Source organism: Oncorhynchus masou, chromosome 29, assembly GCF_036934945.1.
Source record: "Oncorhynchus masou masou isolate Uvic2021 chromosome 29, UVic_Omas_1.1, whole genome shotgun sequence".
Taxonomy (NCBI): Eukaryota; Metazoa; Chordata; class Actinopteri; order Salmoniformes; family Salmonidae; genus Oncorhynchus; species Oncorhynchus masou.
Genome location: NC_088240.1, coordinates 7,721,020 through 7,793,108, shown reverse-complemented (window position 1 = coordinate 7,793,108; position 72,089 = coordinate 7,721,020). Strand labels below are relative to the sequence as shown.

The following is a 72,089-nucleotide window of genomic DNA, read 5'->3' as shown; positions in this document are numbered from 1 at the left end:
CTCTATAATTACTTTATAATGACCTATATATCTTCTTTTATCAGTGATAATCTACTTTCCAGGTCCTCATTTCTTTGTCGTTCCATAGTTTTGATGAGACTTTCCTATTTGTTTTTTTTGCCCATTCATGATCCCCAGAGTTCAGGAAGACTGACCGCAGCCTGCTGGTGAGTCCAGAGGGGTCGTCCCGAGTGCCGTTTGACCCCCAGCAGAAGCCCCTGTTTGGGGTCCTGAAGTCCCCAGAGGCCTCTCTTACCAAAAGCACTAAGAAGACCAAGAGCACCCTGAAAACCACCCCCAAACGCCCCACCGCGGCTGACTTCTTCTAGTCTTTCTGTGAGGAGACTGGTGAGACAGATGACCGTCCCATCCCCACTGTTTGTCTGCCAGGAATATATAATTATAAACTGAATATCCACAGATTCCCCCGTTGGGAAGAGAGTGATCTTGATATACAAATGTTTTTTTTTTTTTTTGTCATTTCCAATTTTCCCGTGTTTTGCTGTTCTGTGGGTGAGCAAGTGTTCAAATAAAGACTCACTTCCTCATTTTAGTGAACCTGTCGAACTGTGGGTGTTTCTTCTTCAGCCAGTCTTTTCGTTTTGAGCCAGACTGCATTTTTTTGTGTTAAAACAGCACTACGTTCTTGCTTTGCTGAAGAATATAGGATTCGGTTGTTGGCGTGGGGGATCACATTTATTATATTTCAGAAGGAAAGACATTGAGTCATACATATCCCAATCAACATTTGTATTGTATTTCTTTTCTTTTTTTCCCAAGGGAAGGGTTTAGAAACAAATTTAAACACGCACACACTTCATCAGCACAGTCATACACATTTACATTTACATTTAAGTCATTTAGCAGACGCTCTTATTCTACATTTTGTTGGTACCGCATAATTTTTTAAATTTTACCTTTATTTAACCTGGCAAGTCAGACGGCCTGGGAACAGTGGGTTAACTGCCTGTTCAAGGGCAGAACGGCAGATTAGTACCTTGTCAGCTCGGGGGTTTGAACTCACAACCTTCCGGTTATTAGTCCAACGCTTTAACCACTAGGCTACCCTGCCGCCCCTAAGGACAAAGTGAAACATGTTTGAAATGATTTATTAATGTATTCACACCCTTTTGCTATTAAACTCCACATTGAGCTTGGGTACATCCGAATTCCTTTGCTCATCCTTGGGAAAATCCACTACAACTTCATTGGGGTTAACCTGTGGCCAGTTCAGTTGTTTGGAAATGATTTAGAAAGAAACACCGGTCTATGTAAGGTTCCACCGTTGACACTGCCTATCAGAGAGATGCAGAATAATCTAGAAGACGTTAAACATGGCGTTCCTTGATGGGGCAGGAACGAGATGTATGTTAAGTACACTATCATCATTAGGAGACGTGGCGTTGAAAAATCGAAGTTTACATACACTTAGCCAAATATATTTAAACTCAGTTTTTCATTTAACAATTCCTGATTTTGGTAGAGATCAACACATTTTAATGTAGATAGGACTGATAGGTTTATATAGTGGGGTAGAGGTAATGGTATGTAGGACTAGATAGGTTTATATAGTGGTGGGGGTAGAGTTAATGGTAGATAGGACTAATAGGTTTATATAGTGGTGGAGGTAGAGGTAATGGTAGATATGACTAGATAGGTTTATATAGTGGTGGAGGTATAGGTAATGGTAGATATGACTAGATAGGTTTATATAGTGGTGGGGGTAGAGTTAATGGTAGATAGGACTAGATAGGTTTATATAGTGGTGGGGGTAGAGGTAATGGTAGATAGGACTAGATAGGTTTATATAGTGGTGGGGGTAGAGGTAATGGTAGATAGGACTAGATAGGTTTATATAGTGGTGGGGGTAGAGGTAATGGTAGATAGGACTAGATAGGTTTATATAGTGGTGGAGGTAGAGTTAATGGTAGATAGGACTAGATAGGTTTATATAGTGGTGGAGGTAGAGGTAATGGTAGATAGGTTTATATAGTGGTGGGGGTAGAGTTAATGGTAGATAGGACTATATAGGTTTATGTAGAATTAATGGTAGGATATTTGTTGATTTATTTCCCTTTTTTTCCAAGCGAAGTATGAGGGATTTATACTCCAGTCTAGTAGGTGCAACATTTATTGTATGCTAACCACCGTTAAACCTCATCGGAGAAGAAGTGCATTTCAGAGCAGAAACTGTACCATCAAGTCCAAGGAACTGTCTAGGTACCCATGAACCTGCCAGAAGAAAACAGTCTCTACAGTACTTCACCAATCTGGGCCCGGTTTCTTCGATAGCGATGGAATTTAGGTTTTAACGATGCATCTTTCCTACAACGGGCAGATGATGTAACAAACGTTTCCCCAGCATCGTTGAGGTCCTTTGCGATACTGATAGGATTGAAAGGGAACGCTGCTCTCAGATCAGCTTTATCCATTCAGGTAATGGTAGGTAAAACTTTCAAATTATTCCATTATTATTGGAAGGTAAAGGTTAAAGCATCTAAGGACTACATCGCTGTTCTACAGTGGTGAGGAGCAAAGGTTAGATTACCAGTGTTTTATAGTGCAACGGTAACAATGGTTTTGGGAAATAGCTTGGAGATTAAACAATACTCCTTAGATAGGTTCTAACAATGTAATTTAGCCCTGGGCTTTATGGGAAAGTAGAGCCAATGGAAGAATAGGACTAGAAAAAGGTTTATTTTGGTAGAAGTAAAGACTAGAGACTAGATAGGTCTTAGGAGTAGTGGTGGAGGTCTTTGGCCTGAATGCAAAGTAGATATGCCTGAGATATGTCTGGAGAGTTAATGGTAGATAGGACTTTAACACCATTTATGAAGCATTAATGGTAGGATCATTTTTGGGGATGCTTTTCAGCAGAAGTATGGTCGGATTTATACTCCAGTCTAGTAGGTGCAACATTTATTGTATGCTAACCACCGTTAAACCTCATCGGAGAAGAAGTGCATTGCAGAGCAGAAACTGTACCATCAAGTCCAAGGAACTGTCCGTAGGTCTCCCGAGAACCTACCGACCCACCCTGCTGCTGAAAGCATCCCCAAAGCATGATGCTGCCACCACCATGCTTCATGGTAGGGATGGTGTTAAACATGATGAGCTAAGCCTGGTTTTCTCCAGACATATCTCAGGCATATCTCTTTGCATTCAGGCCAAAGAGTTCAATTAATTAATTAATTTATGTCTGTCTGTCTGTCTGTCTGTCTGTCTGTCTGTCTGTCTGTCTGTCTGTCTGTCTGTCTGTCTGTCTTTCTTTCTTTCTTTCTTTCTTTCTTTCTTTCTTTCTTTCTTTCTAACAGTCCCCTCAGGTTTTCAAAGCTTCAGTGAATACCCATGTAGGTCAGGTTCGTTTTGCAGTGTTGTAGGCACACACACATTATCACATCTCTCTCTGCCAGAAAATATTCTCACTGCAAAGATAGTAGGTGACTGGCAAAATAAAGGAAAACGACATACAGTCATAATAAGACACACACACACACACACACACACACACACACACACACAGTCTCGAGAACATCATGTACATTTTTATGAAAGCCAATGCCTTATTCTTTGAGTTTCTTCAAGCTATATTATCTCTCTCCGTCTCTCGCTTTCTGTCTCTCTCTGTCTGAGTGTGTCAGTCCGTCTCTCTCTCTCTCTCGCTTTCCGTCTCTCTCTCACTTTTTCTCTCTCTCTCTCTCTCTCGCTTTCCGTCTCTCTCTCACTTTTCTCTCTCTCTCTCTCTCTCTCGCTTTCCGTCTCTCTCTCACTTTTTTCTCTCTCTCTCTCTCTCTCTCTCTCTCTCTCTCTCTCTCTCTCTCTCTCTCTCTCTCTCATATTCCCAATACTTGGCGTTATTGCTTTCAGTAGTCTAGACGCTGCAGTATTTCAGTCGCCAACAGCAGAGGCAAAGATGCTTGCCCACTTTGAGGATAAGTCACTAGTCCCATCAGTTAAATTTGTGCAGGCACACTACGCTCAGCCAAGGAGGATGTGACTTATTTCTCGCATTGAGTTTATCCACCTTGACATTTGTAGATGCTTTATCCATCCACTGTTTTCCTGTTCTGAAAAGATGACAGAAAACAGAAGTTTGCTATATGTTCTCCCTCACTTCAAAGAAATGTGGGATCCACCTGCGGTTGTGCAGGGTTTCTTATCGGATGAGTACAAGGTGTGTGATGAAAATGAATAACTGAGGTAAGTTATTTTAGATATATTTTAACAGTTCACAGTTCTATATGTCTTGTTGTCTTGTGTTGCTATTTATTTATACATTTTAGGTTATGTAGACGAGACATCGCAGATTGACAATATTGGCAGTTATTGTTTTCAACCTGGACTCAGAGGGAGACATAACATAGTAAATGTAAATCTGTATCCCTTCATTTAGTGTGAGATGTTACATTTCGTATGGTATGTATTCATTTGTGGCTGCCCATCATCCATTTCATATGATATGTTACGAATTGTAATTGGTACAATATGTAATATGTTATGAAATCCAAATGTAATGTGGCTAACATTAGCTAGGTGGCAAATGATAATGTTAGATAAGTGGCTAACTATATCTAGGCTAGTGGTTAGGGTTAGTGGTTAGGGGTAAGGTTAGGGGTTAAGGTTAGGGTTAAGGTTAGAGTCAGGAGTTAGGTTAAAGGGTTGTAGACTAGAGGAAGGGTTAGCTAACATGCTAAGTATTTGCGAAGTAGCTAAATAGTATCTCCTTCCTTTTTATTTTTTCAAATTAAAGTAGTAGTTTTTTCTTAAATTAGCCATCTTAAATAGTTCCTCACCCTGAAAGTAGTCTATTGGCCATGCTCACATGCCTCCATGACTTCCATTGATTGTTAGATTGTGGTGGCTAAAGTTAGCTGAAGTTTGTATTGGCTCTAAAGCTGCACCATGTGGGGCTCCTGAGTGGCTCAGCGGTCTAAGGCACTGCATTGCAGTGCTCAAGGCTTCACTATGCGGCGCACAATTGGCCCAGCATCGTCCAGGTTAGGGGATTTGGCCAGCTAGGATGGCCTTGTCCCATCGCCCTCTAGTGACTCCTGTGGTGGGCCAGGGCGCATGCACGCCTGAGACGGTTGCCAGTTGTACGGTGTTTCCTCCGATACATTGGTACGACTGGCTTCCGGGTTAAGCGAGCAGTGTGTCAAGAAACAATGCGGCTTGGCAGGGTCATGTTTTGGAGGAAACATGGCTCTCGACCTTGGCCTCTCCAGAGTCCGTACAGGAGTTGCAGCGATGGGACAAGACTTTAACTACCAATTGGACACCACAAAATTGGGGAGAAAAAGGCTAAACAATATATGAAAAATAGGTGCACTATGCAAAAAATCGCTCCGCCATTTCCAGGTTGGTAAAATTAGAATAGTTTGCCTGATTTCGGTTTATGTGACTAGATAAGCAAACGTAGTGTAGAGAATCATTGTACCTGTGTCTAAACTGCTGTGACATATCTTTTCCATAACGAAAAATATTATATTTTCAACTGATTGACGCTAGCATATGTAACAGTTTAACTTTAGTCCGTCCCCTTGCCCCTACCCGGGCTCGAACCAGGGACCCTGTGCACACACAGACAACTGACACTCACGAAGCATCATTACCCATCGCTCCACAAAAGCCACAGCACTTGCAGAGCAAGGGGAACAACTACTTCAGGTCTCAGAGCGAGTGACGTCACCGGTTGAAACGCTATTAGCGCGCACCACCGCTAACTAGCTAGCCATTTCACATCGGTTACACATACAAAACCGAAAGTAAAAGACGCAAAAATGAAACTTCACAACGGAAAGCATTTCTATGTGAATTTTGTCGGGTCACCCACAAAGTTACATATTGCACCTTTAAAGAAAACGGAACCATGGATTACAGTTTCTCCTGGCCCATAAACTACATTCAGGGTAAGGAACCATCTAACATCAATGTCATGTCTTGTTATGTCTGTTCCTGTCCTTTCTCTTCACTCTCTCTCTGCTGGTCTTTTTAGGTTACCTTCTCTGTCTCTCATTCCTCAGCTGTTCTACATCTGCCCTAACTAGCTCTTTCACTCTTCCCCACCTGTTCTCTCTTCCCCTCTGATTAGGTCTCTATTTCTTTTCTCTGTTCCTGCTACTTTCAGTGTCTGATTCGTGTTTGTGTTTTTTGATGCCAGAAGCAAGCTGTCGTCTCGTTTGCTTCCACCTTGTCCTGTCCTGTCGGAGTCTGCCTGGCAGGAGCATCCTGCACTATACTAACGTCTTTTTGTTCCGCTGACAACGTTGGAAGAGGATTTATGCCATTCCTGTATTTTCATTAAAGAACTCTGTTTTCTGTTAAAACCGCTTTTGGGTCTTCACTCAAGTTCATAACAGAAGAATCAGACCAAGAATGGACCCAGCGGCTCCGGACCCTTTTCACTCCGCCGTCGAGATCCAGGGAGCGATGCTAGGCAGACACGAGGAGGAATTGTCTGCTGCTCAACATGCCGTTGAGACCCTGGCCGTCCAAGTCTCCGACCTCACAAGACAGGTTCACCAACTCCACCTCGATCCACCGCCCACTTCCAGGGTTTCCGAGTCTCCGGAGCCCAGGATCAACAACCCGCCGTGTTACTCTGGGGAGCCCACTGAGTGCCGCTCATTCCTCACTCAGTGTGATGTGGTGTTCTCTCTCCAGCCCAACACTTACTCCAGGAGCGCAGCCCGCCGCTACGTCATTTCTCTCCTTACCGGACGGGCGCGTGAGTGGGGCACGGCAGTCTGGGAGGCGAGGGCTGAGTGTATTAACCAGTATCAGGACTTTAAGGAGGAGATGATACGGGTTTTTGACCGTTCTGTTTTTGGCGAGGAGGCTTCCAGGGCCCTGTCTTCCCTATGTCAGGGGAATAGATCCATAACGGATTATTCTATTGAGTTTCGCACTCTCGCTGCCTCTAGTGACTGGAACGAGCCGGCTTTGCTCGCTCGTTTTCTGGAGGGTCTCCACGTCGAGGTTAAGGATGAGATCCTCTCCCGGGAGGTTCCTTCCAGTCTGGACTCCTTAATAGCTCTCGCTATTCGCATAGAGCGACGGTTTGATCTTCGTCGCCGAGCTCGTGGAAAGGAGCTCACGTTCTCCGTTGCTCCCCTCTCCACATCACTGCCACCTGCCGCATCACTGCCACCCTCCTCCGCCGGCTCGGATGCTGAGCCTATGCAGCTGGGGGTATTCGCATCTCGGCCATGGAGAGGGAACGGAGAATCACTGTCGCCTCTGTCTCTACTGCGGCTCCGCTGGTCATTTTGTCACCTCATGTCCAGTAAAAGCCAGAGCTCATCAGTAAGAGGAGGGCTACTGGTGAGCGCAACTACTCAGGCCTCTCCTTCTGGATCACGCACTACCTTTCCGGTCCATCTCCGCTGGCCCGGTTCATCTGCTTCATGCAGTGCCTTGATAGACTCTGGGGCGGAGGGCTGTTTTATGGACGAGACCTGGGCTCGGGAACATGACATTCCTCTCAGACAGTTAGGGGAGCCCAGGGCCTTGTTCGCTTTAGATGGTAGTTCTCTCCCCAAGATTCAGCGTGAGACGCTGCCTTTAACCCTCACTGTCTCTGGTAATCATAGCGAAACCATTTCTTTTTTAATTTTTCGTTCACCTTTTACACCTGTTGTTTTGGGTCATCCCTGGCTAGTGCGCCATAACCCTTCTATTAATTGGTCTAGTAATACTATCCTATCCTGGAATGTTTCTTGTCATGTAACCTGTTTAATGTCTGCTATCCCTCCTGTTTCCTCTGTCTCTTCTTCACAGGAGGAGCCTGGCGATTTGACAGGGGTGCCGGAGGAGTATCACGATCTGCGCACGGTGTTCAGTCGTTCCAAGGCCACTTCTCCCTCCACACCGGTCGTATGACTGTAGTATTGATCTCCTTCCGGGAACTACTCCCCCCCGGGGTAGATTATACTCTCTGTCGGCTCCCGAACGTAAGGCTCTCGAGGATTATTTGTCGGTTTCGCCGACGCCGGTACCATAGTCTCCTCCTCCTCCCCCGCCGGAGCGGGGTTTTTTTTGTTCAGAAGAAGGACGGGTCCCTGCGCCCATGCGTGGATTATCGAGGGCTGAATGACATAAGTTAAGAATCGTTATCCGCTTCCTCTTATGTCTTCAGCCTTCGAGATCCTGCAGGGAGCCAGGTTTTTCACCAAATTGGACCTTCGTAACGCCTACCATCTCGTGCGCATCAGGGAGGGGACGAGTGGAAGACGGCGTTTAACACCCGTTAGGGCACTTTGAATACCGGGTTCTTCCTTTCGGCCTCGTTAACGCTCCAGCTGTCTTTCAGGCACTAGTTAACGACGCCCTGAGAGACATGCTGAACATTTTTGTTTTCGTTTACATGGACGATATCCTGATTTTTTCACCGTCTCTCTCGATTCATGTTCAGCACGTGCGACGCGTCCTCCAGCGCCTTTTGGAGAACTGTCTTTATGTGAAGGCTGAGAAGTGCACTTTTCATGCCGCCTCTGTCCCTTTCTCGGTTCCGTTATTTCCGCTGAGGGCATTAAGATGGATCCCGCTAAGGTCCAGGCTGTCATTGATTGGCCCGTTCCTAAGTCACGCGTTGAGCTGCAGCGCTTTCTGGGCTTCGCTAATTTCTACCGTCGTTTCATCCGTAATTTTGGTCAGGTGGCAGCTCCTCTCACAGCCCTTACTTCTGTTAAGACGTGCTTTAAGTGGTCCGTTTCCGCCCAGGGAGCTTTTGATCTTCTTAAGAATCGTTTTACATCCGCACCTATTCTTGTTACACCTGACATCTCTAGACAGTTTGTTGTTGAGGTTGACGCGTCAGAGGTGGGCGTGGGAGCCATTCTTTCTCAGCGCTCTCTCTCTGACGGCAAGGTCCATCCTTGCGCGTTTTTCTCTCATCGCTTATCGCCGTCAGAACGTAACTATGATGTTGGTAATCGCGAACTGCTCGCCATCCGCTTAGCCCTAGGCGAATGGCGACAGTGGTTGGAGGGGGCGACCGTTCCTTTTGTCGTTTGGACTGACCATAGGAACCTTGAGTACATCCGTTCAGCCAAACGACTTAATGCGCGTCAGGCTCGTTGGGCTCTGTTTTTCGCTCGTTTCGAATTTGTTATTTCTTATCGTCCGGGCTCAAAAACACCAAACCTGATGCTTTATCTCGTCTCTTCAGTTCTTCTGAGGTCTCCACCGACCCCGATGGGATTCTCCCTGAGGGGCGTGTTGTCGGGTTGACTGTCTGGGGAATTGAGAGGCAGGTAAAGCAAGCACTCGTCACACTCCGTCGCCGCGAGCTTGTCCTAGGAACCTTCTGTTCGTTCCCGTTCCTTCTCGTCCGGCCGTTCTTCAGTGGGCCCACTCTGCCAAGTTAGCCGGCCACCCCGGCGTTCGGGGTACGCGCTTCCATTCGCCAGCGTTTCTGGTGGCCCACTCGGGAACGTGACGCGCGTCGATTTGTCGCCGCTTGTTCGGTCTGCGCGCAGACTAAATCTGGGAACTCTCCTCCTGCCGGCCGTCTCAGACCGCTTCCCATTCCCTCTCGACCGTGGTCTCACATCGCTTTAGATTTTATCACCGGACTGCCTTCATCAGCGGGGAAGACAGTTATTCTTACGGTTGTCGATAGATTCTCTAAGGCGGCTCATTTCATTCCTCTCGATAAGCTCCCTTCTGCTAAGGAGACGGCTCAGATCATTATCGAGAATGTTTTCCGAATTCATGGCCTTCCGTCTGACGTCGTTTCCGACAGAGGCCCGCAGTTCACGTCTCAATTTTGGAGGGAGTTTTGCCGTTTGATTGGGGCTTCCGTCAGTCTCTCGTCCGGCTTTCATCCCCAGTCTAACGGTCAAGCCGAACGGGCCAATCAGACTGTTGGTCGCATTTTACGCAGTCTTTCTTTTCGTAACCCTGCGTCTTGGTCAGAACAGCTCCCCTGGGCAGAGTACGCCCACAACTCGCTTCCTCGTCTGCTACCGGTCTATCCCCTTTTCAGTGTAGCCTCGGGTACCAGCCTCCGCTGTTCTCATCTCAGCTCGCCGAGTCCTGCGTCCCCTCCGCTCAGGCTTTTGTCCAGCGTTTGCGAGCGCACCTGGAAGGGGGTCAGGTCGGCACTTTGCCGTAATAGGGCGCAGACTGTGAGGGCCGCTAATAAGCGTAGGACCAAGAGTCCTAGATATTGTTGCGGTCAGAGAGTATGGCTCTCCACTCAGAACCTTCCCTTAGGACAGCTTCTCGCAAGTTGGCCCCGCGGTTCATTGGTCCGTTCCGTATTTCCCAGGTCATTAATCCTGTCGCAGTGCGACTTCTTCTCCGCGCTATCTTCGTCGCGTTCACCCGGTCTTCCATGTCTCCTGTGTTAAGCCCGTTCTTCGCGCCCCCGCTCGTCCCTCCCCCCCCATCCTTGTCGAGGGCGCACCCATCTACAGGGTTCGTAAGATTTTGGACATGCGCCCTCGGGGCCGTGGTCATCAGTACCTAGTGGATTGGGAGGGGTACGGTCCTGAGGAGAGGAGTTGGGTTCCCTCTCGGGACGTGCTGGACCGTTCGCTGATCGATGATTTCCTCCGTTGCCGCCAGGTTTCTCTCGAGTGCGCCAGGAGGCGCTCGGTGAGTGGGGGGGGGTACTGTCATGTCTTGTTATGTCTGTTCCTGTCCTTTCTCTTCACTCTCTCTCTCTGCTGGTCTTTTAGGTTACCTTCTCTGTCTCTCATTCCTCAGCTGTTCTACATCTGCCCTAACTAGCTCTTTCACTCTTCCCCACCTGTTCTCTCTTCCCCTCTGATTAGGTCTCTATTTCTTTCTCTGTTCCTGCTACTTTCAGTGTCTGATTCGTGTTTGTGTTTTTTGATGCCAGAAGCAAGCTGTCGTCTCGTTTGCTTCCACCTTGTCCTGTCCTGTCGGAGTCTGCCTGGCAGGAGCATCCTGCACTATACTAACGTCTTTTGTTCCGCTGACAACGTTGGAAGAGGATTTATGCCATTCCTGTATTTTCATTAAAGAACTCTGTTTTCTGTTAAAACCGCTTTTGGGTCTTCACTCAAGTTCATAACAATCAAGTTGTAAAATAGTGAACTACTCCTTTAAATAACCTTCTGTCTTATGTAACCATGCCAAACGTAACATATCATACTAATTTGCGTGTCCTGGATTTACATTTACTATGTTACGTCTAGTGTATGAGACCAGGCTGTTGTTTTTTGCTTGTATGTTATAGTCATTTCCATCACAGAGACTTAGCTATATCCTCCATCTTTATCTATTATTAAGGTTCTTCATGCAACTACTGAATTGTATCATTAAATCTGCTACACAGGATTTCCTTTAGGAAGATGCCCACAGAACGTTTATGTGTGTCCATTGGAACGTTGCTGTTTGCCTTTTTGTCTTTCTCCGCTGTTCGAGGTAAGAGATGAAACGCCGCGATGGTCGCTGATAAAGAGTTAAATGGGTGGCTGTTTAAACCAACGGACTCTCTCTAAATCTCTCAGGGGCCGGTTAGTGGATAACTGACTGCTGTATCCATACTGCATATTGAATGTTGAAGAAGTATACCATTGTTTTTTTGTTATTCGCAGCTGCTATGCCTCAGGGCACTGTACATCAATTCAAATCAAAATGTATTGATCACATACAACATATTTAGCAGATGTTATCGCGAGTGTAGTGAAATGCTTTTGTTCCTAGCTCCAAAAGTGCAGGAGTATCTAACAATTCACAACAATACACACACATCTCAAAGTAGAAGAATGGATTTAAGAAATGTATAAATATGAGGAACGAGCAATGTTGGAGTGGCGTTGACTATAATATAGTAGAATACAGTATATGTATATGAAATATGTGACTGTAACTGATTGAACTATCTGGAGAGAAAATACCGAAACCACTCTCAGGGATTTCAATTACTAGCCTATGTTATTATTCAGGATTTTTTTTTAAAATCAAATGAACCTATTTGGTCTAGTCTATTACAAATGAACCTATTTGGTCTAGTCTATTACAAATGAACCTATTTGGTCTAGTCTATTACAAATGAACCTATTTGGTCTAGTCTATTACAAATGAACCTATTTGGTCTAGTCTATTACAAATGAACCTATTTGGTCTAGTCTATTACAAATGAACCTATTTGGTCTAGTCTATTACAAATGAACCTATTTGGTCTAGTCTATTACAAATGAACCTATTTGGTCTAGTCTATTACAAATGAACCTATTTGGTCTAGTCTATTACAAATGAACCTATTTGGTCTAGTCTATTACAAATGAACCTATTTGGTCTAGTCTATTACAAATGAACCTATTTGGTCTAGTCTATTACAAATGAACCTATTTGGTCTAGTCTATTACAAAGCTGAGGAGGTGTTGTGGCGCCACTTTAAAATCCAATCAGTCTACCTTTTTGTCCTAAAATACCATGACAGCGTTGGTGAGGGGAAAAGTGTTCATAAAAGTGAGCCCGTTGACCCGTGTCACAGTGTGTGACAGAGTGTGTGTGTGTCAAATTGTTTGAGAGACCGAGGGTGAGAGAGAGAGAGAGAGAGTGTGTGTATGTGTGTGTGAGTATGTGTGTGTGTGCAGAGAGAGAGCAAAAATAAAACTGAAAAAATGGTGTTCAGGAGCAGAACAGATAGGGATCTAGGAGAGAGTCAGAGCTGACATGGTAGGGATCCAGGAGAGAGTCAGAGCAGAACAGATAGGGATCTAGGAGAGAGTCAGAGCAGAACAGATAGGGATCTAGGAGAGAGTCAGGAGCAGAACAGATAGGGATCTAGGAGAGAGTCAGGAGCAGACCTGGTAGCGATCTAGGAGAGTGTCAGAGCAGACCTGGTAGGGATCTAGGAGAGAGTCAGAGCAGACCTGGTAGGCATCTAGGAGAGAGTCAGAGCAGAACAGACCTGTTGGGGATCTAGGAGAGAGTCAGAGCAGACCTGGTAGGCATCTAGGAGAGAGTCAGAGCAGAACAGACCTGTTAGGGATCTAGGAGAGAGTCAGAGCAGACCTGGTAGGGATCTAGGAGAGAGTCAGAGCAGACCTGGTAGGGATCTAGGAGAGAGTCAGAGCAGACCTGGTAGGGATCTAGGAGAGAGTCAGAGCAGAACAGACCTGTTAGGGATCTAGGAGAGAGTCAGAGCAGAACAGACCTGTTAGGGATCTAGGAGAGAGTCAGGAGCAGAACAGATAGGGATCTAGGAGAGAGTCAGAGCAGACCTGGTAGGCATCTAGGAGAGAGTCAGAGCAGAACAGACCTGTTAGGGATCTAGGAGAGAGTCAGGAGCAGAACAGACCTGGTAGGCATCTAGGAGAGAGTCAGGAGCAGAACAGATAGGGATCTAGGAGAGAGTCAGGAGCAGAACAGATAGGGATCTAGGAGAGAGTCAGGAGCAGAACAGATAGGGATCTCGGACAGTGGGAGAATGTAGAGAGTCAGGAGCAGAACAGATAGGGATCTCGGACAGTGGGAGAATGTAGAGAGTCAGGAGCAGAACAGATAGGGATCTCGGACAGTGGGAGAATGTAGAGAGTCAGGAGCAGAACAGATAGGGATCTCGGACAGTGGGAGAATGTAGAGAGTCAGGAGCAGAACAGATAGGGATCTAGGAGAGAGTCAGAGCAGAACAGACCTGTTAGGGATCTAGGAGAGAGTCAGAGCAGAACAGACCTGTTAGGGATCTAGGAGAGAGTCAGAGCAGAACAGACCTGTTAGGGATCTAGGAGAGAGTCAGAGCAGAACAGATAGGGATCTCGGACAGTGGGAGAATGTAGAGAGTCAGGAGCAGAACAGATTTCAGAATACACAGAACACTTGTGTCCTTCATGTATCTTATTGTTTATTGATCGACTTCAGATGAACTGTGTTCCATCATCCATTCTGTCTCTTTCAAGGATCTGTATTCTGTATTTTATTTTTGCAGGCAGCCCTCTCTCCCCCTGGCATTGAACCAAACATGGCAGAGTTACTTTATGTTCCCAAGAGACCCCATGATCGCCTGGTCCCCCTCAGATTGTAATACAGGGATACCCACTGGGCTCTCAGCTACAGACTCTATTCAGCAGGAAAATAAGGAAACATGAAAGAGTAATAAAAATAGAGATATAGAAAAGACTGATCCTGGAGGAGGAGAGACAGAGGAACAGGAACAAAGAGACCACAGAAAGAGCGAGAAAAGAAGCTCAGATTTTTTTAATCCGTTGAGTCTCATTGGTGCAAAATGTGTCCCTCTATGACCATCTAATACTTTTATCCAGAAACACTGGCTGCTACTTAAAGAGTTAAAAGGTGAATGGATAATTGAGGTTGAAACATCTCTCAGACTTAATGCCACAAGTCTAACGTTACAATCATTGTACAGTATAGACATCACCCAAAACATGTCTTCATGTCTAGTAGGCGACACCATGTAGTTGATGTATGATGATGAATGTAAATGTTTAGAATTGGCTCATTATAGCACGTTACATCACGTTACATCACGTTACATCACGTTACACACGGGTAATCCTGACTGCTTTTACGTGACGACTTCAGTTTGTGTGTCTGCGTTTCCTGTTTACTTTGATGTCTTAAAGATACAGTTGGGTGAGCGAAGTCAGTGCTGAGAATAATTATGTTGTGATGGTAATAACATTCCTTCTGTGTGGCATCAGGGTCTATTGGAATCCTGAGGCAATTACCGGTCTCAATACCAGTCTCCTTTACCAGTCTCCTTTACCAGTCTCCTTTACCAGTCTCCTTCACCAGTCTCCTTCACCAGTCTCCTTCACCAGTCTCCTTCACCAGTCTCAATACCAGTCTCCTTTACCAGTCTCCTTCACCAGTCTCCTTTACCAGTCTCCTTCACCAGCCTCCTTTACCAGTCTCAATTACCAGTCTCCTTCACCAGTCTCCTTCACCAGTCTCCTTTACCAGCCTCCTTTACCAGTCTCCTTCACCAGGCTCAATTACCAGCCTCCTTTACCAGGCTCAATTACCAGCCTCCTTTACCAGCCTCCTTTACCAGTCTCCTTCACCAGACTCAATTACCAGACTCCTTTACCAGTCTCCTTCACCAGTCTCCTTCACCAGTCTCCTTCACCAGTCTCCTTTACCAGTCTCAATTACCAGTCTCAATTACCAGCCTACTTTACCAGCCTCCTGTACCAGCCTCCTGTACCAGCCTCCTGTACCAGCCTCCTTTACCAGCCTCCTTTACCAGCCTCCTTTACCAGGCTCAATTACCAGCCTCCTTTACCAGGCTCAATTACCATCCTCCATTACCAGGCTCAATTATCAGGCTCAATTACCAGTCTCCTTTACCAGGCTCAATTACCAGTCTCAATTACCAGCCTCCATTACCAGCCTCAATTATCAGGCTCAATTACCAGTCTCCTTTACCAGGCTCAATTACCAGCCTCCTTCACCAGGCTCAATTACCAGCCTCATTTACCAGCCTCCTTTACCATCCTCAATTACCAGCCTCCTTTACCAGTCTCCTTCACCAGTCTCCTTTACCAGTCTCCTTTACCAGTCTCCTTTACCAGTCTCCTTCACCAGTCTCCTTCACCAGTCTCCTTTACCAGTCTCCTTTACCAGCCTCCTTTACCAGCCTCCTTTACCAGCCTCAATTACCAGCCTCCTTTACCAGTCTCCTTCACCAGTCTCCTTTACCAGTCTCCTTTACCAGCCTCAATTACCAGTCTCCTTTACCAGCCTCAATTACCAGCCTCCTTTACCAGCCTACTTTACCAGCCTCCTTTACCAGGCTCAATTACCAGTCTCCTTTACCAGTCTCCTTCACCAGTCTCCTTTACCAGTCTCCTTTACCAGCCTCAATTACCAGTCTCCTTTACCAGCCTCAATTACCAGCCTCCTTTACCAGCCTCCTTTACCATTCTCCTTTACCAGCCTCCTTTACCAGCCTCAATTACCAGTCTCCTTTACCAGCCTCAATTACCAGCCTACTTTACCAGTCTCCTTCACCAGCCTCAATTACCAGCCTCCTTTACCAGCCTCCTTTACCATTCTCCTTTACCAGCCTCCTTTACCAGGCTCAATTACCAGTCTCCTTCACCAGCCTCCTCCTACCAGGTCTATAGTCTCACACACATAGTTAGTAAGTAATGTCCATTTTGTACAGCCAGGTCCAGTCCGTAGTGTGCACTTACGTGCCTCCTTATATTGAACGACAGTGGACTCCAAACATAGCACGGATGTGTCATTATTTAAAGAGTCACCCAGCTGAGTGCTATTATCAGAAACACCAGAGGCGTCCAGACAGGGCAATGGGAGCATAATGTGATTGGGAAGTTTCAGCCTGGCCTTGAAGCTCCTCCTGTGATGATTGTAGGGCTGTCAGAGGGTCTGTCAGAGGGGCTCTCTTACCTCTCTAGGATCAGCAAGTGATCGAATCACACACTTCCTCAGTCAGCACATTACACTGGACATTTTTAGTGCTTTGGTTTGAACTCAGCAAACTATATACTTTGGGATTGTTGACAACATTTACTGAGATTTTGGCAGTTTTCGCAGCAGTTCATGAGAAGTTGTCTTTAACATTTCAAGAAAGATCCACTGGTTAGATGACCGTTATGTCATCCATTTCGTAATTAATAATTCGATCTGCCCTCAGGACAGAGTTCGCTTTCGTTGTCGACAACATCTCTATCACTGTCACATTTCTCTCTGCCTGAAAATAACTATTCTCACTGCGTTGATAGTACATTCATGATCTATATGAATTGGATGATATCTGCTCTGTACTGCACAACAATCTGTGTCCTCACATATTATGAGGGGGCACAGATGTTTCTCTGTCATTGGCACTGGCACACTACCATCTGTGCCATTTGTGGCTTGATTGACAGGCCAAAGACAATGCAGAGAAGACCCCTATATCTTCTGCTTCGTAGGAGAGAGAGAACTGTCTCCCGCAGAAAGCCATCACGTCTATTCAATACCAATCCAATGCTGCAATCAGAGAAGTCAGTGGTTCCCGATCTTTTTCGGTTTCTATACCAACAACTGAATTTTGCTCTTCCCGGAGTATCCCTGAAGTACCCCCTCATGTGCACTTTTCCAAGTACCCCCTATGGATAGACCAGGTACCCTCTGTGGACAGGTCCTATTACCCCTGGTTGGGAACCACTGCTCTACTCCACCCCAGCACAACAGGGGACAGCACTGTAGCCTTTACATTCAATTGGGTGACAATTAGTGTTGTTACTGTCATTGTAATGGAGACGAAGTGAGTTCTGGAGCACCTCGACACTGTAGACTGGGGAACACATGCTCCATGTTCACCTGGCTGCAACAGGGAATTCCCACTGTCTCAGTGTTACCAGCTAGCAGGCAGCAATGGATAATGGAAACGATCAGCCAGCCAAGTTTATTTATTTATTTTATTTTATTTCACCTTTATTTAACCAGGTAAGCCAGTTGAGAACAAGTTGTCATTTACAACTGCGACCTGGCCAAGATAAAGCCAAGCAGTGCGACAAAAAACAACAACGCAGAGTTGCACATGGGATAAACAAAAGTACAGTCAATAGCAAGAGAAAAATCTATATACATTGTGTGCATATGAAGTAAGGCGGTAAGGAAATAAATAGGCCAATAGTAGCGAAGTAATTACAGTTTAGCAAATTAACATTGGAGTGATAGATGTACAGATGATGATGTGCAAGTAGAAATACCGGTGTGCAAAAGATGAGAAAAATTGATATAAATACAATATGGGGATGAGGTAGGTAGTTGGATGGGCTATTTACAGATGGGCTATGTACAGCTGTAGCGATCGGTAAGCTGCTTAGAAGCTGATGCTTAAAGTTAGTGAGGGAGACATTCATTGGCAGCAGACATTCCAGTCATTGGCAGCAGAGAACTGGAAGGAGAGGCGGCAAAAAGAGGTGTTGGGGGTTTTGGGTGTTGGGAGCTTTGGGTATGATCAGTGAGATATACCTGCTGGAGTGAGTGCTATGGGTGGGTGTTGTTATGGTGACCAGTGAGCTGAGATAAGGCGGGGCTTTACCTAGCAAAGACTTATAGATGACCTGGAGCCAGTGGGTCTGGCGATGAATATGTAGCGAGGGCCAGCCAACGAGAGCATACAGGTCGCAGTGGTGGATGGTATATGGGGCTTTGGTGACAAAATGGATGACACTGTGATAGACTGCATCCTGTTTGCTGAGTAGAGTGTTGGAGGCTATTTTGTAAATGACATCGCCGAAGTCGAGTATCGGTATGATGGTCAGTTTTACGAGGGTGTGTTTGGCAATGTGAGCGAAGGAGGCTTTGTTGCAAAGTAGGAAGCCGATTATAGATTTAATTTTGGATTGGAGATGCTTGATATGAGTCTGGAAGGAGAGTTTACAGTCTAGACAGACAACGAGGTATTTGTAGTTGTCCACATATTCTAAGTCAAAACCGTCCAGAGTAGTGATGCTGGTCGGGCGGGCAGGTGCGGGCAGCAATTGGTAGAAGAGCATGCATTTAGTTTTACTAGCGTTTAAGAGCAGTTGGAGGACACGGAAGGAGTGTTGTATGGCATTGAAGCTCGTTTGGAGGTTTGTTAACACAGTGTCCAAAGAAGGGCCAGATGTATACAGAATGGTGTTGTCTGCGTAGAGGTGGATCAAGAAATCACCAGCAGCAAGAGCGACATCGTTGATATATACAGAGAAAAGTCTGCATGTGAATTGAACCCTGTGGCACCCCCATAGAGACTGGCAGAGGTTCGGACAACAAGCCATGCAAACTCTATCTGAGAGGTGGTGAACCAGGCGAGGCAATCATTTGAGAAACCAAGGCTGTTGAGTCTGCCGATAAGATTACGGCGATTGACAGAGTCGAAAGCCTTGGCCAGGTCGATGAAGACGGCTGCACAGTAATGTCTTTTATCGATGGCAGTTATGATATCGTTTAGGACCATGAGTGTGGCTGAGGTTCCCCATGACCTGCTCGGAAACTGGATTGCACAGCGGAGAAGGAAGAGTGGGATTCGAAATGGTCAGTAATCTATTTGTTAACTTTGCTTTCGAAGACTTTGGAAAGGAAGGGCAGGATGGATATAGGTTTATAACAGTTTGGGTCTAGAATTTCACCCCCTCTGAAGAGGGGGATGACATCGGCAGCTTTCCAATCTTTAGGAATCTTGGACAATACGAAAGAGAGATTGAACAGACTAGTAATAGGGGTTGCAACAATGGCGGCGGATCATTTTAGAAAGAGAGGGTCCAGATTGTCTAGCCCAGCTGATTTGTACTGGTCCAGGTTGAAGGAGAAGCTGGGGAGGCTTGGGCAAGTAGCTGCGGGGGGTGCGGAGCTGCTGGCCGGGGTTGGGGTAGCCAGGAGGAAAGCATGGCCAGCCGAAGAGAAATGCTTATTGAAATTCTCGATTATCATGGATTTATCGGTGGTAACATTGTAGCCTCAGTGCAGTGGGCAGCTGGGAGGAGGTGCTCTTCTTCTCTTTTTTTGTTTTTGAATTTTTACTCCTTTTTCTCCCCAATTTCGTGGTATTCAATTGTTTTTTGTAGCTGCTATCTTGTCTCATCACTACAACTCCCGTACGCGCTCGGGAGAGACGGAGGTAGAAAGTCATGAGTCCTCCGATACACAACCCAACCAAGCCACACTGCTTCTTAACACAGCGCGCATCCAACCCGGAAGTCAGCCGCACCAATGTGTCGGAGGAAACACCGTGCACCTGGCAAATTTCTGTTTGAAAAGCTAGCCTTTGCTTTCCTAACTGACGGTGTGTATTGGTTCCCGATTTCCTTGAAAAGTTGCATATCGCGGGGACTGTTCAATGCTAGTGCAGTACGCCACAGGATGCTATCCCTATACTATCCCTATATAGTGCACTAATTCTGATCAGATCCCTATATAGTGCACTAATTCTGATCAGATCCCTATATAGTGCACTAATTCTGATCAGATCCCTATATAGTGCACTAATTCTGATCAGATCCCTATATAGTGCACTAATTCTGATCAGAGCCCTATTTAGTGCACTAATTCTGATCAGAGCCCTATATAGTGCACTAATTCTAATCAGATCCCTATATAGTGCACTAATTCTGATCAGAGCCCTATTTAGTGCACTAATTCTAATCAGATCCCTATTTAGTGCACTAATTCTGATCAGAGCCCTATATAGTGCACTAATTCTGATCAGAGCCCTATTTAGTGCACTAATTCTGATCAGATCCCTATATAGTGCACTAATTCTGATCAGAGCCCTATTTAGTGCACTAATTCTGATCAGAGCCCTATTTAGTGCACTAATTCTGATCAGATCCCTATATAGTGCACTAATTCTGATCAGAGCCCTATTTAGTGCACTAATTCTGATCAGAGCCCTATGGGGTCTGAACAAGATTAAGTCAGTTACATCACAAATAAAACAGTACATCATACATCACATTATTACACTACTCTACCACTATATATCTACAATACAATACATTCTTACACCACTACTCCACCACTATATATCTACAATACATTATTACACCACTACTCTACCACTATATATCTACAATACAATACATTATTACACCACTACTCCACCACTATATATCTACAATACAATACATTATTACACCACTACTCTACCACTATATATCTACAATACAATACATTATTACATCACTACTCTACCACTATATATCTACAATACATTATTACACCACTACTCCACCACTATATATCTACAATACAATACATTATTACACCACTACTCCACCACTATATATCTACAATACAATACATTATTACACCACTACTCTACCACTATATATCTACAATACAATACATTATTACACTACTCTACCACTATATATCTACAATACATCACATTATTACACTAATCTACCACTATATATCTACAATACAATACATTATTACACCACTACTCTACCACTATATATCTACAATACAATACATTATTACACTACTCTGCCACTATATATCTACAATACATCACATTATTACACTACTCTACCACTATATATCTACAATACAATACATTATTACACCACTACTCTACCACTATATATCTACAATACAATACATTATTACACCACTACTCTACCACGATATATCTACAATACATTATTACATCATTACTCTACCACTATATATCTACAATACAATACATTATCACATCATTACTCTACCACTATATTTCTATAATACAACACATTATTACACCACTACATATCTACAATACATTATTACACCATTACTCTACCACTATATATCTACAATACATCACATTATTACACCACTATATATCTACAATACAACACATTATTACACCACTAATCTACCACTATATATCTACAATACAATACATTATTACACCACTACTCTACTACTATATATCTACAATACAATACATTATTACACCACTACTCTACCACTATATATCTACAATACAACACATTATTTCACCACTACTCTACCACTATATATCTACAATACAATACATTATTACACCACTACTCTACCACTATATATCTACAATACAATACATTATTACACCACTATATATCTACAATACAACCCATTATTACACCACTACTCTACCACTATATACAGTATCTACAATACAACACATTATTACACCACTACTCTACCACTATATATCTACAATACAATACATTATTACACCACTACTCTACCACTATATATCTACAATACAACACATCATTACACCACTACTCTACCACTATATATCTACAACACATTATTACACCACTATATATCTACAATACAACACATTATTACATCACTATATATCTACAATACAATACATTATTACACCACTACTCTAACACTATATATCTACAATACAATATATTATTACACCACTACATATCTACAATACAATACATTATTACACCACTATATATCTACAATACAACACATTATTACACCACTATATATCTACAATACAATACATTATTACACCACTATATATCTACAATACAATATATTATTACACCACTATATATCTACAATACAATATATTATTACACCACTACTCTACCACTATATATCTACAATACAACACATTATTACACCATTACTCTACCACTATATATCTACAATACAACACATTATTACACCACTATATATCTACAATACAATATATTATTACACCACTACATATCTACAATACAATACATTATTACACCACTATATATCTACAATACAATATATTATTACACCACTACATATCTACAAGACAACACGTTATTATGTGTGGAATAGATTCGGAATAGATAATAGATAATTATATAGAATACATAATATATATAATATAGCAATAGAATAGTATTTTCAGACAGATTAAAGGATAATGCTTCCATCCAAAGCTTCATTGAAAACCATTTATTTTTATTTTTACAGCAGACAGTTGGAGCTGTTACAAGACACTTAATGATCAATGCCTTTTTGACCCCATTCCTCATTATCTTCTCAACCGAAATGGAAACGCTGCTAGCTTTATTTTTCATTTTTTAACATCGTTTCTGTCTATAATCCACCCCAGAACATCAAAAGCCTCATTTCTTCTCTTCTTCCCTTCCTTTTCCCCTTCCTCCCTTCTTCACAGACAGCATGCAATACAGCATGGTGTGGCAATAGAGCACAGTGTGGCGATACACCACGGTGTGGTGATACAGCACGGTGTGGCAATACAGCACGGTGTGGCAATACAGCACGGTGTGGCAATAGAGCACAGTGTGGCGATACACCACGGTGTGGTGATACAGCACGGTGTGGCAATACAGCACAGTGTGGCGATACACCACGGTGTGGTGATACAGCACGGTGTGGCAATAGAGCACAGTGTGGCGATACACCACGGTGTGGTGATACAGCACGGTGTGGCAATACAGCACGGTGTGGCAATACAGCACGGTGTGGCGATACAGCACGGTGTGGCGATACAGCACGGTGTGGCAATAGAGCACAGTGTGGCGATACACCACGGTGTGGCGATACAGCACGGTGTGGCAATAGAGCACGGTGTGGCAATAGAGCACGGTGTGGTGATACACCACGGTGTGGCGATACAGCACGGTGTGGCAATACAGCACAGTGTGTCGATACACCACGGTGTGGTGATACAGCACGGTGTGGCGATACAGCACGGTGTGGCGATACACCACGGTGTGGCGATACACCACGGTGTGGCGATACACCACGGTGTGGCGATACAGCACGGTGTGGCGATACAGCACGGTGTGGCAATACAGCACGGTGTGGCAATAGAGCACGGTGTGGCGATACACCACGGTGTGTCGATACAGCACGGTGTGTCGATACAGCACGGTGTGGCGATACAGCATGGTGTGGCGATACAGCACGGTGTGGCGATACAGCACAGTGTGGCAATACAGCACGGTGTGGCAATAGAGCACGGTGTGGCGATAGAGCACGGTGTGGCGAAAGAGCACGGTGTGGCGATACAGCACGGTGTGGCGATACAGCACGGTGTGGCGATACATTAGCAGTATGTCATTAGCAGTCATTTCTTCTATTCCACAGTCTCAGCTTTTAATAACCCAGCTGCAAAACAACACTAGCATTTTAGCTAATTTGCTACGTTGCAGCTACTCACTCCTTTTTTTTAGCAACTTTGCTATGTTAGCTAACCATTCCCCTAATCCTAACCTTAACCCTTTAACCTAACTCCTAACCTTAACCCCTGACCTTAATGCCTTTAACTTAAATCCTAACCGTAACCTTAACCCCTGACCTTAATGCCTTTAACCTAAATCCTAACCGTAACCTTAACCCCCGACCTTAACCCTTTAACCTAACTCCTAACCTTAACCCCTGACCTTAATGCCTTTAACCTAAATCCTAACTGTAACCTTAACCCCTGACCTTAATGCCTTTAACCTAAATCCTAACCGTAACCTTAACCCCTGACCTTAACCCTTTAACCTAACTCCTAACCTTAACCCCTGACCTTAATGCCTTTAACCTAAATCCTAATCGTAACTTTAACCCCTAAACTTAACCCTATCCCCTAGCTTAGATAACGTTAGCCAGACATTTCTGTTTTAGGTTTGATAGGCTTACAATACAATTGAATTTAGCCAACCATTGTTACTCTGGTCTGAGTGGGTGCGATGTGTACAGTGCATATGAATGTTTGCAGGGCTCACGAGGTAGAAGTTCTGTTGTTGTGTGTAATGGGAGCGCGCGCTTCAGTGCGCATACAAATTGGCTACGTTTCCTGTGCTCCACGCTTTGGAGTCAGAACGTTGAATAAGAGAAAAAGGATTGTTCCATGTATGCACGGTGTTGAAATTTCATGAATATTCATTAAGTCTGATTTAAGAGGAATCTACTGTACCAATGTAACAATGGGTGTGGAAATGGCTTTTTACAATATAGAACCAGTTTATTGGTTGTAATTGCCAATATGGTAATTATATGGTACTGGTAGCCAATTGCTATTATAATACGGGCTCACTTATTTGAGCTCCCATTAGACAGGTTCCGTTTGGTTTCTCAAGGGGAGGCTGTATACAGTCTTGCCCTCTACCTGTGTCCGTTCAGATAGGACAGGTCAGATAGGACAGGTCAGATAAGACAGGTAAAGCCTGAAACAGAGGCTATTTCCAGTGGGATACTGCCCGTGTATATTTGGTAAATCTACTAGTATAATATGGCTCTTTCACCGTTGCATCCCCAAGTCCAGTAAATAAATGTACCCTCTGAGCACATCAACCTGCCTTGTCTTCTGTTGATGTCGTGGCCTTAGCACTGCTACCAAGGGCCATATTTTATAGTCACATAGGCTAATCAAAATGTGTTGTAGACAAAATAATGAAAATGGCTGTGTTGGAAGCCTCAATAAACAAAAAAAAGGAATAGTGGTTGAACAAGTGCTTGCATGTATATATTTTTTTATATTTTTTTTACTTGACTTGAGATTTAACTTGAAAAATTGTGACTCGACTCGACTTGCTGTTAGAATGCACAACTTGGATTTGACTCGAGTCTTGACCCGCTCTACTTGGGACTCGAACTTGAGACTCAGGACCTTGTGACTTGAGACTTGCTTTGTGACTCAGGACCTTGAGACTTGCTTGTGACTCGGGACATTGAGACTTGTTTTGTGACTCAGGACCTTGAGACTTGCTTGTGACTCGGGACATTGAGACTTGCTTGTGACTCGGGACATTGAGACTTGCTTGTGACTCGGGACATTGAGACTTGCTTGTGACTCAGGGCATTGAGATTTGCTTTTTGTCTCAGGACCTTGGGACTTGCTTGTGACTCGGGACATTGAGGCTTGTTTTGTGACTCAGGACCTTGAGACTTGCTTGTGACTCGGGACATTGAGACTTGCTTTGTGACTCAGGACATTGAGACTTGTTTTGTGACTCAGGACATTGAGACTTGCTTTGTGACTCAAATAATAGTGACTTGGACCCACCTCTGTTCATTATAGGTGCCGACAGTCATCACTGAGTTGGTGCATGAGGAACCCATGAGAGATTCAGTCATAGTTTCACACTGTTTTCAAAGGCTTGTCCAGTGGCAACCTGTGAAGCTCTGGTGAACTCCATGCCCAAGAGGGTTAAGGCAGTGCTGGAAAATGATGGTGGTCACACAAAATATTGACACTTTGGGCCCAATTTGGACATTTTCACTTCGGGGTGTACTCACTTTTGTTGCCAGCGGTTTAGACATTAATGGCTGTGTTGAGTTATTTTGAGGGGACAGCAAATTTACACTGTTATACAAGCTGTACACTCACTACTTCACATTGTAGCAAAGTGTCATTTCTTCAGTGTTGTCACATGAAAAGATATACTCAAATATTTACAAAAATGTGAGGGGTGTACTCCCTTTTGTGATATACTGTATGAGATTTCTTGGATACTCGCGAGAAACAACAAGTCCTTCACAGATGCAGAGATTGTAAAATAATGTTTTTATGGCCAAAATATTATATGCTAATTTCACATACAAGGAAGCTATTTTAAAGCCAATTAAGGGACCGCAACTCTCAGACTCGACCATAACAAGACGCATAGAAGACATCGGCGAGGACATCATTAGCAACTGATTCCTGACATATCCGTGGTGCCGTGTTTTAGTATTGCGCTTGACGAAAGCACTGATGTAAGTGACATTGCCCAGTTATGTGTTTGGGTCCGCTTCCTTGAAAACGAGTCGTGCAGAAAGGAACTTTTATGTTTACTTCCTGTTCAGGGACAAACACGAGGAGAATATATTATGAGAACCCTGGTTACATTTTTTGCTGATAATAATATTGACTGGTCAAATCTGGAATCTGTGTGCACTGACGGCAACCCCAAACATACGAGGGAAGGAGAAAGGACTCATAGGTGGCAGGTAGCCTAGTGGTTAGAGCATTGGACTAATAACCGGAAAGGTTGCAAGATCGAATCCCTGAGCTGACAAGGTAAAAATCTGTTGTTCTGCCCCTGAACAAGGTAGTTAACTCACTGTTCCCAGGCTGTCATTGAAAATAAGAATTTGTTCTTAACTGACTTGCCTAGTTAAATAAATAAAACAATTAAATAGGCCTGATGAGAGAGGACACTCCTGAATTTGTTATGTTTCATTGTGTCATTCATCAGGAAGCACTTGTGGCTGATCTCAAAGCCGTTGACTTACAGAACGTGATGCAGCAAGTCCTGCATGTGGTGAACATTATTATTGCGAGGGCACTGAATCACAGACAATTCTGCGAGTTGTTGGAGGAATACCAGACAGAATACGACGGCTTGATATTTTTCAATGAGGCGAGATGTTTGTCTCGTGGCTTTGAGTTTTGGAAAACGTTCTCTCTCTCCTCCCTCAAATCCGTGAACTGGTTGCGAGCCAGCGGAGAGAGGAGCCAGAACTGGAAGATCCACAGTGGATATTAAAGCTGGCTGTTTAACTGACATCTCCTGCCACCTAAACATAGTGAATCTCCGGCTCCATGGGAAAGATTCAACTCTGGGCAAAATGCTGCGTGTGGTCACAGCATTTCAAAAATAAAAACACCACCCTGTTCATACCTGACAGAGAGTTTGTTCATTTCACAAAACTCGGCGCAGTCCCCACATCCAACCGAGACATACTGCAACATTTTTAGCTATGATGCATTTGTGCTTATGAAGCTGTGTTGACTCTTAGACAGTAAACATACAAAGGAACACGACATGCTTCTATTCTAGTTCCAGTACACTTATTCCAGCCTACAAGACACAACCTGGCACCAACTACAGCCTTGTTGATTGGAGGGGGGGGGGGGGGGGCAGTACAGTTGGTGTTTTTGCCCAGAGAAAACATCACTGACCTCCAGCCCTCTTGTTCTTCCAGGTCACACCACCAGCCGACCGAGTATGACCCCAGCGGAGGGCAGCGGGGCTGGGGTCAACGTGGGGGGTCTGAAGTCTGTCCTGGAGGACACCGTGTCCCCAGCCTTCGGCGCCACCATCATCATCATCATCACTGTCATTGTGTCCGGGAGCGCCTACCTCTGTTTCCTCAAGTACGTCTGTGCAGGCTGTTGCAAACCCACACAGGTGGCCCCAGTCACACACCTGGACCCAAACAAAACTGAAGAGCAGGTGTAGCGGAGTTTGTGTGAGAGTGTGTGTGTGCATGCACGGGAAACAGCTGTCTCTGTGTGTGTGTGTATGTGTGTGCGTACATCATAAACAGACCTTCATTCAAAACAGCTTTTTCCCAGCTTATTAACACTTGATGGATTCCTGTTGTTAATCTCTCGTGTTTAATTACTGTGAACCAGAGTGACTCATTGAAGAGCTGTGTGTTTAACTACCAGCTGTGGGGTGGGCCAACCACGAACACTTCCCATGGAAGGGACTCGCAGAGAGATGGAGGGATGGATGGAATATTAAATGAAAGGCTGCAGCACTCTAACACACAGTGGGAAATTAAGCTGCTCAACTAAGCCTGACATTGATTGGGTAAACGGTGTGTGTGTGTGTGTGTGTGTGTGTGTGTGTGTGTGTGTGTGTGTGTGTGTGTGTGTGTGTGTGTGTGTGTGTGTGTGTGTGTATGCATGTGTTTTTTTTATTTGTGAAGGGGAGACCTGCCACTTGCTGTCGTGAAGAAGTGAGAACACACACCTCTCTGGATTCAGACCCTCTTTCTATTTCTCCTCCATTTTCCCTCTTCTCATTTTTCCTCCAGAAGGGTGAGCGGAGTGATTGCCGGGGTCTCATGTTTAAAAACATCCTCTCCCCCTCCTCATCTCCTTCTCCTCCTCTCCTCCTCTTCATCTCCTTCTCCTCCTCTCCTCCTCCTCCTCATCTCCTTCTCCTCCTCTCCTCCTCTTCATCTCCTTCTCCTCCTCTCCTCCTCCTCCTCATCTCCTTCTCCTCCTCTCCTCCTCTTCATCTCCTTCTCCTCCTCTCCTCCTCCTCCTCATCTCCTTCTCCTCCTCTCCTTCTCCTCCTCTCCTCATCTCCTTCTCCTCCTCTACCCCATCCTCCTCCTCCTCTACCCCCTCCTCCTCCTCATCTCCTTCTCCTCCTCTCCTTCTCCTCCTCTCCTTCTCCTCCTCTCCTCCTCCTCCTCATCTCCTTCTCCTCCTCTCCTTCTCCTCCTCTCCTCATCTCCTTCTCCTCCTCCTCTTTTCCTCCTTGTCATCCTCTTCCCCTACTCCTCTTCTCCTCCTCCTCCTCTACCCCCATCCTCCTCCTCCTCTACCCCCTCCTCCTCTTCTCCTTCTCCTTCTCCTCCTCTACCCCCCATCCTCCTCCTCCTCCTCCTCCTGTTCCCCTCCTCTCTGCCTCCCAGCCTAGAGTGCCTCTTATAAGAGTTCAGTGATACTAAATAACATCTTCTCTGAGGTACAGAGGATGTTCGAAGAAGCCCTGGTTTATTTACCATTGCGGCCAACAATACACATTTTCAATAATGCATATGGTATCAGAGCTTCATGAAGAGCAATGAATGGTACTCCCTTCTATTTCCTCCCAAACACATAAAATATACTTTGTATAAAACAAATTATTCTTAATTACAGAGGTGTTTTCATCTCTCTATAGTGTTGTGTATAAATTGAACTGTTGTATGGTTTGTTGTATTATTTCACAATGCCTGATATCCTAAATGTGTTTTCATCGTAGCGTAGCACCCCGTATCATCGGCATATTCAACCGTGTTTAAGAAATATATTACCTTCAACGGTGTTATCTTGTGATAAAGCCATCAATGTTTTGTGATTATTGGTGTTGTAAAACTGTTAGCTTACCGGGTTAGCAATTAGCATGTTTGACATTTCAGTGGAAATACTATCAATCAAATTTCAATCAAATGTATTTATAAAGCCCTTTTTACATCAGCCGATGTCATAGGAAGAAACCTAGAGAGGAACCAGGCTCTGAGTGGTGGCCAGTCCTCTTCTGGCTGTGCCAGTTGGAGATTATAACAGAACATGTTATACATGTTAACAAGAAATTCAAACGTTCATAAATGACCAGCAGGGTCAGATAATAATAATCACAGTGGTTGTAGAGGGTGTAACAGGTCAGCACCTCAGGAGTACATTTTTCATAGCCGATCATCCAGAGTTGGAGACAGCAGGTGCGGTTGAGAGAGTCCAAAACAGCAGGTCAGGGACAGGTAGCACGTCCGGTGAACAGGTCAGGGTTCCATAGCTGCAGGAAGAACAGTAGAAACTGGAGCAGCAGCATGACCTAGTGGACTGGGGACAGCAAGGAGCCATCAGGCCAGATAGTCCTGAGGCATGGTCCTAGGGCTCAGGTCCTCCGAGAGAGAGAGAGAGAGATTAGAGAGAGCACACTTAAATTCACACAGGACACCTGATATGACATGAGAAGTACTCCAGATATAACAGACTGACCCTAGTCCTCCGACACATAAACTACTGCAGCATAAATACTGGAGGCTGAGACGGGAGGGATCGGGAGACACTGTGGCACCATCTGACGATACCCCTGGACAGGGCCAATCAGGCAGGATATAACGCTACCCACTTTGCCAAAGCACAGCCCCCACACCACTAGACGGATATCTACTACTATCAGCTTTGTGGTTTAGCAACAAAAAAAACATGTCCCGTATTATCGGCATATGGTTCCCAGTTATTGATTACTATTTTTGGTTGTTGATTATGTTAAAAAAAAGAGACTGCAACCTCGTATCCGAAACTGTTTGCTAGATAGTTGACTGACGGTAGTTGGATAGCGTTGACTGTGAATGTACATTGCCTTTAAATTTCAATCACGTTGGAATGCTGAACTTCCACCACACAGATGGAATAGAACCTTTATTGAGCTGTGTTTACACAAGCAGTCCAATTAAGATTTTTTCAAAATAATTTCTTTTAATTTTTTTTTTGGGACCAATCAGATCAGCTTTTTTTTTTGCCAGTAACTGTGCAAAAGATCAGAATTGGGAATTTTCTGCATAGCAACCATCTCTAAGTGTAGTATATAAGTATATAGTATATAATCGTCCCATCAGACACTCAATGTCCTCTGACATTTCAATGTGTTGCACACTATAACTATACCTTGTCCAATTCACATTGATTTTGCCATCAAGGCTACAGAGACCAGAGGCAAAGACACTATACAGAACATCAGAGATCAGAGCAAGCTTTCATCTACTTCAGTGGGCAAAATAGTTTCCTTTACAGAGCAGGCTTCTCTCTTCTATAATTATTCTGTTTCATCTGACTACTTAATGCAGTTCATTCAGTGAACTATTATGCCATTTCGTTATTGACTCAGACAAAAGTGAATCATTGAAAAAAGTGTGTGTGTGTGTGTGTGTGTGTGTGTGCGCACACCTCGGAGCCTGTTATTGCTTCAAACTCTGACTGCTGGGTATCAACTTTCAGGATAAGACCAGTATAAACCACCCAGTTAAGACCAGTATAAACCACCCAGTTAAGACCAGTATAAACCACCCAGTATAAACGACCCAGTTAAGACCAGTATAAACAACCCAGTTAAGACCAGTATAAACCACCCAGTATAAACCACCCAGTTAAGACCAGTATAAACCACCCAGTTAAGACCAGTATAAACCACCCAGTATAAACGACCCAGTTAAGACCAGTATAAACCACCCAGTTAAGGCCAGTATAAACAACCCAGTTAAGACCAGTATAAACAACCCAGTTAAGACCAGTATAAAACAGTATAAACCACCCATTATAAAACCCAGTTAAGACCAGTATAAACAACCCAGTTAAGACCAGTATAAACAACCCAGTTAAGACCAGTATAAACAACCCAGTTAAGACCAGTATAAACCACCCAGTTAAGACCAGTATAAACCACCCAGTTAAGACCAGTATAAACCACCCAGTATAAACGACCCAGTTAAGACCAGTATAAACAACCCAGTTAAGACCAGTATAAACCACCCAGTTAAGACCAGTATAAACAACCCAGTTAAGACCAGTATAAACCACCCAGTTAAGACCAGTATAAACCACCCAGTTAAGACCAGTATAAACCACCCAGTTAAGACCAGTATAAACCACCCAGTTAAGACCAGTATAAACAACCCAGTTAAGACCATTATAAATGACCCAGTTAAGACCAGTATAAACAACCCAGTTAAGACCATTATAAATGACCCAGTTAAGACCATTATAAATGACCCAGTTAAGACCATTATAAACGACCCAGTTAAGACCAGTATAAACAACCCAGTTAAGACCAGTATAAACGACCCAGTTAAGACCAGTATAAACGACCCAGTTAAGACCATTATAAACGACCCAGTTAAGACCAGTATAAATGACCCAGTTAAGACCATTATAAACGACCCAGTTAAGACCAGTATAAATGACCCAGTTAAGACCAGTATAAATGACCCAGTTAAGACCATTATAAACGACCCAGTTAAGACCAGTATAAATGACCCAGTTAAGACCATTATAAACGACCCAGTTAAGACCAGTATAAACAACCCAGTTAAGACCAGTATAAACAACCCAGTTAAGACCAGTATAAACCACCCAGTTAAGACCAGTATAAACCACCCAGTTAAGACCAGTATAAACAACCCAGTTAAGACCAGTATAAACAACCCAGTTAAGACCAGTATAAACAACCCAGTTAAGACCAGTATAAACCACCCAGTTAAGACCAGTATAAACCACCCAGTTAAGACCAGTATAAACAACCCAGTTAAGACCAGTATAAACAACCCAGTTAAGACCAGTATAAACAACCCAGTTAAGACCAGTATAAACAACCCAGTTAAGACCAGTATAAACGACCCAGTTAAGACCAGTATAAACGACCCAGTTAAGACCAGTATAAACGACCCAGTTAAGACCCGTATAAACGACCCAGTATTAATGACCCAGTTAAGACCGGTATAAAACGACCCAGTATAAATGACCCAGTTAAGACCAGTATAAACGACCCAGTTAAGACCAGTATAAACGACCCAGTTAAGACCAGTATAAACGACCCAGTTAAGACCCGTATAAACGACCCAGTATAAATGACCCAGTTAAGACCGGTATAAACGACCCATTTGGAATCTGCTGAAGAAAGCAGTAGTCAGTACACGCCATTCTTTTTAAAAGGTCTTGTTTACCACACAGCACCTCCAGAAAGTATTCACACCCCTTGACTTTTTCCACATTCGTTGTGTCACAGCGTGAATTTAAAACAGATTAAATGTATATTTTTAGTAACTGGCCTACATACATACAGCTCATGATGTCAAAGTGTAATTATGTTTTTTATAAAAATATTTACATATGTATTAAAAATGAAGAAGCTGAAATGTCTTCAGTCAATTAGTATTCTACTCCTTTGTTATGGCAAGTCTAAATAAGTCCAGGAGTAAAGGTTTGTTTGACAAGTCACGTAATAACACTATAGTGTTTAACAGGAGTTTCTTTTTAATGACTGCCTCATCTTTGTACCCCACACATACAATTATCTGTAATGTATCTCAGTTGAGCAGTAACTTTTCAAAAGCAGACACAACCACAAAGAAGGTCACCTACTGTTAGATGGAAGAAGAAAAGAAGAAGCAGACATTGAATATCCCGTTGAGCTTGGTGAAGTTATTAATGGTGTATCAATACATCCAGTCACTACAAAGATACTGACAAGATAAAGACGTCCTTTGGTAGGAAACCGCTCAGGGATTTTCACCAGGAGGCCTATGGTGACTTCAAAACAGTTACAGAGTTTAATGGCTATGATAGGAGAAAACGGAGAATGAGTCAACCACATTGTAGTTGCTCCACAATACTTACATAAATTACAGTGTGAAAAGGAATACATATACTTACTCAAATGAGATATTTCTGCATTTCATTTTTAATAAATTTGCAAACTTTTCTAGAAGAGTAGCATACAGACATGGAACACAGGAACAGAAACAATTACACCTGGGGAGCCAAGGGGCCAAGGGGAGGGACAGTTATAGGGAAGGTAATCAGGAATATACAGGTGAGTCTGGTGAGGCGTGGTGCGCGTAACGATGGTGACAGGTGTGCTGTAAAACATGAAACATGAGTAGCATACAGACATGGAACACAAAACAGAGTCAATAAAGTATTTGGAAAGAGCCAAAGAGAGTGACAGTTATAGGAAAGATAATCAGGAATGTACAGGTGAGTCTGAAGAGGCGTTGTGCGCGTAACGATGGTGACAGGTGTGCGTAACAATGGTGACAGGTGTGCGTTAAAGTAAGCAGACTGGCGACCTCGAGCGCCGGAAAGGGAATATATGTGACATTCAGTGAGCACAGCCTTGCTATTGAGAAAGGCCGCCGTAGACAGACCTGGCTCTCATGAGAAGACAGGCTATGTGCTCACTGCCCACAAAATGAGGTGGAAACTGAGCTGCACTTCCTAACCTCCTGCCCAATGTATGACCACATTAGAGACACATTGTTCCCTCAGATTACACAGATCCACAAAGAATTCGAAAACAAATCCAATTTTGATCAACTCCCATATCTACTGGGTGAAATGCCACAGCGTGAAATCACAGCAGCAAGATTGGCGACCTGCTGCCACAAGAAAAGGGCAACCAGTGAATAACAAACACCATTGTAAATACAACCTATATTTATGTTTATTTATTTTCTCGTTCGTACTTTAACTATTTGCACATCATTACAACACTGTATATAGACATAATATGACATTTGTCTTCATTATTTTGGAACTTTTGTGAGTGTAATGTTTACTGTTAATTTGTTATTGTTTATTTCACTTTTGTTTATTATCTATTTCACTTGCTTTGGCAATGTAAACATATGTTTCCTGTGCCAATAAAGCCCTTAAATTGAAATTGAGAGAGAGTGGTCTTGGAGCAGAGGGAATGATGAAAAGAGAGTATGACAGAGAAAGGTTGAGGAAGAGAGTAGAGAAGAGAAGAGAAGGAGCGGGGAGAGAGAGGAGAGGAGAGGGGGAGGGGGAAGAGAGAGGAGAGGAGAGGAGGGAGGGGGAAGAGAGAGGAGAGGAGAGAAGGAGGGGGGAGAGAGAGGAGAGGAGGGAGGGGGAAGAGAGAGGAGAGGAGAGAAGGAGGGGGGAGAGAGAGGAGAGGAGAGAAGGAGGGGGGAGAGAGAGGAGAGGAGGGAGGGGGAAGAGAAAGGAGAGACGAGAAGGAGAGCGAGGGTGAAGAGAGAGGAGAGGCGAGAAGGAGAGCGAGGGTGAAGAGAGAGGAGAGGCGAGAAGGAGGGGGGAGAGAGAGGAGAGGCGAGAAGGAGAGCGAGGGTGAAGAGAGAGGAGAGGCGAGAAGCAGAGGTAGGGGGAGAGAGAGGAGAGGCGAGAAGGAGAGGGGGGAGAGAGAGGAGAGGAGAGAAGGAGAGGGAGGGGGAAGAGAGAGGAGAGGCGAGAAGGAGAGGGGGGAGAGAGGAGAGGGAGGGGGAAGAGAGAGGAGAGGCGACAAGGAGAGGGAGGGGGAAGAGAGGAGAGGTGAGAAGGAGAGGGAGGGGGAAGAGAGAGGAGAGGGGAGAAGGAGAGGGAGGGGGAAGAGAGAGGAGAGGAGAGAAGGAGAGGGAGGGGGAAGAGAGAGGAGAGGTGAGAAGGAGGGGGAGAGAGGAGAGACGAGAAGGAGAGGGAGGGTGAAGAGAGAGGAGAGGCGAGAAGGAGAGGGGGGAGAGAGGAGAGACGAGAAGGAGAGGGAGGGTGAAGAGAGAGGAGAGGCGAGAAGGAGAGGGAGGGGAAAGAGAGAGGAGAGGAGAGAAGGAGAGCGAGGGTGAAGAGAGAGGAGAGGCGAGAAGGAGAGCGAGGGTGAAGAGAGAGGAGAGGCGAGAAGGAGGGGGGAGAGAGAGGAGAGACGAGAAGGAGAGCGAGGGTGAAGAGAGAGGAGAGGCGAGAAGGAGAGGGAGGGGAAAGAGAGAGGAGAGGAGAGAAGGAGAGCGAGGGTGAAGAGAGAGGAGAGGCGAGAAGGAGAGCGAGGGTGAAGAGAGAGGAGAGGCGAGAAGGAGGGGGAGAGAGAGGAGAGACGAGAAGGAGAGCGAGGGTGAAGAGAGAGGAGAGGCGAGAAGGAGAGGAAAGAGAAAGAGTTTTATGGGAGCACTAAAAGATGGAACGATGCAGAGACGTGCTTGTTGCCCTAACAGGATCGTTATCGCACAGCTTCTTCTTCTGAGACAATATCCCCCAGAGGTACCAGGACTCACCTGTCTGATCCAGCGGGTATTGGCAGGATCTGAAGTGTGTGTGTGTGTGTTTGTGTGTCCATGTGACACGCAGGGTGATTGTATTGGTACAGTTTAGATGAGATGGATTCATTCCCTTATTGTCAGTGCTTATGACTGTTTACGGGTAGGACCGACAGGGCATATTTGCAGTCTGTTTGTCTTTGTGCACGTTTCGTTCCTGCCCAATCTCTTCACATTTCCAGACCTGCAGCAGGAGAAGAGATTATCAAAGGAGTGGAGGGGTTAAATATCTCCTCTGTCTGATCTACTTAGACAGCATCCAGGATAACATGAGAACACACAAACATACTGTACACACATGCTCGCTCGCTCTCACGCACACACACACACACTCACATTTCCCTTCTTCATATCCCTCCTCATGTAAATACATACACTTTGCTACATCTCCACCCATACTCAACCCCACCTTCTTGCACGTCTGCTCCCCTCTCAACCCCACCTTCCTGCACGTCTGCTCCCCTCTCAACCTCTCAACTCCACCTTCCTGCACATCTGCTCCCCTCTCAACCTCACCTTCCTGCACATCTGCTCCCCTCTCAACCTCTCAACCCCACCTTCCTGCACATCTGCTCCCCTCTCAAGCACTCAACCCCACCTTCCTGCACATCTGCTCCCCTCTCAACCTCTCAACCCCACCTTCTTGCATGTCTGCTCCCCTCTCAACCCCACCTTTCTGCACATCTGCTCCCCTCTCAACCTCTCAACCCCCACCTTCCTGCACATCTGCTCCCCTCTCAACCCCCACCTTCCTGCACGTCTGCTCCCCTCTCAACCCCCACCTTCCTGCACATCTGCTCCCATCTCAACCTCTCAACCTCCATCTGCAAGACCCCAGCTTGAGATATACCTCTTCACCTCTCCTTCATCAGATTGATTTAGCACCTAGCGATTAGAGCGTTGGGCCAATAATCAAAAAAGGTTGCTGGTTCGAATCCTAAAACCAATGAAACGTCTGCTGATGCATCCATGAGCAAGGCACTTAACGCTTATTGCTCCAGGATCGCTGTGACCCTGTGACCCCTGAATCTCCGAGGGTGTCTCAGGTTGGGATATGCAATAAACATATTTCCAATTCACATGTGTATTAATACACACTTGGACATGTGTGAAATAGGCCAACATAAGCAGCCACCAAATTATTATTGAATTGGTTAAATTGAGAATTCACATTCTGACATAAACTCAGCAAAAAAAGAAACTCACTGTCAACTGCGTGTATTTTCAGCGAAGTTAATAATCTCTTTAGGCTAGGGGGCAGTATTTTGATGTTTGGATGAAAAACGTTCCCAAAATAAACTGCCTATTTCTCAGGCCCAGAAGCTAGAATATGCATATAATTGGCAGATTAAGATAGAAAACACTCTAAAGTTTCCAAAACTGTCAAAATATTGTCTGTGAGTATCACAGAACTGATATAGCAGGCGAAAACCTGAGGAGAGCCTGGAGCGAGACCCTTTCTCCTGTTCTCTATCCGGCCATCTCTCTAACATCATCCGCCAGACCAACACTCTCTCCTGTTCTCTATCCAGCCATCTCTCCTACATCATCCGCCAGACCAACACTCTCTCCTGTTCTCTATCCAGCCTTCTCTCCAACATCATCCGCCAGACCAACACTCTCTCCTGTTCTCTATCCAGCCTTCTCTCCAACATCATCCGCCAGACCAACACTCTCTCCTGTTCTCTATCCAGCCATCTCTCCAACATCATCCGCCAGACCAACACTCTCTCCTGTTCTCTATCCAGCCATCTCTCCAACATCATCCGCCAGACCAACACTCAATTCAATTCAATTCAATTCAAGGGGCTTTATTGGCATGGGAAACATGTGTTAACATTGCCAAAGCAAGTAAGGTAAACAATAAAAATTAACAGTAGACATCACACATACAGAAGTTTCAAAACAATAAAGACATTGAAAATGTCATATTATATATATATATACAGTGTTTTTACAAGGTACGAATTTGAAAGGACACAAGATAAAATAAATAAGCATAGATATGGGTTGTATTTACAATGGTGCTTGTTCCTCACTGGTTGCCCTTTTCTCGTGGCAACAGGTCACAAATCTTGCTGCTCTGATGGCACACTGTGGAATTTCACCCAGTAGATATGGGAGTTTTTCAAAATTGGATTTGTTTTCGAATTCTTTGTGGATCTGTGTAATCTGAGGGAAATATGTCTCTCTAATATGGTCATACATTGGGCAGGAGGTTAGGAAGTGCAGCTCAGTTTCCACCTCATTTTGTGGGCAGTGAGCACATAGCCTGTCTTCTCTTGAGAGCCATGTCTGCCTACGGCGGCCTTTCTCAATAGCAAGGCTATGCTCGCTGAGTCTGTACATAGTCAAAGCTTTCCTTAATTTTGGGTCAGTCACAGTGGTCAGGTATTCTGCCGCTGTGTACTCTCTGTGTAGGGCCAAATAGCATTCTAGTTTGCTCTGTTTTTTTGTTAATTCTTTCCAATGTGTCAAGTAATTATCTTTTTGTTTTCTCATGATTTGGTTGGGTCTAATTGTGCTGCTGTCATGGGGCTCTGTAGGGTGTGTTTGTGTTTGTGAACAGAGCCCCAGGACCAGCTTGCTTAGGGGACTCTTCTCCAGGTTCATCTCTCTGTAGGTGATGGCTTTGTTGTGGAAGGTTTGGGAATCGCTTCCTTTTAGGTGGTTATAGAATTTAACAGCTCTTTTCTGGATTTTGATAATTAGTGGGTATCGGCCTAATTCTGCTCTGCATCGACTATTTGGTGTTCTACGTTGTACACGGAGGATATTTTTGCAGAATTCTGCGTGCAGAGTCTCAATTTGGTGTTTGTCCCATTTTGTAAAGTCTTGGTTGGTGAGCGGACCCCAGACCTCACAACCATAAAGGGCAATGGGCTCTATGACTGATTCAAGAATTTTTAGCCAAATCCTAATTGGTATGTTGAAATTTATGTTCCTTTTGATGGCATAGAATGCCCTTCTTGCCTTGTCTCTCAGATCGTTCACAGCTTTGTGGAAGTTACCTGTGGCGCTGATGTTTAGGCCAAGGTATGTATAGTTTTTTGTGTGCTCTAGGGCAACAGTGTCTAGATGGAATTTGTATTTGTGGTCCTGGTGACTGGACCTTTTTTGGAACACCATTATTTTGGTCTTACTGAGATTTACTGTCACTCTCTCCTGTTCTCTATCCAGCCATCTCTCCAACATCATCCGCCAGACCAACACTCTCTCCTGTTCTCTATCCAGCCATCACTCTAACATCATCCGCCAGACCAACACTCTCTCCTGTTCTCTATCCGGCCATCTCTCTAACATCATCCGCCAGACCAACACTCTCTCCTGTGCTCTATCCAGCCATCTCTCCTACATCATCCGCCAGACCAACACTCTCTTCTGTTCTCTATCCAACCATCTCTCTAACATCATCCGCAAGACCAACACTCTCTCCTGTTCTCTATCCAGCCATCACTCTAACATCATCCGCCAGACCAACACTCTCTCCTGTTCTCTATCCAGCCATCTCTCTAACATCATCCGCCAGACCAACACTCTCTCCTGTTCTCTATCCAGCCATCTCTCCAACATCATCCGCCAGACCAACACTCTCTCCTGTTCTCTATCCAGCCATCTCTCCTACATCATCCGCCAGACCAACACTCTCTCCTGTTCTCTATCCGGCCATCTCTCTAACATCATCCGCCAGACCAACACTCTCTCCTGTTCTCTATCCAGCCATCTCTCCAACATCATCCGCCAGACCAACACTCTCTCCTGTTCTCTATCCAGCCATCACTCTAACATCATCCGCCAGACCAACACTCTCTCCTGTTCTCTATCCGGCCATCTCTCTAACATCATCTGCCAGACCAACACTCTCTCCTGTTCTCTATCCAGCCATCTCTCCTACATCATCCGCCAGACCAACACTCTCTTCTGTTCTCTATCCAGCCATCTCTCTAACATCATCCGCCAGACCAACACTCTCTCCTGTTCTCTATCCAGCCATCTCTCCTACATCATCCGCCAGACCAACACTCTCTTCTGTTCTCTATCCAACCATCTCTCTAACATCATCCGCCAGACCAACACTCTCTCCTGTTCTCTATCCAGCCATCACTCTAACATCATCCGCCAGACCAACACTCTCTCCTGTTCTCTATCCAGCCATCACTCTAACATCATCCGCCAGACCAACACTCTCTCCTGTTCTCTATCCGGCCATCTCTCTAACATCATCTGCCAGACCAACACTCTCTCCTGTTCTCTATCCAGCCATCTCTCCTACATCATCCGCCAGACCAACACTCTCTTCTGTTCTCTATCCAGCCATCTCTCTAACATCATCCGCCAGACCAACACTCTCTCCTGTTCTCTATCCGGCCATCTCTCCTACATCATCCGCCAGACCAACACTCTCTCCTGTTCTCTATCTGACCATCTCTCTAACATCATCCGCCAGACCAACACTCTCTCCTGTTCTCTATCCAGCCATCACTCTAACATCATCCGCCAGACCAACACTCTCTCCTGTTCTCTATCCAGCCATCTCTCCTACATCATCCGCCAGACCAACACTCTCTCCTGTTCTCTATCCAGCCATCTCTCCTACATCATCCGCCAGACCAACACTCTCTCCTGTTCTCTATCCAGCCATCTTTCCAACATCATCCGCCAGACCAACACTCTCTCCTGTTCTCTATCCAGCCATCTCTCTAACATCATCCGCCAGACCAACACTCTCTCCTGTTCTCTATCCAGCCATCTCTCCAACATCATCCGCCAGACCAACACTCTCTCCTGTTCTCTATCCAGCCATCTCTCCTACATCATCCGCCAGACCAACACTCTCTCCTGTTCTCTATCCGGCCATCTCTCTAACATCATCCGCCAGACCAACACTCTCTCCTGTTCTCTATCCAGCCATCTCTCCAACATCATCCGCCAGACCAACACTCTCTCCTGTTCTCTATCCAGCCATCACTCTAAAATCATCCGCCAGACCAACACTCTCTCCTGTTCTCTATCCGGCCATCTCTCTAACATCATCTGCCAGACCAACACTCTCTCCTGTTCTCTATCCAGCCATCTCTCCTACATCATCCGCCAGACCAACACTCTCTTCTGTTCTCTATCCAGCCATCTCTCTAACATCATCCGCCAGACCAACACTCTCTCCTGTTCTCTATCCAGCCATCTCTCCTACATCATCCGCCAGACCAACACTCTCTTCTGTTCTCTATCCAACCATCTCTCTAACATCATCCGCCAGACCAACACTCTCTCCTGTTCTCTATCCAGCCATCACTCTAACATCATCCGCCAGACCAACACTCTCTCCTGTTCTCTATCCAGCCATCACTCTAACATCATCCGCCAGACCAACACTCTCTCCTGTTCTCTATCCGGCCATCTCTCTAACATCATCTGCCAGACCAACACTCTCTCCTGTTCTCTATCCAGCCATCTCTCCTACATCATCCGCCAGACCAACACTCTCTTCTGTTCTCTATCCAGCCATCTCTCTAACATCATCCGCCAGACCAACACTCTCTCCTGTTCTCTATCCGGCCATCTCTCTAACATCATCCGCAAGACCAACACTCTCTCCTGTTCTCTATCCAGCCATCTCTCCTACATCATCCGCCAGACCAACACTCTCTCCTGTTCTCTATCCGACCATCTCTCTAACATCATCCGCCAGACCAACACTCTCTCCTGTTCTCTATCCAGCCATCACTCTAACATCATCCGCCAGACCAACACTCTCTCCTGTTCTCTATCCAGCCATCTCTCCTACATCATCCGCCAGACCAACACTCTCTCCTGTTCTCTATCCAGCCATCTCTCCTACATCATCCGCCAGACCAACACTCTCTCCTGTTCTCTATCCAGCCATCTCTCCAACATCATCCGCCAGACCAACACTCTCTCCTGTTCTCTATCCAGCCATCTCTCTAACATCATCCGCCAGACCAACACTCTCTCCTGTTCTCTATCCAGCCATCTCTCCAACATCATCCGCCAGACCAACACTCTCTCCTGTTCTCTATCCAGCCATCTCTCTAACATCATCCGCCAGACCAACACTCTATCCGGCCATCTCTCCAACATCATCCGCCAGACCAACACTCTCTCCTGTTCTCTATCCAGCCATCTCTCCTACATCATCCGCCAGACCAACACTCTCTCCTGTTCTCTATCCGGCCATCTCTCTAACATCATCCGCCAGACCAACACTCTCTCCTGTTCTCTATCCAGCCATCTCTCCAACATCATCCGCCAGACCAACACTCTCTCCTGTTCTCTATCCAGCCATCACTCTAACATCATCCGCCAGACCAACACTCTCTCCTGTTCTCTATCCGGCCATCTCTCTAACATCATCTGCCAGACCAACACTCTCTCCTGTTCTCTATCCAGCCATCTCTCCTACATCATCCGCCAGACCAACACTCTCTTCTGTTCTCTATCCAGCCATCTCTCTAACATCATCCGCCAGACCAACACTCTCTCCTGTTCTCTATCCAGCCATCTCTCCTACATCATCCGCCAGACCAACACTCTCTCCTGTTCTCTATCCAACCATCTCTCTAACATCATCCGCCAGACCAACACTCTCTCCTGTTCTCTATCCAGCCATCACTCTAACATCATCCGCCAGACCAACACTCTCTCCTGTTCTCTATCCAGCCATCACTCTAACATCATCCGCCAGACCAACACTCTCTCCTGTTCTCTATCCGGCCATCTCTCTAACATCATCTGCCAGACCAACACTCTCTCCTGTTCTCTATCCAGCCATCTCTCCTACATCATCCGCCAGACCAACACTCTCTTCTGTTCTCTATCCAGCCATCTCTCTAACATCATCCGCCAGACCAACACTCTCTCCTGTTCTCTATCCGGCCATCTCTCTAACATCATCCGCAAGACCAACACTCTCTCCTGTTCTCTATCCAACCATCTCTCTAACATCATCCGCAAGACCAACACTCTCTCCTGTTCTCTATCCGGCCATCTCTCCTACATCATCCGCCAGACCAACACTCTCTCCTGTTCTATATCCAGCCATCTCTCCTACATCATCCGCCAGACCAACACTCTCTCCTGTTCTCTATCCAGCCATCTCTCCTACATCATCCGCCAGACCAACACTCTCTCCTGTTCTCTATCCAGCCATCACTCTAACATCATCCGCCAGACCAACACTCTCTCCTGTTCTCTATCCAGCCATCACTCTAACATCATCCGCCAGACCAACACTCTCTCCTGTTCTCTATCCAGCCATCTCTCTAACATCATCTGTCAGACCAACACTCTCTCCTGTTCTCTATCCAGCCATCTCTCCAACATCATCCACTAGAGACATACTCCGCTACCTTCAGGCCTGGTTTGTTCTTCTGCATATCCTCCTCCTTCTACGCTGCACAGAAAGAAGGGAAACCACCAGAAGGCTGACATTATACAGAGGTTATAAACGGTTATCATTTTTTTGGAGGGGGAGGTTTTCTTAGACAAACAAACGCAATCAAAAGAACACGTTCTCATAACCCTGTACACACACACACACACACACACACACACACACAAGCTCCTCCTGTCGTCCTCCCGGCCTCCTCCAGGACCTTCAGGCTTCCTCCTGTCGTCCTCCGGGCGTCCTCCTGTCATCCTCCGGTCCTCCTCCTGTCCTCCTCCTGTCCTTCTCCGGGCCTCCTTCTGTCCCCCACCGGGACCTCCAGGCCTCCTCCAGAGCCCCCTGTCCTCCTCCAGGCCTCTTCCTGTCCTCCTCCAGGCCTCCTCCTGTCCTTCTCCAGGACCTCCTGTCCACCTCCTGTCCTCTTCTGGGCCTCCTCCTGTTCTCTTCTGGGCCTCCTCCTGTCCTCCTCCAGGCCTCCTCCTGTCCTCCTGTCCTCCTCCAGGACCTCCAGGCCTCCTCTTGCCCCAGCCCAGCCCAGCTCATCCTTGGCATGGCTACATGCTGCGGTGGGCTTCTCTCACTGCAGCCAGGATGCTCCGCACCACATACCTGCAGGCTGGAGAAAGAACACTGTCCAATGAATGAACTGTTCTTATGGGAGAGTGCTCAGTTAGGCAGTTATGGAAGGTATGGAAGACAAAGAGCGATAGATAGAACGAAACACACGTAAGAGGAGCGGTGGGAACAATTATAAGTCCACATGTTGGATATGTTTTTCAGCCCACGGTGTTTCCTTCGAGAGCAGCCCCAGGCACAGTGAGGTAAAGTAACCTTTAGTGTTGATTTATTTATACCTCTGTATAGATTAAAACACTCAAGGGCTCAGGAAGCCAGTGTATTCCTTATTATGCCTACTTGTTGAATAGCTAGTCCTTACCAAGCCAGAACCATGGGAGAAAAATCCTTGAGATGTTATGAGATAGAATCTATACAAGATTAGGCTATATGAATTGAAGATGTTATGAAACAGTATATCCCTGAAGGATAAAAGCCTGCTGTCCGCTCTTGGTAAGATGGGATTGATCCAACTATCATCACTGGAGCTCACTCTGAATAATTTATTAATTGTATTGAATAATTCACTAATAACCCGCTGCGGGCACACGTCATTTCAACATGAAAATGTTGGGTAATATGTGGTAGAGATGTTGATCAATGATATTTCAACCTTTATTCTTTAGTCAGACAGAGGTTTGTTGAATTCCCAATGTGTTATCACGAGGTGTTCAACCGTCTAAAGCACAACCAAATTCCAATGCAAAAACAATGTCAGATTTTTTGGTTTCGTTGTCGTCTAAATGTGTTGTAACTTTCAACCATTTGAAAGCACAAACAAGTTCAATACAAATAATAATAATAATAATACAAATAACAATAATACAAATAACAATAATAATAATACAAATACAAATAATAATAATACAAATACAAATAATAATAATACAAATAACAATACAAATAACAATAATAATAATAATACAAATAATAATAATACAAATAATAATACAAATAATAATAATAATACAAATAATAATAATAATAATACAAATAACAATACAAATAACAATAATAATAATACAAATAATAATAATAATACTAATAATAATAATACTAATAATACTACTACTACTAATAATAATAATAATACAAATAATACTACTACTACTAATAATAATAATACAAATAATAATAATAATAATACAAATAAATAAATAAATAATAATAATAATACAAATAATACTAATAATACTAATAATACTACTACTACTAATAATAATAATAATAATAATAATACAAATAACAATACAAATAACAATAATAAAAATAATAATAATAATACAAATAATAATAATAATACAAATACTAATAATACTAATAATACTAATAATACTAATAATAATACTAATAATACTACTACTAATAATAATAATAATACAAATAATAATAATAATAATAATAATAATAATACAAATAATACTAATAATACTACTACTACTAATAATAATAATACTACTACTAATAATAATAATAATACAAATAATAATACATAAATAAATAAATAATAATAATAAAAATGTCAGATATGTTGTATTTATACAATAACTTAATGTGAACAACTTTTGTGCTCCCGAGTGGCACTGCGGTCTAAGGCGCTGCATCTCAGTGCAAGGGCTGTCACTACAGACACCCTGGTTCGAATCCAAGCTGTATCACAACCGGGCAATGGTTGGGAGTCCCATAGGGCGGCACACAATTGGCCCAGCGTCGTCTGGATTTGGCCGGTGTAGGCTGTCATTATAAAATAGGAATTTGTTTTAGTTAAGTTACACATGTGTTATCACTGTGCTTCAGGGTAATTTCAGGGTAACATAATTACAATTTGACTCATATTTTTTCACTTGAAAATGTATACCAAACAAAAAAACATTTCAAAGTTTAACAACAAACAACTCTATACACAAGGACTACCTTGAACAATTTACACAGAAAATTTCACAAAAACACAATTGATACATTTGCAAATTTTGCCAAGTTTGGTAACAGAATTACAGTTAAATCTCCCTACATTTTTTATGTGACCAAGTTCTCCTTGAACTCTGTGAATAAATATCTGCTCAGAAGTAAGATTCAATGATGTCTACAGAAAGAACGGGGTGTCATTTATGACACAACACCTTGAGTTTGAAAACATTTATTTTGATTATTGAACTACAGTAAATGAAGTGGATTTACATCCAGTAACAGAGCTGTTAACTATCTGCTACAAATTAAAATTCAGATATACAGTATGGGGTGAAAGAACAGGGTGTCAGCTAAAACATGACACATTTAGTTTGAAAACATTTATTTTGATTATTGAACTACAGTAAATGTAGTGGATTTACATTCGGTAATGGAATTATGGTAATGAATATAATCGCAGGTCCCTGATCTGTACTATACAGAAATGTAGAATTATGGATATGAGTGTCATTCTCTTCATGGTGGTGTATCCTGAATAGGTACACAAAGGTAGAAATATGCAATATCCTTCTTTTGCATATTTGGGTATTATTCTACACACTAGCTCTTATTGTAATGAGCTCTGCCACGAAACAAGAACACATTTGGTTGGTCCGGACTGGGCCAAATCTGAAACAATCATAGATGTCTATGTTTCACAAGTTTGGATATCACAGTTCAGTAGAGTCCAGTACAGTAGATATGTTCAGTTCAGTAGAGTCCAGTACAGTAGTTAAGTCCAGTACAGTAGATATGTTCAGTACAGTAGAGTCCAGTACAGTAGATAAGTTCAGTACAGTAGAGTACAGTAGATATGTTCAGTACAGTAGAGTACAGTAGATATGTTCAGTACAGTAGAGTCCAGTAGAGTAGATATGTTCAGTACATTAGAGTGCAGTACAGTAGAGTCCAGTACATTAGATATGTTCAGTACAGTAGATATTTTCAGTACATTAGAGTTCAGTACAGTAGAGTACAGTACAGTAGATTAAAGTTATACTGTATTCTACTCTAGTGCAGTGGTTCCCAATGTTTTGGGTTACTCTACCACCAACTAAATGTTGCTCTTCCCAGAGTACCCCTGAAGTACCCCCTCATGTGCACTTTACCAGTAGGCCTATGGTCTCATGAGTCTTCTCAAGTACCCCCTATGGATAGACTAGGTATCCCCTATGGACAGGCCCTAGTACCCCTGGTTGGGAACCACAGCTCTAGTGTGCGCTACTGTACTGTACTGTAATCTATTGTACAGTACTGCACTTAGATGTACTTAGATGTTGTCTAAGACCCCTCCCACTGGGCACGCCCTGGTTGAATCAATGTTGTTTCCATATCATGTCAATGAAATCACGTTGAACCAACGTGGAATAGATGTTGAATTGACGTATGTGCCTCAGTGGGCTTTTCCATCTGAGCAGAAATCAAAGCATTTGCTTTTTCGTCATTTTTTTAGGTTGGAAAATGGTTGAAAACTTTATATAACTCCTTACTTTCTTAAAAATATAGACTCCGAGATTTCAAATTGACATGCTCCTATGAAACTTCTCAATGTTGGTGCTCATGGATTCTTCGAGCTAAAAATGCCCTTTATCTAATAGCATAACCAAATGACCTGGATTGCAATTGAGCTTTACATTAAAAAGTACATAGTGCAAGTAATCAATGCTGTTTGAGATTCTGCACAGATTATTATAGCAATTATAAAGATATCCAGTGACCTGCGACCTTTGAATGTTCTTCTAGAACATGCTCGTTTTCTATAATTACATAAGAAGACATTTATAGTTTCAGTAGACTAACTTCAAAATATGGCCATGGACGTGTTACTCATTTTAAGGTTGAATAAATGCTGTTACATTAGGTTGTATGATAGCGTCAGGTTTAGGTTATCTGCTGTATTCAAAAAGTAATATTGAATTACTACAGTGAGATGCAGCCTACTACAGTGAGATGCAGCCTACTACAGTGAGATGCAGCCTACTACAGTGAGATGCAGCCTACTACAGTGAGATGCAGCCTACTACAGTGAGATGCAGCCTACTACAGTGAGATGCAGCCTACTACAGTGAGATGCAGCCTACTACAGTGAGATGCAGCCTACAGCCTACTACAGTGAGATGCAGCCTACAGCCTACAGCCTACTACAGTGAGATGCAGCCTACTACAGTGAGATGCAGCCTACTACAGTGAGATGCAGCCTACTACAGTGAGATGCAGCCTACTACAGTGAGATGCAGCCTACTACAGTGAGATGCAGCCTACAGCCTACAGCCTAATACAGTGAGATGGAGCCTACAGCCTAATACAGTGAGATGGAGCCTACAGCCTAATACAGTGAGATGGAGCCTACAGCCTAATACAGTGAGATGCAGCCTGAGATGCAGCCTACAGCCTACAGCCTACAGCCTAATACAGTGAGATGGAGCATGCGGCCTACAGCCTACCACAGTGAGATGCAGCCTACAGCCTACAGCCTACTACAGTGAGATGGAGCATGCGGCCTACTACCTACTACAGTGATATGCAGCCTGAAGCCTACAGCCTACTGCAGTGAGATGCTGCCTACAGCCTACCGCAGTGAGATGCAGTATGCAGCCTACAGCCTACCACAGTGAGATGCAGTATGCAGCCTACAACAGTGAGATGCAGCCTACAGCCTACTACAGTGAGATGCAGTATTCAGCCTACAGCCTACTACAGTGAGATCAAATCAAATTTATTTATATAGCCCTTTGTACATCAGCTGATATCTCAAAGGTGGACTGGGGACAGCAAGGAGGGCTAGGGTCAGTTTGTTATATCTGGAGTACTTCTCCTGTCCCATTCGGTGTCCTGTGTGAATTTAAGTATGTTCTCTCTAATTCTCTCTTTCTTTCTCTCTCGGAGGACCTGAGCCCTAGGACCATGCCTCAGGACTACCTGACATGATGACTCCTTGCTGTCCCCAGTCCACCTGGCCGTGCTGCTGCTCCAGTTTCAACTGTTCTGCCTGTGATTATTATTATTAATTATTATTAAGGCACACACCTGTCTATATAAGGTCCCACAGTTGACAGTGCATGTCAGAGCAGAAACCAAGACAAAAAATGTCTGCAGCATTGAACGTCTCCAGGAACACAATTCATTCTTAAATGGAAGTTTGGAACCACCAAGACTCTTCCTAGAGCTGACCGCCTGCCCAAACTGTGCAATCGGGGGAGAAGGGCCTTGGTCAGTGAGTGGCCAAGACTGAACTCTTTGGCCTGAATGCCAAGAGTCACGTCTGGAGGAAACCTGGCACCATCCCTACGGTGAAGCATGGTGGTGGCAGCATCATGCTGTGGGGATGTTTTTCAATGGCAGGGACTGGGTGTGCCAAGCTTGTAGAGTCATAGCCAATAAGACTCGAGGCATCATGCTGGGGGGGGGGGGAGCAAGCAACAATTTAGTCAATTGTCGAATACATGTAAGGCTGTAGCGTAACAAAATGTGAAAAGGTCAAGGGGTCTGAGTACTTTCAGAATAAACAGAAACATACAGGTGACTAGTTTACATTCTATCACATCTCATTCTATAATGACTACAGGTGACTAGTTTACATTCAATCACATCTCATTCTATAATGACTACAGGTGACTTGTTTACATTCAATCACATCTCATTCTATAATGACTACAGGTGACTTGTTTACATTCTATCACATCTCATTCTATAATGACTACAGGTGACTAGTTTACATTCTATCACATCTCATTCTATAATAACTACAGGTGACTTGTTTACATTCTATCACATCTCATTCTATAATGACTACAGGTGACTAGTTTACATTCTATCACATCTCATTCTATAATGACTACAGGTGACTTGTTTACATTCTATCACATCTCGTTCTATAATAACTACAGGTGACTTGTTTACATTCTATCACATCTCATTCTATAATAACTACAGGTGACTTGTTTACATTCTATCACATCTCATTCTATAATGACTACAGGTGACTTGTTTGCATTCTATCACATCTCGTTCTATAATGACTACAGGTGACTTGTTTACATTCTATCACATCTCGTTCTATAATGACTACAGGTGACTTGTTTACATTCTATCACATCTCATTCTATAATGACTAAAGGTAACTTGTTTACATTCTATCACATCTCGTTCTATAATGACTACAGGTGACTTGTTTACATTCTATCACATCTCATTCTATAATAACTACAGGTGACTTGTTTACATTCTATCACATCTCATTCTATAATGACTACAGGTGACTTGTTTGCATTCTATCACATCTCGTTCTATAATGACTACAGGTGACTTGTTTACATTCTATCACATCTCGTTCTATAATGACTACAGGTGACTTGTTTACATTCTATCACATCTCGTTCTATAATGACTACAGGTGACTTGTTTACATTCTATCACATCTCGTTCTATAATAACTACAGGTAATTTGTTTACATTCTATCACATCTCGTTCTATAATGACTACAGGTGACTTGTTTACATTCTATCACATCTCATTCTATAATGACTACAGGTAACTTGTTTACATTCTATCACATCTCGTTCTATAATGACTACAGGTGACTTGTTTACATTCTATCACATCTCGTTCTATAATGACTACAGGTGACTTGTTTACATTCTATAATGACTACAGGTAACTTGTTTACATTCTATCACATCTCATTCTATAATGACTACAGGTAACTTGTTTACATTCTATCACATCTCGTTCTATAATGACTACAGGTGACTTGTTTACATTCTATCACATCTCATTCTATAATAACTACAGGTGACTTGTTTACATTCTATCACATCTCGTTCTATAATGACTACAGGTGACTTGTTTACATTCTATCACATCTCGTTCTATAATGACTACAGGTGACTTGTTTACATTCTATCACATCTCGTTCTATAATGACTACTGGTGACTTGTTTACATTCTATCACATCCCGTTCTATAATGACTACAGGTGACTTGTTTACATTCTATCACACCTCGTTCTATAATGACTACAGGTGACTTGTTTACATTCTATCACACCTCATTCTATAATGACTACAAGTGACTTGTTTAGATTCTATCACATCTCATTCTATAATGACTACAGGTAACTTGTTTACGTTCTATCACATCTCGTTCTATAATGACTACAGGTGACTTGTTTACATTCTATCACATCTCGTTCTATAATGACTACAGGTGACTTGTTTACATTCTATCACATCTCGTTCTATAATAACTACAGGCGACTTGTTTACATTCTATCACATCTCATTCTATAATAACTACAGGTGACTTGTTTACATTCTATCACATCTCATTCTATAATAACTACAGGTAACTAGTTTACATTCTATCACATCTCATTCTATAACGACTACAGGTAACTAGTTTACATTCTATCACATCTCATTCTATAATGACTACAGGTAACTTGTTTACATTCTGTCACATCTCATTCTATAACGACTACAGGTAACTAGTTAACATTCTATCACATCTCATTCTATAATGACTACAAGTAACTTGTTTACATTCTATCACATCTCATTCTATAATGACTACAGGTGACTTGTTTACATTCTGTCACATCTCATTCTATAACGACTACAGGTAACTAGTTAACATTCTATCACATCTCATTCTATAATGACTACAAGTAACTTGTTTACATTCTATCACATCTCATTCTATAATGACTACAGGTGACTTGTTTACATTCTGTCACATCTCATTCTATAACGACTACAGGTAACTAGTTTACATTCTATCACATCTCGTTCTGTAATGACTACAGGTGACTTGTTTACATTCTATAATGACTACAGGTAACTTGTTTACATTCTATCACATCTCATTCTATAATGACTACAGGTAACTTGTTTACATTCTATCACATCTCGTTCTATAATGACTACAGGTGACTTGTATACATTCTATCACATCTCATTCTATAATAACTACAGGTGACTTGTTTACATTCTATCACATCTCGTTCTATAATGACTACAGGTGACTTGTTTACATTCTATCACATCTCGTTCTATAATGACTACAGGTGACTTGTTTACATTCTATCACATCTCGTTCTATAATGACTACTGGTGACTTGTTTACATTCTATCACATCCCGTTCTATAATGACTACAGGTGACTTGTTTACATTCTGTCACATCTCATTCTATAACGACTACAGGTAACTAGTTAACATTCTATCACATCTCATTCTATAATGACTACAGGTGACTTGTTTACATTCTATCACATCTCATTCTATAATGACTACAGGTGACTTGTTTACATTCTGTCACATCTCATTCTATAACGACTACAGGTAACTAGTTAACATTCTATCACATCTCATTCTATAATGACTACAAGTGACTTGTTTAGATTCTATCACATCTCATTCTATAATGACTACAGGTAACTTGTTTACGTTTTATCACATCTCGTTCTATAATGACTACAGGTGACTTGTTTACATTCTATCACATCTCGTTCTATAATGACTACAGGTGACTTGTTTACATTCTATCACATCTCGTTCTATAATGACTACAGGTGACTTGTTTACATTCTATCACATCTCGTTCTATAATAACTACAGGCGACTTGTTTACATTCTATCACATCTCATTCTATAATAACTACAGGTGACTTGTTTACATTCTATCACATCTCATTCTATAATAACTACAGGTAACTAGTTTACATTCTATCACATCTCATTCTATAACGACTACAGGTAACTAGTTTACATTCTATCACATCTCATTCTATAATGACTACAGGTAACTTGTTTACATTCTATCACATCTCGTTCTATAATGACTACAGGTGACTTGTATACATTCTATCACATCTCATTCTATAATAACTACAGGTGACTTGTTTACATTCTATCACATCTCGTTCTATAATGACTACAGGTGACTTGTTTACATTCTATCACATCTCGTTCTATAATGACTACAGGTGACTTGTTTACATTCTATCACATCTCGTTCTATAATGACTACTGGTGACTTGTTTACATTCTATCACATCCCGTTCTATAATGACTACAGGTGACTTGTTTACATTCTATCACACCTCGTTCTATAATGACTACAGGTGACTTGTTTACATTCTATCACACCTCATTCTATAATGACTACAAGTGACTTGTTTAGATTCTATCACATCTCATTCTATAATGACTACAGGTAACTTGTTTACGTTTTATCACATCTCGTTCTATAATGACTACAGGTGACTTGTTTACATTCTATCACATCTCGTTCTATAATGACTACAGGTGACTTGTTTACATTCTATCACATCTCGTTCTATAATAACTACAGGCGACTTGTTTACATTCTATCACATCTCATTCTATAATAACTACAGGTGACTTGTTTACATTCTATCACATCTCATTCTATAATAACTACAGGTAACTAGTTTACATTCTATCACATCTCATTCTATAACGACTACAGGTAACTAGTTTACATTCTATCACATCTCATTCTATAATGACTACAGGTAACTTGTTTACATTCTGTCACATCTCATTCTATAACGACTACAGGTAACTAGTTAACATTCTATCACATCTCATTCTATAATGACTACAAGTAACTTGTTTACATTCTATCACATCTCATTCTATAATGACTACAGGTGACTTGTTTACATTCTGTCACATCTCATTCTATAACGACTACAGGTAACTAGTTTACATTCTATCACATCTCATTCTATAATGACTACAGGTTACTTGTTTACATTCTATCACATCTCATTCTATAATAACTACAGGTGACTTGTTTACATTCTATCACATCTCGTTCTATAATGACTACAGGTGACTTGTTTACATTCTATCACATCTCATTCTATAATGACTACAGGTGACTTGTTTACATTCTATCACATCTCGTTCTATAACGACTACAGGTGACTTGTTTACATTCTATCACATCTCATTCTATAATGACTACAGGTAACTTGTTTACATTCTATCACATCTCATTCTATAATGACTACAGGTAACTGCCAAAGTAAACGAAACACCAACATGGTGTGTTAATAGGGCGTTGGGGGCACCACGAGACACCAGGACAGATTCAATGCACCTTGGTATAGATTCTACAAGTGTCTGAAACTCTATTGGAGGGAGCAATTCCATAATTTAGTGTTTTGTTGATGGTGGTGGAAAATGCTGTCTCGGGCACCACTCAGGCAACACAATCTCCCATAAATGTTCTACTAGGTTGGGATCTGGTGACTGAGACAGACGCACGCACGCACAACGCACGCACAACGCACGCACACAGAGATCTACTACTCACTGGGATCCTCTCAGGCTCCTTCCCCCTTGACCCATCCTCCTCTACTTTCTTCACTGCCTCAGCATACGACACCTTCTGCACTGCTCAGACTCCGGACACTTCAACCTGCATCTCTCTCACCGGACACTTCCGATCCCCAGAAACACGGACGCCCCTACAGCTGACACACACAACTTTAAGGGATTGGATCTCTTAACCTTTAACCATTCATAAAAACATTCACTGACAGTTCTGTTAAAGTTCAAGGTGAACCTATTTTTAATCTTGAAGTTGATATAAACTTGGTGTTTGTGTCTTTGGGCCATTGCATCTATCCATGAGCCACTGAATGCAATAAGCAGTGTCATCAAATCAAATCAAATGTTATTGTTCACATAGAGTCGTATGAAAATGTTTGGGCACCCCTCTGAGGCTGCATAATAATTTACTCTGTCGTCACAGAAAATGATCACAGTGGCATGCCATTCATTTTCTAATAAAAGCTGAGTACTGGGGTATTGTCCAGACAAAGATTTTTAGTGTAGCAATATTAAGTTGTATGAAATGAAATCAGATGTGAAAAATAGGCTATGCAAAAATGTGGGCACCCTTGTCATTCTGTTGATTTGAATACCTGTAACTACTTAGCATTGATTCATTGGAACACTGATTAATTGGTTTGGTGAGCTCATTAAGCCTTGAACTTCATAGACAAGTGCATGCAATCATGAGAAAAGGTATTTAAGGTGACCAATTGCAAGTTGTTGTTCTCTTTGACTCTCCTCTGAAGAGTGGCAACATGGGGGCCTCAAAACAACTCTCAAATGACCTGAAAACAAAGATTGTTCAACATGATGGTTTAGAGGAAGGCTACAAAAAGCTATCGCGGAGATTTAAGTTGTCAGTGTCCACTGTGAGGAACATAGTGAGGAAATGGAAGACCACAGACACAGCTCTTGTTAAGGCCAGGTGGCAGGCCAAGTAAAATATCGGAGAGGCAAAGATGAAGGATGGTGAGAACGGTCAAAAACAGCCCACAGACCACCTCCAAAGACCTACAACATCATCTTGCTGCAGATGGTGTCACTGTGCATCGTTCAACACTTCAGTGCACTTTGCACAAGGAGAGGCTGTATGGGAGATTGATGCGGAAGAAGCCTTTTCTGCACACACGCCACAAACAGAGTCGCTTGAGGTATGCAAACGCACATTTGGACAAGTCAGCTTCATTTTGGAATAAGGTGCTGTGGACTGATGAAACAAAAATTTAGTTATTTGGTCATAACAAGGGACGTTATGCATGGCGGCAAAAGAACACAGCGTTCCAAGAAAAACACTTGCTACCCACAGTAGAATGGGGGTCCCATCATGCTGTGGGGCTGTGTGGCCAGTGCCGGTACTGGGAATCTTGTTCAAGTTGAGGGTCGCATGGATTCCACTCTTTATCAGCAGATTCTTGGGAATAATGTTGAAGAATCAGTCACAAAGTTGAAGTTACGCCGGGGCTGTATATTTCAACAAGACAACGACCCAAAACACTGCTCAAAATCTACCCTGGCATTTATGCAGAGGAAGAAGTACAATGTTCTGGAATGGCCATCCCAGTCCCCAGACCTGAATATCATTGAGAATCTGTGGGTTGATTTGAAGCGGGCTGTCCATGCTCGACAACCATCAAACCTAACTGAACTGGAGATGTTTTGTTAGGAGGAATGGTCCAAAATACCTTCATCCAGAATCCAGACACTCATTAGAGGCTATGGGAAACATCTAGAGGCTGTTATTTTAGCAAAAGGAGACTCTACTAAATATTGATGTGATTTTTTCTATTGGGGTGCCCAAATTTTTGCACCTGTCTAATTTTGTTTTTATGCTTATTGCACATTTTCTGTTAATCCAATAAACCTCATTTCACTACTGAAATATTACTGTGTCCATCAGTTATTTGATAGATCAAAATTAAATTGCTGATCCAAACACCCAATTATTTATAAATGGAAATCCTGAAAATTGTCAGGGGTGTCCAAACTTTTTCACACGACTGTACATGTGTTCAGCTACATCAATCCAGCAGAAGGGTCTCTACCAAATGTAACCCCATCTAGGCCACATCTAGGACACATCTAGGCCACATGTAGGACACATCTAGGACACATCTAGGCCACATCTAGGCCACATCTAGGCCACAACTAGGACACATCTAGGCCACATCTAGGCCACATGTAGGACACATCTAGGCCACATGTAGGACACATCTAGGACACATCTAGGCCACATCTAGGACACATCTAGGCCACAACTAGGACACATCTAGGCCACATCTAGGCCACATGTAGGCCACATCTAGGCCACATCTAGGCCACATCTAGGACACATCTAGGACACATCTAGGACACATCTAGGCCACATCTAGGACACATCTAGGACACATCTAGGACACATCTAGGCCACATGTAGGACACATCTAGGCCACATGTAGGACACATCTATGCCACATCTAGGACACATCTAGGCCACATCTAGGCCACATGTAGGCCACATCTAGGCCACATCTAGGCCACATCTAGGCCACATCTGGGACACATCTGGGACACATCTAGGCCACATCTAGGCCACATCTAGGGCACATCTTGGACACATCTAGGACACATCTGGGACACATCTAGGCCACATCTAGGCCACATCTAGGGCACATCTTGGACACATCTAGGACACATCTGGGACACATCTGGGACACATCTAGGCCACATCTAGGACACATCTAGGACACATCTTGGACACATCTAGGCCACATGTAGGACACATCTAAGACACATCTAGGCCACATGTAGGACACATCTAGGACACATCTAGGACACATCTAAGACACATCTAGGCCACATGTAGGACACATCTAGGACACATCTATGCCACATCTAGGACACATCTAAGACACATGTAGGACACATCTATGCCACATCTAGGCCACATGTAGGCCACATCTAGGACACATCTATGCCACATCTAGGCCACATCTTTTCTATTTAATTTTTACATTTTACCTTTATTTTACTAGGCAAGTCAGTTAAGAACAAATTCTTATTTTCAATGATGGCCTACGAACAGTGGGTTAACTGCCTGTTCAGGGGCAGAATGACAGATTTGTACCTTGTCAGCTCGGGGATTCGAACTTGCAACCTTTCTAGGACACATCTAGGACACAATTAGGACATTTCTTCAAATGAGTTTCAAATACAATTTCCCCAAATAATACAAATATAGAATGGCCAAATTTCAATACACCTACTGTATAGGAAAACACCAGAATAAAAAGTTTGACATTTAAATAAATATAATACATTAACCTTTTTGAATATTCACAACAATATTTATTAAAGACAAAATCTAAATGTAATCTAAATCTAAATGTAATCAAAATCTAAATGTAATCTAAATGTAATCTAAATCTAAATGTAGTCTAAATCTAAATGTAATCTAAATCTAAATGTAATAAAAATGTAATCTAAATCTAAATGTAGTCTAAATCTAAATGTAATCTAAATCTAAATGTAATCTAAATGTAATCTAAATCTAAATGTAGTCTAAATCTAAATGTAATCTAAATCTAAATGTAGTCTAAATCTAAATGTCATCTAAATGTCATCTAAATCTAAATGTAGTCTAAATCTAAATGTAATCTAAATCTGGTTACAGATCTGTAGCAGCTGTCCCTAATGTTGAACACAGTGAGGTCTGTTTAGCAGAGTGAAAATGTCTCCTCTAAGTCAGTCTGAGAGTTCACAACTGTACCAGTGTGTTGAGGTTTACATGGTTTTAGGCCTGGATTCAATCTGGACCACTGAAGATCCGCATTAGTGAAAATTAAATGCATCGTTCCTGCATTCGCAGAGACCGCATTCACTGTAAACTATTTACTGTAGGGCCTTTCAATTACTTTCCAAAACATTTGTGGGAAAATATTAGGATTTGTTTTCATTTGAAGTACTTTGAAGTACAGAAGTACTTTAAAATTGTAATGTATTTTTTTTTTAAATACTCCAGACACATTAGACACAAAAACTTTCCAGACACATTATTTACCATTATTCTACTGTAGACGTTCAAACGCTTTTCTAATAGCTGGCAATTAATAAGAAAATATTTGAAAAAAACATGCAAATACTTCCTATAGAAGATGTAGATTCCATTGGGATACAGTACACTGATATGTCCAATTTATGGACCTGTATATAAAGAAATGTCCCATCAGTCTGCCTCTAGATTGTCTGGTGCCCGGCGACACCTGTCCAAAATCTCTGTCTCAACATTACCATTTCTTTGATGGTTATTTCCTTCAACTTTTATGGTTCCACCACTGGCTCCACAACCTAGATCAACATGGATCAGTGTTATATTCATATTTAACCAGATCAACATAGTTCAGTGTTTCAGTCATAATTAACAATGCACTGAAGCACATCTAGCTACAAAATAAAATGTATGTAGGGCCAGCTGATTTTCACATACTGGTCACTCCTCAAATGTGAAATAATATAGTGTTTGGATGTACATGGAAATAAAATCTCTAGATGTGGCACTGACAGAGTAATTACAGACTGAGACAACTTCATACAGTACTGAATCTGATTTCATTACAATAAGTAAAACATCGGAAATTGTAACTTACGTTTTTTGTACACAAAATAAACCCCGAAGCAAAACAGAATGATCAGTACTGTAATGATCACTACTGTAATGATCACTACTGTAATGAACAGTACTGGAACTGCAATAATGATGGGAGTAAAGCCTTCCTGAACATCACCTGTGAGGAAAAGACAAGATGACTTAAATGTTAATGTTAATGTTATGAGTGATTAAGTTTTCAGTTCATGAATATTAGGCAGTGAGTGGTGGTGTTATGTCCTGTCACATGCACCTGCAGGGTCTGTGTTAATGCTGGGGCTGACGATGGTTGTGTTGCTCACAGTCTCTCTCAGAACGGGGTTGAAGATATGGCAGGTCACCGTCTGATTTTCTGTTATATTCACTTGGCTCCAGACGCTGTACAGTCCACTTTCAGAATCCGGGGTAATATTGGTCTGTACTTCCCACGGGTCCAGAGTGCGGTTCCCACGGTCCTGGATGGTCCATGTGACCGTTGGTTGTGGGTATCCCCCCTGGGTTGAACACGTGGAATTCATATTTGTCTTGTTCACAGTCACACTGGGTGTCGGGAACCGTGCTGAAAGTGAACAAAATAAATAGAACAAGATGTTAGAAAGGTGCCATAGTAATGTTTGATGATTTCCTACAATGACCGTATTAATGCTGTGAATGATTCACACAGGTGGACATGGAACGGTATCAAACACATCCAATACATGGTTCCCATGTGGTTGATGCTATTCCATTCCAGACATTATTACGAGCTAGCCTCCCCTCGGAAGCCTCCTGTGTTATTAACTCAACCATACCTGCCACAAGTAGGGTAGTGCGACACGGGTGGATATGCTTATCATCCTCGCCAAACAGTGTAGCGAAAGCCCTGTAGACCTTCTGCTTGTCTTCAAGTGTTACGTGGTTGAGTTTGATAGAGATATTCCCAGAACTCATCTCAGACCGAAAGGCTTTAGTTCTGTTTGTGTAAAGGCTATCCTGATGTTGATTCTCTTCTCCTATGTTGAACGAGTACAACACTCTTTCGGACTCATCTTGCCAATGGAACCGGAGTCTTGCTGTGTCGATGGCCGTGGATGATTTCAGGTCACAGGACAGGAGAACAGACTCTCCTATAATCCCAGTGACTTCATTCTCAGATGCAGCTGGTGCTGAAACGTACCAATATGTCAAAGTTACAAACTAAGCTCAGAATTCAACACAGACAATAATGACATCATGTGCTCACTGACAGGAAATGACCTAAAATAAAGGAAGTTGATGAAAGAGCTTAAGAAAGCAGAGTGCAAACATGTTCCTGGAAAGTTAAGGAAACTTTTCTCTTCCAAAAGCTGTGATAAAACATTTGAAACTGAGTCTTCTTCAGAAAGAAGATCCAAACTATGTACAAAGGGACAGCGTGTTTAAATATATCTCTGAACATTTGGTTCATGCATGTTGAGAGAAATATCTTTGAGTGAATGAAAAACACCACGACAGCATAGAGGTAACGAGCATTGGACCAATCCCAAGTCGACTAACCAAAAACTCTGCCGATGTGCCATTCACCAAGGAACTTAGCCCTAATTTCTCCTGCAAGTCACTCTGGCTAACAGTGTCTGCTAAATGACTCAAATGTAAATGTAATAATGTCTACATTCATGAAGAGACGTCAACTAGGCCTGTCTGCATTTACAGCTACTAGACTAGAGCGTCGGCGAAGGCATGGGCGATGGCATGGGCGACAGCATGCGCGAAGGCATGGACCACAGCATGGGCCACAGCATGGGCCACAGCATGGACGACAGCATGGACCACAGCATGGACAACAGCATGGACGACAGCATGGACGACAGCATGGACGACAGCATGGACCACAGCATGGACCACAGCATGGACCACAGCATGGACCACAGCATGGACCACAGCATGGACCACAGCATGGGCGACAACATGGGCGACAGCATGGGCGAAGCCACAGCATGGGCCACAGCATGGACCACAGCATGGACCACAGCATGGACCACAGCATGGACCACAGCATGGACCACAGCATGGACCACAGCATGGACCACAGCATGGACCACAGCATGGGCGACAGCATGGACCACAGCATGGACCACAGCATGGGCGATGGTATGGACCACAGCATGGACCACAGCATGGACGACAGCCTGGACCACAGCATGGACCACAGCATGGACGACAGCCTGGACCACAGCATGGACCACAGCATGGACGACAGCCTGGACCACAGCATGGACCACAGCATGGACCACAGCATGGGCCACAGCATGGACCACAGCATGGGCGACAGCATGGACCACAGCATGGGCCACAGCATGGACCACAGCATGGGCGACAGCATGGGCGAAGGCATGGGCCACAGCATGGACCACAGCATGGACCACAGCATGGACCACAGCATGGGCCACAGCATGGACCACAGCATGGACCACAGCATGGACCACAGCATGGACCACAGCATGGGCGAAGGCATGGGCCACAGCATACTTCCGGCGCCGACAGAGATGGCCGCCTCGCTTCGCGTTCCTAGGAAACTATGCAGTTTTCTGTTTTTTTACGTGTTATTTCTTACATTAGTACCCCAGGTCATCTTAGGTTTCATTACATACAGCCGAGAAGAACTACTGTATATAAGATCAGCGTCAACTCACCATCAGTACGACCAAGAATATGTTTTTCGCGACGCGGATCCTGTGTTCTGCCTTACAAACAGGACAACGGAATGGATTAAATGCAGCGACCCAAAAAACGACTCCGAAAAAGAGGGAAACGTGGCGATCTTCTGGTCAGACTACGGAGACGGGCACATCGTGCCCCACTTCCTAGCATTCTTCTTGCCAATGTCCAGACTCTTGACAACAAGGTTGATGAAATCCGTGCAAGGGTAGCATTCCAGAGGGACATCAGAGACTGTAACGTTCTGTGCTTCACGGAAACATGGCTCACTGGAGAGACGCTATCCGAAGCGGTACAGCCAACGGGTTTCTCCACGCATCGCGCCGACAGAAACAAACACCTTTCTGGTAAGAAGAGGGGTGGGGGTGTATGCCTTATGGCTAACGAGGCATGGTGCGATGAAAGAAACATACAGGAACTCATCCTTCTGTTCACCTGATTTAGAATTCCTCACAATCAAATGTAGACCGCATTATCTACCAAGAGAATTCTCTTCGATTATAATCACAGCCGTATATATCCCCCCAAGCAGACACATCGATGGCTCTGAACGAACTTTATTTAACTCTTTGCAAACTGGAAACCATTTATCCGGAGGCTGCATTCATCGTTGTTGGGGATTTTAACAAGGCTAATCTGAAAACAAGACTCCCTAAATTTTATCAGCATATCGATTGCGCAACCAGGGGCGAAAAAACCTTGGATCACTGTTACTCTAACTTCCGCGATGCATATAATGGCCCTGCCCCGCCCCCCTTTCGGAAAAGCTAACCACGACTCCATTTTGCTGATACCTGCCTACAGACAAAAGCTAAAAAAAGAAGCTCCCACGCTGAGGTCTGTCCAACGCTGGTCCGACCAAGCTGACTCCACACTCCAAGACTGCTTCCATCACGTGGACTGGGACATGTTTCGTATTGCGTCAAATAACAACATTGACGAATACGCTGATTCGGTGTGCGAGTTCATTAGAACGTGCGTTGAAGATGTCGTTCCCATAGCAACGATTAAAACATTCCCTAACCAGAAACCTTGGATTGATGGCAGCATTCGCGTGAAACTGAAAGCGCGAACCACTGCTTTCAATCAGGGCAAGGTGTCTGGTAACATGACTGAATACAAACAATACAGCTATTCCCTCCGTAAGGCTATCAAACAAGCTAAGCGTCAGTACAGAGACAAAGTAGAATCCCAATTCAACGGCTCAGACACAAGAGGCATGTGGCAGGGTCTACAGTCAATCACGGACTATAGGAAGAAATCCAGCCCAGTCACGGACCAGGAGGTCTTGCTCCCAGGCAGACTAAATAACTTTTTTGCCCGCTTTGAGGACAATACAGTGCCACTGACACTGCCTGCAACGGAAAAATGCGGTCTCTCCTTCACTGCAGCCGAGGTGAGTAAAACATTTAAACGTGTTAACCCTCGCAAGGCTGCAGGCCCAGACGGCATCCCCAGCCGCGCCCTCAGAGCATGCGCAGACCAGCTGGCTGGTGTGTTTCAATCAATCCCTATACCAGTCTGCTGTTCCCACATGCTTCAAGAGGGCCACCATTGTTCCTGTTCCCAAGAAAGCTAAGGTAACTGAGCTAAACGACTACCGCCCCGTAGCACTCACTTCCGTCATCATGAAGTGCTTTGAGAGACTGGTCAAGGACCATATCACCTCCACCCTACCTGACACCCTAAACCCACTCCAACTTACTGCTCAAATAGGTCCACAGACGATGCAATCTCAACCACACTGCACACTGCCCTAACCCATCTGGACAAGAGGAATACCTATGTGAGAATGCTATTCATCGACTACAGCTCGGCATTCAACACCATAGTACCCTCCAAGCTCGTCATCAAGCTCGAGACCCTGGGTCTCGACCCCGCCCTGTGCAACTGGGTACTGGACTTCCTGACGGGCCGCCCCCAGGTGGTGAGGGTAGGTAACAACATCTCCTCCCTGCTGATCCTCAACACTGGGGCCCCACAAGGGTGCGTTCTGAGCCCTCTCCTGTACTCCCTGTTCACCCACGACTGCGTGGCCACGCACGCCTCCAACTCAATCATCAAGTTTGCGGACGACACAACAGTGGTAGGCTTGATTACCAACAACGACGAGACGGCCTACAGGGAGGAGGTGAGGGCCCTCGGAGTGTGGTGTCAGGAAAATAACCTCACACTCAACGTCAACAAAACTAAGGAGATGATTGTGGACTTCAGGAAACAGCAGAGGGAACACCCCCCTATCCACATCGATGGAACAGTAGTGGAGAGAGTAGCAAGTTTTAAGTTCCTCGGCATGCACATCACAGACAAACTGAATTGGTCCACTCACACAGACAGCATCGTGAAGAAGGCGCAGCAGCGCCTCTTCAACCTCAGGCGGCTGAAGAAATTCGGCTTGTCACCAAAAGCACTCACAAACTTCTACAGATGCACAATCGAGAGTATCCTGGCGGGCTGTATCACCGCCTGGTACGGCAACTGCTCCGCCCTCAACCGTAAGGCTCTCCAGAGGGTAGTGAGGTCTGCACAACGCATCACCGGGGGCAAACTACCTGCCCCCCAGGACACCTACACCACCCGATGTTACAGGAAGGCCATAAAGATCATCAAGGACATCAACCACCCGAGCCACTGCCTGTTCACCCCGCTATCATCCAGAAGGCGAGGTCAGTACAGGTGCATCAAAGCTGGGACAGAGAGACTGAAAAACAGCTTCTATCTCAAGGCCATCAGACTGTTAAACAGCCACCACTAACATTGAGTGGCTGCTGCCAACACACTGACACTGACTCAACTCCAGCCACTTTAATAATGGGAATTGATGGGAAATGATGTAAATATATCACTAGCCACTTTAAACAATGCTACCTTATATAATGTTACTTACCCTACATTATTCATCTCATATGCATACGTATATACTGTACTCTATATCATCGACTGCATCCTTATGAAATACATGTATCACTAGCCACTTTAACTATGCCACTTTGTTTACATATTCATCTCATATGTATATACTGTACTCGATACCATCTACTGTATCTTGCCTATGCTGCTCTGTACCATCACTCATTCATATATCCTTATGTACATATTATTTATCTCCTTACACTGTGTATAAGACAGTAGTTTAGGAATTGTTAGTTAGATTACTTGTTGGTTATTAATGCATTGTCGGAACTAGAAGCACAAGCATTTCGCTACACTCGCATTAACATCTGCTAACCATGTGTATGTGACAAATAAAATTTGATTTGATTTGATTTGATTTGATGGGCCACAGAATGGACCACAGCATGGACCACAGCATGGGCAATAATGACAGAGCTTTAAGGTAAAGCTGAGGTCATGTTCCTCATTTCTTTAAAAACATTCAATGATGTGAAATAATACTAACATCAGATTTTTTGTCACATAAAAGGGGAAATAATTTATCTGAATGTATGTATTAGTTCCAGGAAATGAATGACGGTGGTTTTGTCTCCTAGTACATAGTCCATCGGTAAATAGCCCACCCAATCTACCTACCTCATCCCCATAATGTTTCTATTTATTTACTTTTCTGCTCTTTTGCACACCAAGTATCTCTACCTGCACATGAGCATCTGATCATTTATCACTCCAGTGTTAATCTACCAAATTGTAATTATTCACCTACCTCCTCATGCCTTTTGCACACAATGTATATAGACTCTTTAAAAAAAATATATAGACTATTTTGTTTTTCTACTGTGTTATTGACTTGTTTATTGTTTACTCCATGTGTAACTCTGTGTTGTTGTCTGTTCACACTGCTATGCTTTATCTTGGCCAGGTCGCAGTTGTAAATGAGAACTTGTTTTCAACTAGCCTACCTGGTTAAATAAAGGTGTTCTCAACTAGCCTACCTGGTTAAATAAAGGTGTTCTCAACTAGCCTACCTGGTTAAATAAAGGTGTTGTCAACTAGCCTACCTGGTTAAATAAAGGTGTTCTCAACTAGCCTACCTGGTTAAATAAAGGTGTTCTCAACTAGCCTACCTGGTTAAATAAAGGTGTTCTCAACTAGCCTACCTGGTTAACTAAAGGTGGAAAAAATAGTAACATGAGGGGGGTAATGACTTGGGGGGAGATAATTCTTACAATTTAGAATGTCTTTATCATTGTTATTCATGATTGTCTATTAAACAGCCAAACTATGTTTCAAGTGAGAAATAGGCATGCCGAAAAATATTGGAAATTCACATTAGCACCACAAGGCCTACTTCACCCAGGTTCTAACAAGGCCTTACGGTTGGGTTATCGGCTTCACTCTTCAATAAACACTTTGTTTTCTCTTATGTCTCTCTACATATCTCTGGATGCAGGTATAGCTATCAACACATACTGTAACCTTCATTCCAACAGTATGCATGTAGGCCTGCTATAATGTTATCGTCCTTGCGGTTTGCTAACACATGCAAACAATGCTACAACCACATGCAAATCCCAACCACATGCTAACAATGCTACAACCACATGCAAATCACAACCATATGCTAACAATGCTACAACCACATGCAATTCACAACCACATGCTAACAATGCTACAACCACATGCAAATCACAACCACATGCAAATCACAACCACATGAATAACAATGATACAACCACATGTAAATCACAACCACATGCTAACAATGATACAACCACATGTAAATCACAACCACATGCTAACAATGCTACAACCGCATGTAAATCACAACCACATGTAAATCACAACCACATGCTAACAATGCTACAACCACATGTAAATCACAATTACATTTTTTATCTGATATTTATGATTAATTTATTAATTTATCAGAGCCATGAGTTTCTGTGTGAAAGTGTGTGTGGAATGTGTGTGTACAAGCCGGGAGACTGAATCAATGATTCGATGGCCTCGAGGTGACCACGAAGAGACAATTTTCTGTTTAGACAAGCGAACAACCACGCCCTATCCAAATAGCCATTACATGTCGCACATTGTGTTCTAAATAAATAAATCATAAAATGTGCCTTTGGTTGTGTGTTGTATCTGTGAGTAAAGGCATGTGGATAAAATGCCCAGGTACAGATGAGGAAGCCACGAGGAACACGGCGACAGTGACACGATAGAGAATATAAAACTTACCAGACAACAGTAAAATACTAATTAATATCAGGATGGCCATTGCACTCTGCAGGATGGAAAACAGGGTGGAAATCAGGATGGAAAACAAGTTGGACAATGAAACAACAAAGTAGTTTGGAGATGACCGAATGCTGGGCAATATGCTCCTGAGCGAAGGGAAAAAATGAATGAGGCTTCAGACACGATGGAGTACTTCTCTTATTGCACCATTATATCCGGTTCAGGGGTCATTCCGTCACATCCGTATTTACAAAATCCTAACAAACACGTTCAACACAACGCTAGTACCAGTATTTCACCATAACGTGTTGGTCATCGTCTTCGTCAGTCACTGTCTGAGATGCATGACTCACTGTGTCGTGTGTCTGCGGTGTCAAAGCTTTCTGTTTCTAATACAGTCTATTACCACCACGAAGGAGCTAGTCGGGTCACACTACATAAAACATGCTACGAGGATGCAGTACAAAGCAGGTTTTGCTTTGTCAACAGGTCATTACAGGTCATTACCATCTGCTTGCATGGATATGTCTCTCCCTCCTCTAGATAATAGGCATGTTTGACCCCATGTACTGTCTGTGATGTCCTATGAGAAATGCTTGTCAGCCATATGTTCACTGCTCACAAGCAAATCATGATCTTCCCTTCCCTCCTCACCTCAAACATCTCCCTCCCCTCCTCCCCTCAAACATCTCCCTCCCCTCCTCATCTCAAACATCTCCCTTCCCTCCTCACCTCAAACAGCTCCCTCCCCTCCACATCTCAAACAGCTCCCTCCTTCCCTCCTGATCTCAAAAGCTCCCTCTCCGGGGCCTCCCGGGTGGCGCAGTGGTCTAAATCTCTGTGCCACCAGAGATTCTGGGTTCGCGCCCAGGCTCTGTTGCAGCCGGCCATGACCGGGAGGCCCATGGGGCGGCGCACAATGGCCCAGCGTCATCCGGGTTAGGGAGGATTTGGCAGGCAGGGATATCCTTGTCTCATCGCGCACTAGCGACTCCTGTGGTGGGCCGGGCGCAGTGCACTCTGACCAGGTCGCCAGGTGTACGGTGTTTCCTCTGACAAATTGGTGCTTCTGGGTTGGATGTGCATTGTGTCAAGAAGTAGTGCGGCTTGGCTTGGTGGTGTTTCGGAGGACGCATGGCTCTTGACCTCCGCCTCTCCCGAGTCCGCCTCTCCCGACTACTACCAATTGGATACCATGGAAAAAGGGGGTGAAACATTTAAATAAATAAAACGCTCCCTCCTCATCTCAAACAGTTCCCTCTCTGGGTCACCTGATGCTGGAACCCCCCTTATGGAAACTCCTCATCCCCTCAAATAACAGGTGATTACCTAAGGTCAATCAACTGACTAATGACAAATATAAGATCTCTCTCTCTCCTCCCCAAGTGAAACAGTGAGGCTAAGTAGCAACAACCCTGAACCTAAATCAGATATGTGGATGAAATGGCTTACTTCCTGTGTTTGTGTACGTTGACGTTGTAGAACCGGTTTAGTTACTGCAGTACTATCATAGAGGAGTACTTGAAGATGTCATGAATTAACATAGTATATAACATCTGAATAACTTAACAAATGTAATAGTTTATGAAGAGAAAACACACTTTAGTAGAAAACATATAAAACAATATATAATTATACATCATGTGCAACAAAAGAATCATAATCCTACATTTAATTTCTAGTCAAGCTACCACACCATACGCATCATGACTCATCTGGGTCAGGTGATAGGAGCCGAATAGCAAGTTAATCAGTCAGGTTCAGGCACGATGTCCCTGACAATATCTCACTGTTAAATACTGTTGCATGCTTCTCTTTTAACCTGCTGAGGTTAAGGTGAACACATTCCATGTTGTGTATTTTATTCCCATTAAATAAATCATTAAAATCTTGATAAACACAGACATAGGAGGAATATCCGTACCAAACTGTATTTTCCGGAGTTTGTCTGCCCCCTGGTTGAGAGAAATATGGTGTCTCCTATTGGAAGAGGTGTTGAGTATAGAGAGAAATATGGTGTCTCCTATTGGAAGAGGTGTTGAGTATAGAGAGAAATATGGTGTCTCCTATTGGAAGAGGTGTTGAGTACAGAGAGAAATATGGTGTCTCCTATTGGAAGAGGTGTTGAGTACAGAGAGAAATATGGTGTCTCCTATTGGAAGAGGTGTTGAGTACAGAGAGAAATATGGTGTCTCCTATTGGAAGAGGTGTTGAGTACAGAGAGAAATATGGTGTCTCCTATTGGAAGAGGTGTTGAGTATAGAGATAAATATGGTGTCTCCTATTGGAAGAGGTGTTGAGTACAGAGAGAAATATGGTGTCTCCTATTGGAAGAGGTGTTGAGTACAGAGATAAATATGGTGTCTCCTATTGGAAGAGGTGTTGAGTATAGAGATAAATATGGTGTCTCATATTGGAAGAGGTGTTGAGTACAGAGAGAAATATGGTGTCTCCTATTGGAAGAGGTGTTGAGTACAGAGAGAAATATGGTGTCTCCTATTGGAAGAGGTGTTGAGTAGTATGGAGAGAAATATGGTGTCTCCTATTGGAAGAGGTGTTGAGTAGTGTAGAGAGAAATATGGTGTCTCCTATTGGAAGAGGTGTTGAGTATAGAGAGAAATATGGTGTCTCCTATTGGAAGAGGTGTTGAGTAGTATAGAGAGAAATATGGTGTCTCCTATTGGAAGAGGTGTTGAGTAGTATAGAGAGAAATATGGTGTCTCCTATTGGAAGAGGTGTTGAGTAGTATAGAGAGAAATATGGTGTCTCCTATTGGAAGAGGTGTTGAGTAGTATAGAGAGAAATATGGTGTCTCCTATTGGAAGAGGTGTTGAGTAGTATAGAGAGAAATATGGTGTCTCCTATTGGAAGAGGTGTTGAGTATAGAGAGAAATATGGTGTCTCCTATTGGAAGAGGTGTTGAGTAGTATAGAGAGAAATATGGTGTCTCCTATTGGAAGAGGTGTTGAGTAGTATAGAGAGAAATATGGTGTCTCCTATTGGAAGAGGTGTTGAGTATAGAGAGAAATATGGTGTCTCCTATTGGAAGAGGTGTTGAGTATAGAGAGAAATATGGTGTCTCCTATTGGAAGAGGTGTTGAGTATAGAGAGAAATATGGTGTCTCCTATTGGAAGAGGTGTTGAGTATAGAGAGAAATATGGTGTCTCCTATTGGAAGAGGTGTTGAGTATAGAGAGAAATATGGTGTCTCCTATTGGAAGAGGTGTTGAGTATAGAGAGAAATATGGTGTCTCCTATTGGAAGAGGTGTTGAGTACAGAGATAAATATGGTGTCTCCTATTGGAAGAGGTGTTGAGTATAGAGATAAATATGGTGTCTCATATTGGAAGAGGTGTTGAGTACAGAGAGAAATATGGTGTCTCCTATTGGAAGAGGTGTTGAGTACAGAGAGAAATATGGTGTCTCCTATTGGAAGAGGTGTTGAGTAATATGGAGAGAAATATGGTGTATCCTATTGGAAGAGGTGTTGAGTAGTGTAGAGAGAAATATGGTGTCTCCTATTGGAAGAGGTGTTGAGTACAGAGAGAAATATGGTGTCTCCTATTGGAAGAGGTGTTGAGTACAGAGAGAAATATGGTGTCTCCTATTGGAAGAGGTGTTGAGTATAGAGAGAAATATGGTGTCTCCTATTGGAAGAGGTGTTGAGTAGTATAGAGAGAAATATGGTGTCTCCTATTGGAAGAGGTGTTGAGTATAGAGAGAAATATGGTGTCTCCTATTGGAAGAGGTGTTGAGTACAGAGAGAAATATGGTGTCTCCTATTGGAAGAGGTGTTGAGTACAGAGAGAAATATGGTGTCTCCTATTGGAAGAGGTGTTGAGTACAGAGAGAAATATGGTGTCTCCTATTGGAAGAGGTGTTGAGTACAGAGAGAAATATGGTGTCTCCTATTGGAAGAGGTGTTGAGTATAGAGATAAATATGGTGTCTCCTATTGGAAGAGGTGTTGAGTACAGAGAGAAATATGGTGTCTCCTATTGGAAGAGGTGTTGAGTACAGAGATAAATATGGTGTCTCCTATTGGAAGAGGTGTTGAGTATAGAGATAAATATGGTGTCTCATATTGGAAGAGGTGTTGAGTACAGAGAGAAATATGGTGTCTCCTATTGGAAGAGGTGTTGAGTACAGAGAGAAATATGGTGTCTCCTATTGGAAGAGGTGTTGAGTAGTATGGAGAGAAATATGGTGTCTCCTATTGGAAGAGGTGTTGAGTAGTGTAGAGAGAAATATGGTGTCTCCTATTGGAAGAGGTGTTGAGTATAGAGAGAAATATGGTGTCTCCTATTGGAAGAGGTGTTGAGTAGTATAGAGAGAAATATGGTGTCTCCTATTGGAAGAGGTGTTGAGTAGTATAGAGAGAAATATGGTGTCTCCTATTGGAAGAGGTGTTGAGTAGTATAGAGAGAAATATGGTGTCTCCTATTGGAAGAGGTGTTGAGTAGTATAGAGAGAAATATGGTGTCTCCTATTGGAAGAGGTGTTGAGTAGTATAGAGAGAAATATGGTGTCTCCTATTGGAAGAGGTGTTGAGTAGTATAGAGAGAAATATGGTGTCTCCTATTGGAAGAGGTGTTGAGTATAGAGAGAAATATGGTGTCTCCTATTGGAAGAGGTGTTGAGTAGTATAGAGAGAAATATGGTGTCTCCTATTGGAAGAGGTGTTGAGTATAGAGAGAAATATGGTGTCTCCTATTGGAAGAGGTGTTGAGTACAGAGAGAAATATGGTGTCTCCTATTGGAAGAGGTGTTGAGTACAGAGAGAAATATGGTGTCTCCTATTGGAAGAGGTGTTGAGTATAGAGATAAATATGGTGTCTCCTATTGGAAGAGGTGTTGAGTACAGAGAGAAATATGGTGTCTCCTATTGGAAGAGGTGTTGAGTACAGAGATAAATATGGTGTCTCCTATTGGAAGAGGTGTTGAGTATAGAGATAAATATGGTGTCTCATATTGGAAGAGGTGTTGAGTAGTATAGAGAGAAATATGGTGTCTCCTATTGGAAGAGGTGTTGAGTACAGAGAGAAATATGGTGTCTCCTATTGGATGAGGTGTTGAGTACAGAGAGAAATATGGTGTCTCCTATTGGATGAGGTGTTGAGTACAGAGAGAAATATGGTGTCTCCTATTGGAAGAGGTGTTGAGTACAGAGAGAAATATAGTGTGTCTCCTATTGTAAGAGGTGTTGAGTATAGAGATAAATATGGTGTCTCCTATTGGAAGAGGTGTTGAGTACAGAGAGAAATATGGTGTCTCCTATTGGAAGAGGTGTTGAGTACAGAGAGAAATATGGTGTCTCCTATTGGAAGGTGTGTTGAGTACAGAGAGAAATATGGTGTCTCCTATTGGAAGAGGTGTTGAGTAGAGAGAGAAATATGGTGTCTCCTATTGGAAGAGGTGTTGAGTACAGAGAGAAATATGGTGTCTCCTATTGGATGAGGTGTTGAGTACAGAGAGAAATATGGTGTCTCCTATTGGAAGAGGTGTTGAGTACAGAGAGAAATATGGTGTCTCCTATTGGAAGAGGTGTTGAGTACAGAGATAAATATGGTGTCTCCTATTGGAAGAGGTGTTGAGTACAGAGAGAAATATGGTGTCTCTTGTTCCCCAAGAAGAGGTGGTTT

At 43.4% G+C, this 72,089-nt stretch overlaps 2 protein-coding genes across 4 annotated transcripts in view; one reads left to right on the top strand and one right to left on the bottom strand.

Annotated features, from left to right (window-relative positions):
• The window catches only part of LOC135518924 (ribosomal RNA processing protein 1 homolog B-like), a 5,549-nt gene extending 4,991 nt beyond the window's left edge, over nt 1-558 (top strand). Inside the window, exon 15 of one of the 2 annotated variants that reach the window (XM_064943883.1) lies at nt 139-558. In XM_064943883.1, coding sequence (XP_064799955.1) covers nt 139-329 — 191 coding nt within the window. In that variant the 3' untranslated portion in view covers nt 330-558. Of the gene's footprint in view, nt 1-130 lie in introns of both variants that reach the window. The other variant, XM_064943882.1, reaches the window with a different exon arrangement.
• Nucleotides 559-42,736: 42,178 nt separating this feature from the next.
• Nucleotides 42,737-66,589, bottom strand: LOC135518940 (ICOS ligand-like). Of its 2 annotated transcripts, XM_064943909.1 has the most exons (6): nt 66,449-66,589; nt 59,428-59,781; nt 58,890-59,195; nt 58,638-58,775; nt 58,282-58,338; nt 42,737-43,700 (listed from the first exon to the last, which is right to left on the bottom strand). In XM_064943909.1, exons 1-6 carry the CDS (start codon nt 66,486-66,488, stop codon nt 43,639-43,641), a joined length of 957 nt encoding a protein of 318 aa, XP_064799981.1. In that variant the 5' UTR covers nt 66,489-66,589; the 3' UTR covers nt 42,737-43,638. The 2 variants fall into 2 exon arrangements, with proteins under 2 accessions (XP_064799981.1, XP_064799980.1); XM_064943908.1 differs by lacking the exon at nt 42,737-43,700 and having other exon boundaries at nt 57,609-58,338.
• Between the last annotated feature and the right edge of the window lie 5,500 nt (nt 66,590-72,089).

Bases quoted from the DNA above. Each gene is read 5' to 3' on its own strand.
- LOC135518940 (XM_064943908.1), bottom strand. From the start codon at position 66,488: ATGGCCATCCTGATATTAATTAGTATTTTACTGTTGTCTG. The intron at 59,782-66,448 runs GTAAGTTTTATA...GGTACGTTTCAG, and splicing joins TAGTATTTTACTGTTGTCTG to CACCAGCTGCATCTGAGAAT. The intron at 58,776-58,889 runs GTGCATGTGACA...TTTTCCTCACAG, and splicing joins CATTAACACAGACCCTGCAG to GTGATGTTCAGGAAGGCTTT.